The following is a 72,089-nucleotide window of genomic DNA, read 5'->3' on the forward strand; positions in this document are numbered from 1 at the left end:
TTTGTTGCAATATGATTATCCCCATAGCATTAACACCTCTATCACATCACATAATTATTTCTTTTTTGTGGTGAGAACGTTTGAGATCTAGTCTCTTAGCAACTTTGAAGTGTGAAATACAGTATTGTTGACTATTATAGGAGCTTACTTCTAATTTTTGTCTGAAAGAAGGCATCTGTGTTCTCAGCACGCCCTTAGGACATTGCAGAGTGTTTCTGGAAATATGTCCCTTGACGCCCAAGGGCATCTAGGAACAATCTGAGTGACGGTTGACGTAGCTGTAACTGTAAAATAACAGCACTGATAGCCGGCTTCCAGGGCTTAATCACAGGATACAAGAGTGTCATTGTTGCTTCTCACTTTCTCTTTAAAATGCGTCACAGAGGCTAAACATACATCCTGTGCGTTGTGCTAGAAGCCGCTGCTCTGCTCTCTGACGCAGCGTGTCCAATTAGAAGCACAGCTTCTAGCACCTCTGACCACATCTGTGGGAGGCAGGCTCCCGAGCTCCTGATTCTATTTCCAGCCTCGGAGATGATGAGCCCGGGAGGTGACGCAGCCAAACACCTCGAGTGTTGTTTGCTAATTGACAGCCTGAGAGCATCACGTCAAATGATCCTCCCTCCAAACCCAATTAAATAGCTTGCCTCTCCCGGAAAGCAAGTTTTTAAAAATTCCCTTTTATTCCTTTTCTCCATTCCCGTTTCCCAGCTTCTAACCACCTCCCCGTAGGCAAGCATACTAATGAGTTTAATGTGTATCTTTTTTGCTTGTTTGTCTTCTTGCAAAATGGGCTTTGTTGCTCTATGTGCATGTATTTTTAATTTATGTAAATTGTGTTAGATGTCTCCTTCCATTTCTTGCATTTTTTTCACTCATCACTATGCCTCTATGGTTTAGTTACTAGTTGTGCATCTAATCTGCACGATACGAATGCTCACACCTTACCTGGCCACTGACCCAGGGATGGATGCTCTGATTGCTTCCAGCTCTCCATCATTGCAAACAATGTTGCAGAAGACACTCCTGGGAATGCCCCTTACATCTGTGCATGTTCTTATTTTTGTAAGGACCAGATTGCTCTCCAGAGGCTCTTGAGGGCTCCTCTATCCTCACATTCCCATCCTTGCCAACCCTTGGCATTTTCCAGTCTCCCACTTTTTGCCAAACTAATATGTGTAAAGTGATATCTCATTGATTTAATTTGCATTTATCTGATTCCTAATGAGTTTGAGCAACTCTCCATATGTTTGATGGCCTTTTGAATTTCCTCTTCTGGTTAAATTGTCTATTTATCTCCTTTGCCTATTTTTCTATTGTGGTTGCCATCTTGTCGAGTCTGGATATTAGTCCCTTGTCCACTTTAGACATTGCAACTATCTTACCTCATTCTGTCATCTATTAACTTTGTCTATAGTGTCCTTTATTGAACAGAAATCCTTAATTTGTATGACGTTAAATTTTTCACTTTTTATCCTAAGGTATTCATTCAAAGTTTTATTTTAAAAGATTTTCCTTACCCCTGTGTCACAAAGATATTCTACATTTTCTTACTATTAAGTTTATAGTTTTACTATTTATATTTAGGTCTTTTATCCCTTTCAGATCCACCTTTGGTTGTGGTATTAGTAGAAATCCAGTTTTATTTGTCTCTGTATAGGGAGCTACGTTTCCCAATAGCATCTGCTAAACCATCTGTCAATGACCCATAGATTTGTCACACCACATTTCTTGTATACAAAGTTCTATATGTTCCTAGGACTGTCTCTCAGCTCTCCATTGTCTTTCATTGATCTTAAAGTCCAAGTGGAATGTTGAATAGTATTCATTAAATTTAAAAATTAATTTTGTGAGAATTTAAGTCGTTTATACCCAAATAACCTCTCGCTGCTGCAGCCCGGGTTCATTTCCCTGTCAGGGAACCACACCATCCGTCTGCTGGTTGTCATACTGTGGCGGCTGCATGTTGCTGTGATTTCACTGGTATTTCAAATCCCAGCAGGGTCACCCACAGTGGATGGGTTTCAGCGGAGCTTCCAGACTAAGACAGACTGGGAAGAAGGACCTGGCCACCCACTTCCAAAAAAACTGGCCATGAAAATCCTATGAAAGCACCAGAACATTGTCTGATAGAGTACCGGAAGGTGAGAGGATGGCGAAAAAAGACTGGGCAGAGCCCAGTTCTGCTGCACACAGGGTCACTAGGAGTCAGAATTGACTCCATAGCACTAACAACAACAACAAGTGCCCAAATAAATGTCTCTTCATTTATTTATGTAATTTTCAATGTCCCTAGAGTTTTCAAGTTTACATCTTCTCGCACGAGCTAATCCCTAAATTCTTTAGGAATTTTGTTGCTATTATGAATAATATCAATTTCCATTATATTTGGTACTAGAATAGAAAAATTCTATTGCTATTTGAAGTTTATTTCAACTTACTGATCCCTTTGTTAGTTCAAAGGGTTTGTATGTTGACGTTGTTGGATTGTTTTATGTTAGTGATTATATCACCTGCAAATACAATAGTTTTATTTCTTTTCCTATATCCTTATGTCACTTTTACCTGGGCCAGGACCTCCAGTACTCTGACAACAGAAGTACTGATATAGGGATCTTTGCCTTTTTTCTGATGATCTTAGATGTAGTACATTATAGATTCTCTAGTAGATGTATTTACAATAGGTTTTTGGAATATAACCGTAAGCAAATTAAGGAAATTTCTTTCTATTTCTAGTTTGTGAAGGATTTTTATCACAAATAGGTTTTACATCTCATGGAATGTTTTTTGTGCATGGATTGCAACAATAATAGTATTTTTCTTCTTTAGTCTATTAATGTAGGGCATTTCATTGTTATATTTTTTTATGTTTTATAATCTTTACATTCTTAGGGAAATCCCTACTTGATCATGTTGTATTTAAAATATGATATTAGATTTGTTTAGACTATATTTTATTCAGAAATAAGTGTGTGATTTTTAAAATTTTTTCTTGTCTGGTTTTGGAATCAAGATTATACTAGTCTCATAAGATAGGCTGGGCTGCTCTTGTCTTATTATTTTCTGGAAGAACTTACGTCAACTAGGAATATAGTGCTCCTTGTAAGTTTAGTGGGGCTCCCATGAAGCCTTCTGCGCTGGGTTAGGGACAGGGAGTGAGTGAGAGCGTAGAAGGAACACCTTCTAGAAGGTGTTCCTTTAACACTTTCTGGTGCACTAATTTCCCTTTTTTGTCACAACAATTTTGGCTTTTGACTTTTCTTCTAGGAATTCATTGACTCCATCTAGTTTACCAAATGAATTAGATGCAGGTATCTTAACAGTCTTTTATTATTTTTAAATCTCTGTTGTATCTGTAGTTGCTCCTCCTTTTCTTCTGCATTTTATCCTTTTTCTGTTTTCCATTTTTTTTCTTAAATCCTTCTTGCTAAAGGTCTCTTTTGAATTAATATTTTCAAAGAACCAATTTTGAGTTTGTTCATTTTCTCTATTATTCTTTATCCTCATTGCATTGAGATCTGACTTATTTTTCATTGTTTCTTCCCCTTTTTTATGTATTTGCTCTGCTGCTCTTTTTCCAATGTCCTAATGCTTAGCTGATTTATTTTTAAATCTTTCATGTTTCCTGATAAATGTACTTAAAGCTATATATTTCCTTCTAAGTACGTCTGTAGATGTGCCTGAAAAATCTCAACATTAATGCTTTCATTATAATTGAAATCTAGATATTTCTTCATTTCCTTTATGACTTCCTTTTGACTCCAGGTTTTTTTTAGTACTAAGATATTCAATCTCCTTACATATGGGATGTCTTTTAGCTATTCTTTTCTTATTAATTTCTCATTTTATTACATTATAGTTGGAGTACATGGTCTGTTAGGGATCAATCCTACAGAGTTTTCTAAAAGACACAATAGTAGATATTCCGGTCATGCTTCCTCAACCATAGTATCTGGGGGAAAGGTCAAAGTTTTGACCAAAAAGCAGCTTCCAGTCAAGGATCTGTTGAGGACTGGTTGTGCTCAATAGTGAGCTGAAATTGAGGAAGATTCAAAGGGTGGGCATAAAGCCATCTCCTTTCAGTCAAAGAAACTTCCTATGGTGTCATGACTGAAGTACCTGGAAAAGTGGCCAATTTTATCCCACAATACATTTGGAGGTTTAGAATGCCATTTAGATTTCAAAGGAAAAGTCAAGCAACAGTAACTTAACAGGAAGGAGAAAAGCTGCATGTGCTTGAATGGAGTCTTAAGAGTGTGGAAAGATTCCAAGAAGAGAAGGGAAACAATAGTGGATGAAGATCTAAGGCAATGATTAGTATTTGGTATAAGGAAAGTGTCTGACTTGAGAAGAAAATAGTTGAGGAGTATGAAATAAGATTGGCTAGGGTGGGTGAAGCCAGAAAATGAAGGGCCTTGAAAGTCAGCAGAGCACCTTTGTCTTAAAATGATGAAAAATAGAGGGCCATTGAAGTGTATGAACAGGAAATTAACGTAATAGAGGGAGTGTTTTAAAAACTATGAATTTCTAATTCTGTGAGAAATATATATGCACCCTTTATAGCATGGATCCATGCAATCATGGAGGGAGTGTTTCTTCTCAACTCTTGGAGATGGTAATAGAGGCTTGTTCAGGAGGGAAACAAGGTATCCCCCACAAGTAAAGTGCATACAAGTGTCCTACTGTCTGTACACTCAGCTCTAATACTCCATGGCTGAAGCACAAGGCATTTGGCTAGAGGAAGGGTGCTGGTGAAAAGGTTGGTCACACAGCAACCAAACATCCTCCTCATTCTAGAGAATTCCCAGATGAGTTGGAGAAAGGCTTGGGAAGGAGCTGCACTTTGCAAAACAAGGCAGATTAGACATTTCTCAAATTTGCCCCCTGGCATCTGGGTTTGGGTGTATGACTGAGGCTTAGCCAACCAGAACTGAGCACTTTGAATCTTGATGAGTGTTTCAATGAAGAGGAACAGTTGGAGGACTTCAATGTTGTAGAGCAGAGTCCAGTGACATGGTGACAAGTGTCTATCTGGAAAGATGGCAATGGTGGCTATCCACACTAACTAGCATGGTGATGTGACCTTGCCTTAACCTTATCTTCCAAACTCCCTACATTTGCTGATTTTCCAAGCCTGCCTCTGTAGCCCGCCATTGTTTGAAGGAGTGGCCTTCCATTAATTGCTGCTTAAGTTCACCAGCATTGGTATGTGTTGCAGGAAACCAAGAACACTGACTGGTATAGTCACTTATCTATTCCACCATGTGGCTCCCAAGACTGGTGACCTTGAGTCTCATCAGACTCTGGGCCTCCATCCATAGGTGCCCTAAGAGAGCTAGGTCCCTCTGCTTTCTCAGCACCTGTGCGTGCCTCTACTGCCCCACCCATAACCCTCCATCTGCTTTCCTGCCTTCCCAGCATGAGGATGAGCTCTTCAAGAGACAAAAAAGAGGTAGTGTTTGATGTTGGAGCCTCGGTAGCCCATGATAAAGATTTTTTTGAACATGCTTATTAATCTCTTCCACCCTAAACTTCTTCTTTACTTTTGAGGATTTGAGAATACAATGGTTCCCAGAGGAAATGTAGAAACAGCATATGAAACATAACCAGGGATCTTCAGGATTTCTCTAGGTGCTCAGATGCCGCACTCTTGAGTTGGCTTGAGATTCCAATCCTACTCACCCTTAGCCTAGTTTTCCTGCCTCTAGGTGAATATTTTTCCTGCTACTTTTGATTATTTACATATCAGCACCACCATTCCTATCAGTCTTCCAGAAAGTAATTGAAAATTGCATCATATTCTAAATTGTTTTCTTTTCTTTTTTTCTTTTTTACTAATTAGCTAGACTCTCCTAAGGCAGTAGTAAATCTGCTAAGACTCCTGCTTAAAGCCTCCTCAAGCATTCTAAAATCATGAAGTTTCACAAAGGGCCCTTCCCCCCACTTTTTTTGCCCTCTTGGACTTCCATTTCTCCAATTACTCTCTGGTTCCCGGAAATTCCATCTCCAGCAGGCAATATTACTTAATTAAGAATATTTGTCTACAAGCTTTAAGTAAGCTTTTCTAATTGCAACAGTTTCACATCACTTTTGTTCATGTTGATAAGTTATTTAAACACCATGAATAATTCAAAATCAGGTTTTGAATTGTTAATCAGAATAATGATAGCAGCAGTCCAACACTCTTTAACAATTTGATTTGCAGTAGATTTGAAGACGGCCCTAAAACAATTTCCTTCAACAATTTGAGGCTCTGCTCTCAAAGCAAAACAAGAAATATTCAAAATAGAAGATTTGCTCCTCCTCAAAGACAGCCTTTCCCCATAGTGCCTACGTTTGTGTTGATGACTTTGAACATTGAAATACAGTGGAGACCTGGTGTCACTCCAAGCATGCATTTCACAACTGCAAATATTTTTGCATTCTCCCTCACTTTGGTTTGTAATCGCTCAGTTAGTGACATGCCACCAAAAGACAGTTGAAAAGAAAGCTTCCTTTCTGCCTGAGGACTGTCAAATAGGTAGAATTTAGCAAGTGTCCCACTTGAGAACAATTAAAATTTCCTCTCTATACAATATATTCCTTGCTTCATGTATGGCCTCTTGGCAGATGACTGAATCTATGACTCCAGGTTCCTACTCTCAGAATAAGCCCCAGCTTGCATGTCCAAGTGGCCCAGGTCCCCTTAGATGTGCCATCATCTCAAGATACCCACAGTTGAACCGACTCGCCATAGCTCAGTTTCTTCCAAATGCTTTGTCTTGGTTGATGCTGGGGAGGCAGCAGAGTATAGAGGTTAAAAGCACATCAATGGAGCCTGACTCCCCAGGTATAACTCCCAGGTATAAATTCTGACTTGCCACATACAGCGAAGTGATTTGAGCAGGCTTCTTACATACAGCTGCGTGATTTGAGCAGGCTTGTTACATACAGCTGCGTGATTTGAGCAGGCTTGTTACATACAGCTGCTTGATTTCAGCAGGCTTCTTAGTCTCTCTGTGCTTCAGATCTCCTCATCTGTAAAATGGACATGAGAATGCCAGTATTTATTTCATAGGGTTATTGTGAGGATTAAATGAGTTAGCATTTCTAAAGCACTCAGACCAGTTCCTGGCACACAATACACATTTTAAAAGTGTTTGTTAAATAAAATGCTGTTCCACCCCTGGATGGTTCTAGTAACTATCTTCTCTCTATCTTTTTCTGCCTGGCTCATAACCTACCTCCCCCAAGAATCTCTTCTTTATCACCTGAGCACACAGTAGTCCCCCCCTTTCTCAGCTGCAAATAGCACATGGAATTGATGGAGTTCTATTCCCTAATTGGTACATATCTACTATATTCATTGTGTCTTCTAATCATTTGTCATTTCCCCTGCTGTAGGCATCTTTGGGTGCTGATGGACTTTGTTTCTCTTTTATTAATCATCAAAGATCGGGGCATTCATAATACCCAGCCAGCCCAGTGCCAAGCATCTAGTAGGCGTCGGAAAAACAGTGATTAATCCATTTCAGTCATTGAGTGAAAGAAATGAGACAAAAAGAAAAGACAATGACAGGAAAATATAAGAAGCTCTGAGCTTCAAAGAACAGGTCATGTTCCCTACCCCTCTGGACAACCTGTCCATAGCATTCCTCACAATTTTAATTATTTGTTTAATGATTATGTCCTCTTCTAGAATGTAACCTCCATAGAGATGAAGATCATGTCTAAAATTATGTGGCAAACAATAATATAGGGAATGCATTTCCGTTGCTTCTGTGATTCTTAACTGAAAGTATATGGCTATCACTCTGGTAACGCCTCTGGTTGTGGGCAGTTATGAAATTCATGTGCTGGTGCAGAGTAGGCTGAGTGTGAGAGGAGCCAATTTATTATTAATCACCAAAAGTCACTATAGTTATATTTGTGCAAAGAAAAGATAACTATTTGCACAAGATTAATAAATTGTCCTCTGCCAATAGTTCACCTCCAGAGACTTTTAATAACCTAGACCTGAAATTTAGTATTAAGGAATTGACAGTTTCACCTTAGTTTCACAAATTTATTTCTTGTCTGACACATAGGAGAAATCTATAAATTCTGTTCAGTGTTGAAACAAGAATGAGGAGAAAAGAGCTAATATCATTATAATTTACCATGTTACCAAGCACTATGTGTCTTTGCAATTTTTTCTGACAGGCATCTCATAGTTTGTCTGGGGTGGAATAAGGTACCTTAAGGGTGATTGACATTTGATTTGTTTCCATTAATTTGTGGGACTAGAGAAATAAAAAAAATAACAACCACAAATTACTCTAGTGACATTTTATCTGTTTTAAGCATTTTACTAGATTGGCAGTGAATAGAATGTCCTAGTTCAGTACACTCAATCTAAAACACCTCATTTATCCTGTAAAGAAAAACATCCATTGGTGAAAAGGTGATTTTTCAAAAGTGAAAAAGCAAGTGATGCACATTATTGCCTATTGGAGAGTATGCCTTAATGATCCAGATTTTTATTCTGCGCTACTCAAAAGAGAATCTCTAGAATGTCTACAGAGATACATAAAAGACATTTACTACAAAGTAGAGAGTAGAGACCATTCAGAAGGAATCTTGGCTGTTACAAGTACACTTTCTTGTAATGCTTAACAAGGGGTTACATCTTTCAGCCAGAGATTTATTGTTCTCTATACACTAACTCATCAATGCTTCTATTAAAGTATAATTTTCAAAAAGTTAAAAACATGATTCTTGAATAAATACAAAATGAACGCATGTCAAATATTCCATTCAACCCCTTACTTAATGAGTGACCCAGTAAGATATTAAGACTAGTCCAAAAGGGAGAGTCAGACAGTCTACAGAAAGCGGAAATGAATTTGCTAATAGTTACAAATCTGGTTAATGTCCTACTAGGAAATAAACTGTAATCATTAGGGTGACCTACTTTACGGATGGGAATGATTTGCTTTGCCTCCAAACAAGTGTAATTCACATTGCTATCAGTTTTCTACAAGCTAATTTCTACCTTTAGAGAGTTGTGAAATTGTTCAATCAATAGTGAATAGGAGTCAGAAAAAGATATAACCCCCTGGAAAATTAATAATCCCCAGGAGAGGTGCGCCTGCTAGAAACATACAACATTGCACTGAAAGAACATTCAGTAATGCTGTCTTATCTCAGGCTGCCATAACAAAATACCATAGACTGTGTGGCTTAAAAAACAGAAATTTATTTCTTACAGTTCTAGAGACTGGAAAGTCCAAGATCAAGGTGCTGGCAAGGTAGGTTTCATTCTGAGCCCTCTTCTCTTGACTTGTAGGCAGCTGCCATCTCATTGTGTGCTCACATGAGCTCTTTCTGTGCACTTGGAGAGAAAAGGGAAGCAAGTTCTCTGGTTCTTCCTCTTATAAGGGTACTAAGCCCATCACGAGGGCCCTACCCTCATGACCTCATCTAACCCTTATTACCTCACAAAGGTTCCATTGCCTTGGGAGTTACAGCATCACATTGAGAGTTAAAGTTTCAACATATGAATTTGGAGGAGGGACCAAAACATTCCGTCTGTAACAAATGTCTTTTGTCTATTACCAAGTTTCAGATAATTTTCTTAACTGTCTAAACACCCAGATAAGTAGGAAATATTATCTGTTCCACTTCAAAGGTGAGGAAATTAAGACACTGGAAATAGTTTTGAGGGAATGCATTGGAGGAAGGATGCTCTGAGCAAATATGGGAGAATTAAGTACAGTGTGAGAGATTCAAGGTCAGAGATGGTGAGTTTGGGAGTGAGGAAGAGAAAACAAAGGAGTTCTCACTTCGTGGCCAGTTGACCTGTCCTGGAGTTTCCTGGCCTTTTATCTTAATGACTCAAGAAATCAGTAGAATGTTAAAAACAAATATGAGAACTACTCTCTGTTGCGTGTCTATCATGTGTCATCATCACCCATATTGCCTTGAATGCACACAGTCACCCTGCCTTGTTATTATTCCCATTAGGCAGGAAGAAGATTTGGTCATGAAGACTTGGTGACTTGCTCAAGGCCACTCCTAGCAAATGACAAGGCTGAGATTGAGTCTAGTTCTGTCTGGCTCCATTGTACTTGATTCACTCTGCAACACTGCTCCCAACTCCATGCTGTATCTCCAAGTGCTGTATTCATGGCAGGACATCACGCATCCATTTATTCTCTTACTAAGCCCCTTACATGTGAAGAAATAGGGACATCCAGTACATATCAGGTCCCTGGCACCATTGATTGAGGTGGGAAAGACAAGGAGAGGAGCAGGACCTCTGTGGGGGAGATCAACAATTCTGCTTTGGAAACGTTAAGTCTGATATGCCCGTAAGACATCCAAGCAGAGATGTCAAGTAGTCAGCAGAGCAGAAGAGGGCTGGAGATGTAAATTTGTGAGTCATCAGCATAAAGAAGTTATATAATGTGATAAGCAAATTCATGCCTCCAGAATAATACTTTTCTGCAAGAATAATCATCAGAATAACAACCAGGCCTGATACTCAGGGGTATAGTCATGCAAGTTATTAAAATACTGAATACTTCCCTCCCAGTTGCTTAATAGTGGCTGCCTCAAGTCTCCCAAAGGCTCTCTGCCTCCCCGCAACCCCCAGCACCCCGGGCCTGCCCACTATCCAGTTACTAAAGGTATAACATCTACGGGCAGTGACAATTCACATTAGTCTCCATTCATGCCCTACCACTTAGAACATTTCAAATATCATCCCTGATCCACAACTAATATTTCTTGAGCTCTTAACAGATGCCAGGCACAATGTTCATCCCTTCATTTGATTGCCTCACTTGGTCCACACAACCACCCTTTGTGATAAATATTAATATCATCCCCACTACACAGTTGAGAAAACTAAGGCTCAGAGAGGTCAGTAACTAGTGCCAGGCCACATAGATAGTGAGTGGTGGAGCCAGGACCTGATCCCAAACAGTCTAACTTTGGAACGTCTACACCATTCTGCTTCCCCAGCTCTGGAGAGCCTACATCCTTGGCTGCATGGCATGACCCCTGATCAGGGCACAGGAATGTATTCAGCCTATAGCCCTAATTTCCTGTCCTGCCAGGACAGTGAGTGGACAAAGTTTTTCCTGGTACTGAGCTCAGAGCTGCTTTTGTGTTCAATAATAAATGGTTATTTACTCCCTTAAAACTTTCTCCTGTAAGGTATGACAAGAATGGGAAATTATCAAATCCACTCTTTCATGCCAGACTGTCTAGATTATTTGTGTTGCCCGTGTGTATTCACTAGATAATAACTATGTGTCACTTGTCACACTTGGTAGCACTTAACCGATATGATTGAGCATCCTCGTGCATACTTCAAGATTAATGTTCAAAGACACAAACAGCATGGTCTTGTGAATGATTTTCCTATATTTCAAAGTCCTAATAATTCAATGATGATGATGATGATGATGATGGAAACATAAAATTTTAAAGTAGAAAAAATTCATATGTTGTAACTTAGTCCCCATTGTGATGGTATTTGGAGGTGGAGCCTTTGGGAGGTGATTAGGTCGTGAGAGTGGAGCCCTCATGAATGGGATTAGTGACCTTATGAAAGAGACCCCAGAGAGCTCCCTTGCCCCTTCTGCCATGTGAGGACACAATGAAAAGACGACCATCTATGAACCAGGAAGCGGGCCCTCGTTAGACACTGAATCTGCTGGCACCTTGATGTTAGACTTCCCAGCCTCCAGAATGTGAGAAATAAATTTCTGTTGTTTATAAGCCACTCAGTCTTTGGTATACTATTACAACATCCTGAATGGACTAAGACACTAATTCAGAAACACATACACCTCCCCATGTTAGAGAAGTTCTGATGCATACTACGTCGTGGATGAACCTTAAAGACATTACACTATGTGAAATAATCAGACACTAATGGACAAATATTATATGATTCCATTTATATGAAATATGTAGAATAGACAAATTGATAGAGACAGAAAGTAGAATAGAATTTACCAGGGAGGGGAAAATAAGGAGTCATTGCCTAATGGGCACAGAGTGTCTGTTTGGGATGATGAAAAAGTTCTGGAAATAGTGGTTATGGTTGCACAACAATGTGAATATACTTAATGCTGCTGAACTGTTCATTTAAAAGTGGTTAAAATTGTAAATTTTATGTTATATACATTTTGCCACACTAATTTTTTTTAAATCCAACAAATTACTCATATCAGAGCAACTGACAAATCTCAGCCACTTTAAGAAAAGAAAGAGCAAAGGCAAAATAAAGATTTTTTCACACATACAAAAGTTTAAATAATTTTTCATCAGCATACCCTCATTACAGGAAATGTTAAAGGAATATTTTCCTTCAGGGAGAAGGAAAATGACACCAGATTAAAAATGGAAATATTAATATACATAAAAAAATGAAGAGTCCAGAAATGGTAACTGCATGGCTAAATATATAAGATATATTTTCTCATTATTTAAGTCTCCTTAAAAAATAATTGACTATTTTGTTTAAACAAAAATATTAACAATGCAGTGTGAAGTTTATAATACATGGAAAAGTAAAATATATTGTAACAATAACACAGAGGTCAGGAGAGGAGAAAAAGAATTGTCCTGCTGGGAGGTTCTTATACTATATGTGAAGTGATACAACATCAGTTGAAGGTAGACTTTAATAAGTTAAAGATATATACTATAAATGCTAAAGAAACCTGACTCATAGGTTCAGACTCAGAATTCTGGAAGAAAACAAGGATTTCACTAAACAGAAGAAAATTGGTTAGCACATCCTGAAAAGTATAAATACAATATAAATATAGTCTTAGCCCTATTTTATTCAACAAACATGTATTAAGCACCAACTACATGAAAGGCATTGTTCCAGGTACTAAAACGGACAAAAATACAGTCCTTGTTTTAGTTCAATTAAGGAAACTCTTTGTACTGATTTAAAAAATAAAACACAACACAAGGCAACAATAAATATGTGCTATATTATATAAAGAAGTAAATGCTATTGAATAGGATCACAAACACATATGCTTACAGGGCCAGGTAGAAAACTTAAATCAGCAAAGCAGGTGGTCTTGATGAAATACAATTATGAGTAGTGGGACTGTTGCAAACTGAAGAGCACGTATCCTTCTAAAAGCGTATTTTGCTACTTAACTTTAGCCAACTGTTGCTATGAAGCATCAAACTCCTTATCATGACCTCCAAGACTCCACATGATCCTGCCCCTATCTACCTCTCCCACTACAGTCATGCACTATATAACAACATTTTGGTCAACAATGGACCATATATATGATGGTGGTCCCATAAGATTAGTACCATATGGCCTAGGTGTGTAGTAGACTATACTATCTAAGTTTGTGTAAGTACACTCCATGATGTTTGCACAACAAAATTGCCTCGTGATGTTTCTCAGAACATATCCCTATCATCAAGCAACACTTGGCTGTAATATCCTCCATTTCACACCGCTCCAGTTATACTGGCGTTCTTTCTTTCTCCAGTTATGCTGTCAAAAGTCTCGTTAGTCCCTCTTCCAAGAATGCTGTTCTTCCTGACCTCTGATATCCACATGGCTCACTCCTTCACTTCCTTCGTATCTCTGCCCAGTGATGCCTTCTTTAATCATCTTGTGTAACATAGAACCCCTCACTTTCACCCAATAATATGCTAGTAAATGTTTCACTATTGGCTCTCTGGGGGGAAAAAAAAGTCCTGATTTCTAGTATTTGTTCATTTCTGTGCTGTAAATACCCCCACTGTGGCCAGTTTCAAACTGCCAACATCATGTCACTGAATGCTGACTTGGGAAGACATGCTTACAATTGGCTCTTAAGAGCCCATGAGAGTGGCTCCAGGACGTCATTGCCCCTGGCACTCCTTTCCCCATTATTCTTGCTTTATTTTACTCTATAGCACTGATCTGACAGATTACATATTTGTTCATTCATTTACTTATGGTCTGTTTCCCCCCAGACATACTAGAACGCAAGTTACGTGAGGATAGAAATTTTATTTTGTTCACTCATATACTAGAATTATTCCTAGTATAGAGTAGGCTCTTAATATATATTTATTGAATGAATAAATGTGTGGGAAACAGTGGTTTTTGGAGGTGAGAAATTAAGGTTATTAGGAAGGGCATATAATGTGTGGATAAATGCCAAAAATTATTATATAAAATATAAAGTATTGGGCCAACAAATATTGTCCTCTAAGTCATGGGTTTTCAAAGATGGGTGGAATTGTGCATGAGACAATCAACTAGGGCTTGGGGGAAAATATTAGAACCTATATTTATATACTTTTACTTAAGAATAAGAAATGCATTAAGCTTTACTAATATTTAATATGAGAATCAACTGTGAAATTCCATTTCGGTCGGACCAAATGTTGGTTGCTGTTAGCAAATATGTATTTTCAAAAACAAAACATATTTTATCTAACCTTCGAAATAAAGATGACATTTTGCCAGTAAGTAAGAAAATGGCTGCTTAAAAACAGCAACAATAACAACAAAAAAACAAAATTTGCACCATGGGGACTGTGGGGAGAACATTTTGAAAAAATATGTTTGAATATTTATCTCCAACAAATATCCCAGCCATATACTCTTTCTCAACCCCATAGCTCAGGATGGAGGATGCTATTTACTGCCCTTTGATTCTATATCCACTCTTACCTGCAGATTGGTGATTATATTGAACAAATTAATTAAGTCCAATTTCAGTGTTTTTCAGTTTGGTATGTGGACCACCTGTGTCAAAATCTCCTGGGGGTACTTGTTATAAATGTTAGCTATTATTGTTATCACAGTTGTAATTACTTGCTCACTGGGTCTTCCCACAAGATTATGAGCTTTACATGGTCAAAGGCTATTAGCTTGTTCACCACTGCATTTCCAACCCCTAGAATAACATTTGACAAAGAGTAGGAATTTAACTCTTTGTGGAGTGAATGAAATCAAGGATAAAGAGTACAAGTATTATCAGTTCCAAACAGACAGATTAGATGGCATTCTCAATGGATTACATGGTCAGCAGTTTTATACATTTTTTATGGCATTTTGAATGGCTGGGCAGGTAACATTCATGTAAAGATTCCATGATAGATATGACGAATTAAGAATATTGCACTGAACTGTGCACGGTTATGGACATGACTTGATGTTTGTTGTCAGTCAAGATTCTATATAAAAGATAGAAATTACTACAGGTGATACAGAAGATTAAGTGTTTAAAAATCATTTTAAAGGCTGGAAAAGTTTGGCTCCAAGTTCCCCTCGTCGTAAATGTGATGCAGAGGTCAGGAATTGCTATAGCCATCACCACTGCCACTAATTTCAAAGCCACTTCCATCCACAAAGCCAGTGACCAAAGTGGGATGTGGAATCCAGCCATTGTTAAAATTTATTTCTGTTAGAGCCTGATTGTCCATCAACACTCTGCTGAAAGATGACATGCCCCATCCTTCTGCCTTTCAGATCTCATAAAACTTCATCAAGTGACTGAATCTATTCTGTATTCAGAAACCTAGCTGCAAGAGAGTCAGGGTAATGCCATATTTTTAGCATTCCAACTTATCTAAATAGAGGAGGGTAAAATAAAGACTGAGAGATCCAATCTAAGTAGCCAGAAAAAGCTAAAACTAGTCAATTTGGCTAAGAGAATAATTGACTCAATATCTGAGATCATTTATTAACAATAAAAACATATAATCTATTTCTATTTTACTTTTTCTTGGTGTATAAACTAATAGCTCTTTTAAATATAAACATGGATTTTAAAAGTCTAATACAAAAACCTAATTACAAACACATTTGTTTATTTTTGTGCACTTTACAAAAAGATTTAAATCAGTATGCTACGCAAACAAGAAGCTGATCTTATTAGATGCTTTTTTAATACTATCATACCTGTTTAATCTTGTTTATTTTGACTATAATACATAATGAAACAACACTATTGACAATAGCTTCAGGCTGCTTTTCATGTTCACCAATGCTTTGTTCCCTTTCAATGGATAAAACAAAATGGGACTTGACATCCACAAAGGAAAATGACACAGGTAAAGAGAAAGACAAGTGAGCCTAACTATAAATGTCAGATGGGTTCTGGGATCTTTGAATGAATTGAAATGTCAAAACATGTTGGAAAAGGTGCATATGGTAAGGAAAACATCTACTTTATTTCCTAAGTCACGCTAAGCAGAATTAAGAAAAGAAAATTTTTTTAAGGACGTATTAAAATATTTTTGTCAATGGGGCCGGTCTGGTGGCACAAGTGGTTAAATGCGCACGCTCTGCTGCGGCGGCCCGGGGTTCACCGGTTCAGATCCTGGGCGTGCACCAACACACTGCTTGTGCGTGCGTGCTTGTCAGGCCATGCTGTGGCGGCATCCCATATAAAGTGGAGGAAGATGGGCACGGATGTTAGCCCAGGGCCAGTCTTCCTCAGCAAAAAGAGGAGGATTGGCAGATGTTAGCTCAGGGCTGATCTTCCTCACAAAAAATAAAATAATAAAATAAAATAAAATATTTTTGTCAAACATTCTTTGAGCATTGACCCTATTACTTTTGAGCCAAGTCAGGTGACCAAGACTGGCCCAGGTGAAAATGACCACTGGTCTCAACTGAGGTTTCTTGCATGGTGTGTTCCTAACGAACCAGCAAACAAGCCTTGCAAAATATATGTCTAAGATACCAAAGATGTGGTGCTGTGAGCTGATTGGGCTCTTGAATTCATCTTTGCTCCTCATCGGAACCCAAAGTTTGGTGGTCTCAACAGCCCAGGTGGTCTGAAAGAAGAGTCCGAGTGGCACTGCTTCATGTTCTATTTCAGGCAAAATGGAGTCGAGTTGGGGAGAAGATATGTCGGCATTCACAGGTCTAGTTTATTACTATATATAGTTGTAATTTTACATTATACGGCATCTATTATGCATTTTGCAAATGTGGTTTATAAAAAATCATATGAGGAGGTGCTATTATTATCCCTGTTCTACAGATGAGGAAACTGAGGCACAGAAAAATGAAATAATTTGTCCAAGGTCTCACAACTAATAACAAGATTCACACCCAGGCAGTCTGTCTCCAGAGTCCATTTTGCCAGTCCATAATTGCCACAGCTTGTGGCTTCCATAAAAGAAAATCTTACAGTGCCACATTGTATACCTCCAAGTTTAATTTCTTGCTGCACCTTCAGGACTTCTCAAGTTTTGGGGGCAGTAGGCCTGAACATGGAAATAGTTTTATTTATTCTCCTTATCTCAAGTCAAAGCCAAGGGTTCAAATTACTCTCTGGCTAGGGCAGAGTCCATCCAGCTGTTTGCAAGTGAGTCTGACTGTTTGCAAATGGACAGTTTCTATATTCAGGTCACTACATGTTTACTTTTAAAACGTTTGTTTAAACCTATTAAGTTCAGGGAGTCTACCAAAGCTGGTTACAAAGACATCAAACCCAAGCCTAATAGGGCTTACAGAGAGGAAATACGTTGACTCACAGACGGCACAGTCTCAAGGTTTCAAGTGTGGTTTAGTTTGGGGCTCAGATTATGTTACTAGGATAAATCTTTTAGCTCCACAGTCCCAGGCTTTCCTGATAATACACACCAATTCCTAGAATTGAATCTATTAGACATGATTTGCCTGCCTGGAGTCATGGGACCTGCTTGGACCAAGCATTATGGTGGGGTGGGAGAACACATGGTCTGCTATATGAGGAAACAAGACTACAGGCTCTAAGGTCTTGATAAGCGCTTCCTATGCTCCATCCCGCATTTCCTAACTTAATACGACAACCTGGAATTAAGACCATTTCAGCTTTGCACTAAAGAAGGAATACGTCTTTAAAAAAATACCAGGCATTCACTATCCTTCACATTTCCACATGAGAAATAGGCTACGTCCCTAGAAATAGGAGCCTTATCAAAGTCAATATGTGAGCTGAGTTTTCAGGTGATTTTCTAGAAAGACTTCAGTTTCAACTGTCTTATCAGACACACAGAAAAATACGTTATTACTAAAACAAACTTTTGCCGATTTTACTGTTTTCTTTACAGTCGTTTTTTAAAGAAAGACACCCAATAGGAAGAGATGAGGCTCCCATTCCAGTGCTAAAAGCTGGCCTTTGCATTTAGCTCTAGTAGCATGGGGGCACCCACACTACTAGATTGGCAGCTCCCTGAAGAATGGCACTTGGTCTTGTTCACAGTTGAATATTCAAGACCTTCCACAGTGCCTAGAACATAGAAAACCTTCTTTTAATGCTTGATCAATAAATGAATGAATAATTATAGTCAACACTTAGTACTTGCTGACTGCCAGAAGCTGTTCTAAGGGTTTTATATTTATTAACTCAGTCAGTCCTTGCAAAAAGTCTATGAGGCAGATACAGCTATTATTCCTGTTTGTCAGATCACGAAGCTTACAGCATAGTCAGTGATGGGACTGTATTTTAACCAGGCAATCTGGCACAAGAATCCATGCTCTTAACCACTGTAGTGCACTGCATGCGCCCCGTGACACTGACGCTTGAGTTCATTGGGTGATGACTATGTGTATAATCTTCAGAATGGAACCCACATGGGGGACAATGAGTTTCTTCCTTGTGAAACCCAAGTTTCTAAATGGCTCTGGTATTAATTTGCGTAATTCCTTTGGGCCTCCTCTCTCTTTCACTAGATTTCCCCACACGTCCCAACACACTAGTCACTCTGACAAGATCCGTTTACTCTCTAATACTCCATATATTCTATGTGTTAAGATGGGTCAGAAGTAGCTTATCCGGTGCTGGCAAACAGGGGTCTCAAAGTCAAATGCCTCTGGGTTCTCACGGATAAAGGAGTTGTGAGAACCGCGGTCAAAGGTCAACGGCCTTTCCTTCCTAAAGGTGTTCAAATGCAAAATATTTGCTCTTCAGTGGTGGCCAAACAAAATGGTTCAAAGGGCTGCATTAGGGGCCAGCAATTTTTAGCTCCCGTGCTGTTGGGATTGTGGTCTAAGAGAACTCCACTGAGAAAGTCCAAATGGTCTCAGAAGAAATCCCTAAAGTAAAATGAGATTACTGAAGATACCTCGAGTGTGGAGGTCCCAGTTCTCTGCGGTAGAAATCTAAGACGTTTGGTGTCGACCTTTTATTTAATTTGACTTTTGTTTTTCAAATAAGTCGTACATTAGATATCTCTTCTTATCAATTTTTCTTTTATAAATGTTATTTCACCTTTTATAAAAGTTGTGTATTTAATAAAAATTATTAGTTTCTTCCCTTGTTTTAAGAAATGCAAAAGATTTGAAGTTAAAGGAATAAATTTCCCATTTCTACCCCTTTGCAATCTATTAAATATTAACAGTCAAAGATTGTCCTTGACGATGATGACATCTGTCATTTTCTTACGTCTTTTTCTTTGTAGGAGCACCACAGGCATCCCCCAAAGGAAGATTTCCTGGATGTAGAACAACAGGACATAACACTACCTGCATTGAAATTGAACAGCCCTGCAGGTGTCCAAAGGAAATGGATAACAACCAAGCACAATAATTAACAAGGAAGTGCACCAAAGGTTGTAGTTCTATGAAAACAGGCTTACCAAACATCTGCAATTAGGGAGTTAAAAATATATCTGTACATTAGAGGAAAAAAAAAAAAAAAAAGGATGCCTCACACTCAAACGTCCAGTCAGGTCCATTTGGGGATTTTTTTTTTTTTTAAATATCCCAAGTCATCTAAAGACATGCTTTTAATGCTTTAAAAGACATGAATTTAAAGACATGCATTTAATGCATTTCAAGACATGCTTTTAGGAATGCTTTTAATCTATTCAGTAAAACATCAATTAACTCAACCATAACTAACTAGAACCTTTCATTAAGCAAATTTTGTTTCGTTTCTCAAATACTATTTCTAAAGAAAAGTACAGCTTAAAAATGGTATTACAGATTTCTTTAAAACAGATTGCAGGGATCATCTAGCAATTAGTATACATTCATCTCAATTTTCTACACCTTCCACATTTACAGGATTGTTCCATTAAAAACAATTGTTACTTTAAGATAAGGCTCTAAATCACCAAAGAAAGATTTAATTTGAATCATTATGCTATATTAAAACTAAAGCAGAAAAGTGGGCTCAGATTTTTATCTACATGTACTTGAGAAAGATTTTAGTATTTAAATTTAGTGTTTAGTATTTAAATTTAAATGAATTAAAATTGAGTGAACAGAATACTCTATACACTGAGTCTTCCAGTTAACAGAGATTTTAAAATAAAAGACTATATTTTGGAACCAGGGAATCACCTCTTCCAGGGCCATGCTGATAAGGTTTTGAATCCAATGCATTTTCTTCTGGAAAAATTTCTCAAATTAGAGAAAAGAAAAATAAGATCAGTCCTGATGAAGAGAGAGTTCATTACTCTTAACAATGCTTTGTGAATCACCTCTAAAGAAAAAAATACAATTGGTGGAGCACACAGGATGGAGGTTGTGGGAAATCAGAATTGGCCACCTCAAAATATGTCTCTTTACCTTGATTATTTTCTCTGAAAGAAACTTTGACCTCCTCCCTGCCCTCTGCCTCACTAACTGCCTAAAAGAATTTAACTCTGGGCATGGATAGACTGGGAGGGTCCTTGCTAAGCCCATTTCAAGTAAAATTAGAAGTTATCCTTTGTAAGAGACATTTACATTTGTAAGGGAAATCTCCATTTGTAAAGGTATCTCCCTCTCTGTACCGGGAAGAAGGGGGGATGACCTTATCTCTAGAAACTCTTATCAGTGCAGAAGGCGAGGAGTTACATCTGCATAATAACCTTACTCTTGTTTACTGTGTTTTTCTGGTAATCTCCCATAGCTGACTCCCCCACCCCGAACATCCTCCTTTGTCTACCTGAATATGCTATTTAAGGTGAAAACCTCTGCCATTTGTCAAGAAACTCAGTTTCCCTTGTTTCTCCCATGTGTACATGTTCTAAAGCTTTGTTTGATTTTCTCCTGCTATTCAGTCTCATGTCAATTTAGTTTGTAGCCCAGCCAGAAAGGATCCAGAGTGGGTAAAGAATAGTCTTCCTCCCCTTCAAGATCAACAAAGAAGAGGGAAAGGCCAGTTTGCTGAGAGAGTAAGGAGTGGATAAAACCAGTTCCCTTAAAATGAATAATGAGCAGAGTGCCCGACAGTCCAGTTCAACATGTCATCTTCATTGACTGTGCTAGATGTTGAGGTAGACTCAATTAACATTGAACACCTCCCAGAGAGATCTGTGCTCTGCCTCACACTCTGGTAGTATTTCCACATCTGTATAGATTTCTTGTCTGAGTTTCTTTTATCCAACGGTGGCTTTTGTCAGGAAGCTGTAGTGGAGAAAGCCATGGCTTTCCAATCAGGCAGTTAGGGAATGACTTTGGACAATTCACTTCACCTCCTTAAGCTCGGTTTCCATACTGCGGTGTGGGAATCACATGAAAAAAATTACCTAGCTCACTACAGGGCACATATTAGGCGCTTGTCATATATGTTCATTTCCTTCCCTAAGTTCTATGTAGGAAATCTCTGGTATTGGGAGGCAATATATATTCTCCCCTTCAACTTTCCAGAGGGGAATTGGCTTAGGTTGGGTTCCTGGGGACCAGACTTTAAGGTGGAGAAATGTATGCAGGAGGTTTATTGAGAAGTGTTCTCAGGAGATAGACCGGTAAGCACATGGGGAAGGAAGAACCAGGCAGAGGGAGAAGCTGGCCTGCAACTGGATTGTACTTGAGGGCTCAGCCTATCCTATGGGGACTCTGGAGTAGGAGCACCTTTCAGAGTCATCCCAAGTTGAGAGAAAGGGGACAGGACTTTGTATCCCCACATCATACAGTCATTGGCCAAGAGCCATCTGCTGGGAAAGGGCGTAACGTTGGGCGAGGCTGTTGCCTATAGCTGAAAGCAAGGCCCAACAAGGGACACAGGTGTGAGCTGTAAGCAGCTGATATGCCCAGCAGCTGGGGAATGGGTGCATTAGTCCTCAAGCGGGGACCTGGATAGAGAACCTCAGTATGCACTAGTCACCCCTTATGCCACTCATACTCATTTGTGCCATACAGTAAATGCAACCCATCTTGGAACAGCTTCTCCAAGATTCTAGGAGGTCTCATTTCCTGGGGAACTTGAAAGAATTAGTGAGGCAAATTATATCTCCAGGCGACTACAGTTAACAGTACTGGATTGTATACTGGAAAGTTGCTGAGAGTAGAGCTTTAATGTTGTCACCATAACAACAAGAACAAAATGGTAATTATGTGAGGTGAAAGGATGTGTTACTAACCTTACAGTGGTAAACATTTCACTATATATATGGGTATCAAATCATCACATTGTACACCTTAAATTTACACAACGTTCTATGTCAATTATATCTCAGTGAAGCCGGGGGGAAAAACTACATCTCCTGCTGCTGTGGTTCACGTTGAGGTCATAACTGAAACTCTCATTCCCTCCTCCATGACGCTCACCCTCAGCCAACACCTCTGCTAAGTGGCTTGCCTGGTGGGGTGACCCCAGCCCTCACACCTGAGGAGAGGAGTGGTATAGTTGTTACTGTAGGATTTCTGCTTTCCTTCCCCAATGGGAACAACATTGTCTTAACACTTCCTGACTTTCTTTGCCACCTTCCCACTTTCCCTTGTCCATTGTGAGGATTAACTAATAGAATTGGAGTCTAGGGAGAACTTGACATTCATCCAACCATGTAAACCAGAGTGTTCTCTGTGTCCTCTGCATTGAAAATCACTCAAAGCTGGGATGTCTCTTCTTTACTTTCTCATTCTCTTGGATTAGTCTACAGTCCCAGAAAGATAAGTGTTAGCACTTCTAGTCTTATGCCCATTTCAGTTATGACAAGCTTTGATGTGCTGTCGTAAAAGATAGCACCGAAATTTCAGTGGCTCAACAAAAGTTGATTGCGCACTCAGGAAGTCTGCTTTGGACCTGGGAATCTCTCCAAGGTCACTGTTTTCCAAGTGGTGGCTCAGAATTCCAGGCTGCTTCAATCTTGTGGCATCTCCACCCAGCACAAACCTTCAGGGTTTATCACAACCGGGGCAGAGGGTGCTAGAGAGCTGCCAGGTGTCCAGATGGTCAATTAAGACAATGACCCAAACTGAAAGTAACAATTAAGGCTTTATTCACTTGCTGGGACACTATAAGCAAAAGGCCAAACAGGAAAGGGCACCAGCTTCCAGGTCCACGATGTTCCATTTTTCCTCAGGGAAAAGCGCCAAGCTAGACACAGATGACACGCATCACAGACTGGGAAGTGCAAAGGGGTTGGGGAGGAGGGAGAGGATCCTGGAACAAGAGGCTCCTGCTATTTATTGGACCCAGGGGCTGGGAGGAGGAAGTGAGACAAGAGCTAGAAGTAGAAAAGTATTGAGTCAGAGTACAGAACAGTGCCTTCAAGCCCCCATCCCTTTTTGGAGGCCTCCAACTGGAGGTGCCTAGGCTAGAAATGCAATATGCATAAGAACAGGCCAGTGGGGGCTGGGGACCTTAGTCCTTGAATACAACTTCCTCAGAAGACTGCAGTACACTGGCTGTGCACCAAGACTAGTGTGAGGAGGGCAGCTTCCCCCACCCCCAAGAAGCCTGCCAGGGAAAGCCTTTCTAATTGCCTGTGATTGGGTCGAACTATCACATATAGGATTTGGGCCTGGAGCTATACTCTGAAGAGAGCATAGAGAATTGTACCTTTATGGCTTTAGCCCAGAAATGACCCATTTCAGTTCCTGCTACAGCCCATTGTCCAGAGCTAGTTATATGATTTTTCCCAACTTCAAACAGGGCTGAGAAATATAGTCTTCTGTGTGTTAAGGAAGAGGTGGAGAATGGGAAATATTAATGAGCATTAGGAATGTCGACCACGTTGAAAGAAGCAGACTTAATTGCCCAGGCAGCAATCAGCATTTTCTGTTCTAATTTCTCTTTTTGCAACTGGGTGAGAAGGTCGGAGTCCTATGAGTCTGGAACCCTAAACTGAAGACAGTGGAAGCTCTGTGGAATTCTTCAGACCAAGTTTATCATTTAAAAAGTAGATCCTGGGCCGGCCCCGTGGCTTAGCAGTTAAGTGCGCACACTCCACTACTGGCGGCCCTGGTTCGGATCCCGGGCGCACACCGATGCACCGCTTCTCCCGCCATGCTGAGGCCGCATCCCACATATAGCAACTAGAAGGATGTGCAACTATGACATACAAGTATCCACTGGGGCTTTCGGGGAAAAAAGAGGAGAATTGGCAATAGATGTTAGCTCAGAGCCCGTCTTCCTCAGCAAAAAAAAAAGAGGAGGATTAGCATGGATGTCAGCTCAGGGCTGATCTTCCTCACACGCATAAAAAGTAGATCCTGCATTTTAATCTCCACTTGGCTCTTTGTGCCTGCCCTCGATTCACTAGAACCTATGGGAGAGAAAGATGAGTGACAGGCCTCCTCCAACCCACCCGTATCTGGCAAAAATGTAGAGTTAGCTATTGTTGGAGGTGGAAAGTTGTCCACTCTGCATAACGATGTGCATCGTGACTAAGGATTCGTGGTTCACATTTCTGAAAAGAAACAAACTATTTAATAGCAAAGTGTCATCTGTGCCCACTCATTCTGCCCCCATTATGCCTTCTGCACAGGAAGAACAGAAGTGTTGACATTAAACTCGTCCAAACAACCTCCAGATGTATCACCTCTTTCACAAATTCCCACAAGTTACTCTGGAGAAATAATCCATCTTCCAGTCTAATTAGACATGAAGCAGGAAATCATGAAACACAGATGCAGAGGGTGTTGAGTTGATGAGAGGGCCCCTTGGCTGAGGGATGTACCTGCATAAATCAATCGAATGGAAATGATTTCATACTAGTTACACTACACTGGGGACAACAGCATCATTTGGGGTTCTTATGGAGCATGTTTTCTCTCTCCATCCTTCTCTAAATTTCTTTGCTTTGAATTTGTCGTTTTCCTTTTTGGCAGCAAGAGATAGCCATATTTCTGAGGTATTGAAGAGAAACAAAACATTTCCCATGTCAGAAGAGAGTGCTGCAATTGGGGAAAAATGTCTACTGCAGCAATTCAGTTATGCCGAGGGACTTATGTTCCTTTGCGGAATATCTTGCTTTCCATGATTCAAAATATGAGGGTTGCAACATGTAAAAAAAAAAAAAAATCTATGTGTAGAAAAATCCTTAGAGGTCATTCTACCAACATATTAACCAATTTTGTCTTCAGATGATGAGATTTCATGGGATTTCCTATGTTAATTGTGTCAAGTTCCTTAGAGTGATTTACGCTTCATTCTGTGGGGGCCCCAGGGGTTCTCTTATGACTTAGACCACTTTTTATGTTAATTTCTCTGCTTAGAATCCTGAACTAAATGGGTAGTAATATCAGATCACACAGCAGCCTATAGCGCAGAGTTAGAGTTTCCATTTGCTACAGGAAACTACTTCCCCCAGGTGGACAGCTGGTTTTCTTGTCATGTCTCCAATCTGGTAGGTAAAGATTTTCTGTCCACTTTTCCCAGATGGACCCCATCACACTTCTACCTTTAAGCCTTTTTCTCTGTTTGTTGGTGGTTGTTAAACCCCACCTCCAGCCCCTAGGGTGGACATCCAGGGCTGTGTTATTTTGGTCCTTAGGAAATCAGTTTCTCCTCAAGCTTCCCCTGTGGCCTCGAATTCTCTCTCTCTCTCTTTTTTTTTTTTAGCTATATTGAGGTATAATTAACAAATAAAATTGCAATATATTTGAAGTACACTACACGGTGATTTGACATATGTATACACTGTGAAAGGATTTCACCAAGTTTATTAACATGCCCATCACTTCAAATATTTACTTTTTCTCTTTTTGGTGAGAACACTTAAGTTCTACTCTCTTAGCAAATTTCAATTATACAATATAATCAACTATAGTCCCCACGAGATACATTAAATTCTTAGACCTTATTCATCTTATAAGTGACAGTTTGTACCCTTTTGCCAACCTCTCCCTATTTCCCCCACCTTTCCGCCCCTGGGAACCAACATTCTACTCTCTTTTTATACGACTTTGGCGTTTTTTTTTTTAGATTCCATATATGAGTCCGATCATACAGTTTTTGTATATCTCTATTTCCTTATTTCACTTAGCATAATGTCCACAGGGTCCATCCATTTGTCACAAGTAGCAGGATTTCCTTCTTTTTTAAGGCTGAATAACGCTCCATTGTATGTATATACCACGTTTTCTTTATCCATTCATCCACCAGTGGACAATACCTTGGCTATTATTGGGCCGGGGAAAATCCCCTTTCTCCCCTTCTTGTGTTCTTGTGGCTGGACTAATAATAAAATTGACACAAGACCAGCTTAACAGGAGAAAAACACAGTTTAAGACATACGTATTGGAGATCATAAAGAAATGATGCTCCAAGAGTGAACAAAGCAGGCAGTATATATATCTTTTACACAAAGAAACAATAAATTTGTGAAGAATTGACAGGACAAAGAAACTTAGATTCGGGATACATAATACTGAGGAATTTAAGCAGAGTTTAGGCTTGAGGTAGTAAATCAGCAAGGTTTGTTTACACAGGCTTCTCAGCCCTGAATCCCCAGCTCTGGTGATAAGGATGCAGGGAGAGCACCTTTCACAGGGAGATTGATTTCCTGCTTTCAGGGGAACAGAGACAGGAGGGCCAGAATGCCCTTTGTGCTTCTCAAGTAACTTTAATTCAAAATAATCAATATGCTATTGTGGGATATTTTGGGGTGGCCTGCCCTGGGCCCCAACACTATTGTGAATAATGTTGCACTGAACATGGAAATATGGATATCTCTTCAAGATAGTGATTTCGTTTCTTTTGGATATATACCCAGAAGTGGGATTGCTGGATCATATGGTAGTTCTGTTTTTAGTTTCTTAAGAAACCTCCATACTGTTTTCCATATTGGCTGTTCCAGTTTACATTCCCACCAACAGTGTACAAAGGTTCCTTTTTCTCCACATCCTCGCCAACACTTGTTATCTCTTGTCTTTTTGTTAATAGCCATTCTAACAGGTGTGAGGTGATATCTCAGTGTGGTTTTGATTTGCATTTCCCTGATGATTAGTGATTTTGAGCACCTTTTCATGTACATGTTGGCTATCTGTATGTCTTCTTTGGAAAAATCTCTAATCAGGCCCTTTGCCCATTTTTCAATTGGGTTATTTGTTTTTATGCTATTGAGTTTTATGAGTTCCTTATATTTTGAATATTAACGCTTTATCGGCTATGTGGTTTGCAAATATTTCCTCCCATTTCCATAGGTTGACTTTTCATTTTGTCAATGGTTTCCCTTGCTGTGCAGAAGCTTTGTAGTTTGAAGTAGTCCTACTTGTTTATTTTTGCTTTTGTTGCCTTTGCTTTTGGTGTCAAATACAAAAAAATCATTGCCGAGAACAATGTTAAGGAGCTTACCCTCTATGTTTTCTTCTAGGAGTTTTATGGTTTCAGATCTTACATTCAAGACTTTAATCCATTTTGAGTTGATTTTTGTGTATGGTGTAAGAAAGGGGTCCAGTTTCATTCTTTTGCATATGGTTGTCCAGTTTTCCCAATACCATTTGTTGAAGAGACTGTCCTTTCCCCATTGTATAGTCTTGGCTCCTTTGTTGTAAATTAATCGATCATGTATGCATGGGTTTATTTCTGGGCTCTCTATTCTGTTCCATTGATCTATGTGTCTGTTTTTATGCCAACACTATACTATTTTGATTACTATAGCCTTGAATATAGCTTGAAATCTTGAAGCGTGAGGCCTCCAGCTTTGTTCTTCTTTCTCAGGATTGCTTTGGGTCTTCCTGGGTCTTTTGTCATTCCATACAACTTTTAGGATTGTTTTTTTCTATTTCTGTGAAAAATGTCATTGGAATTTTGATAGGGATTGCATTGAATATGTACATCTCTTTGGGCAGTAAGGATATTTTAACAATATTAATTCTGCCAATCCGTGAACACAGAATACTTTTCCATTTATGTGTGTCTTCTCCAATTTCTTTCATCAACGTTTTATAGTTTTCTACATACAGATCTCTCACCTCCTTGGTTAAATTTCTTCGTAAGTATTTTATTCTTTCTCATGCTATTATAGATGGAATTATTTTTCTAATTTCTCTTTTTGATAGATCATTGTTAGTGTATAGAAACACTACTGACTTTTTGTATGTTGATTTTCTATCCTAGAACTTTACTGAATACATTTACTAGTTCTAACTGTTTTGGTGCAGTCTTTAGGGTTTTCTGCCTATAATATCATGTAATCTGCAAACAGAGACAATTTTACTTCTTCCTCTCTGATTTGGATGCCTTTCATTTCTTTGTCTTGCCTAATTGGTCTGGCTAGGGCTTCCAGTACTATGTTGAATGAAAGTTGTGAGAGTGGGCATCCTTGTCTGGTTCCTGATCTTAAAGGAAAAGCTTTCAGATTTTCACTATTGAATATGATGTTAGCTGTGGGCTTGTCATATGTGGCCTTTATTATGTTGAGGTAAGTTCCCTCTATGCCTAGGGTATTGAGAGTTTTTATCATGAAAGGATGTTGAATTTTGTCAAATGCTTTTTCTGCATCTATTAGCATGCATATGATTTTTTCTTTCATTCTCTTAACATAAAGGCTGTTAAAGCTGCTGTCTTTGTTCTTAGTGGCTCCCAGTAGTTGAGGATGTGCCAAGACCTGTCATTGTCACAAAGGAGAGGATTGCATTCAGCATTTAGATGCAGACTTATTAGAAGCTGGACCCTCAGTCAGCAGCTCACAATGTGTGCAGTCAAACCCCTGCCAGGGAAAGACTGAGATTGGGCATTTTTGACTATTCCTTTTGCACTGAGCCCTAGAGGGATAGCCAGACAGTGCTCACATGCCAATTAACACCTGCTTCCTTGTTTGCTATATTCCTGGGACTCATGAACACAAGCCACGTTGGGTTATAGAGTTAGGTGTCTTGAGGGCCTATCCCCTGGATGAGAGTCTTAAAGATTGGGTCCCTTGATGTGTGGTCCAAACCCTTCATTCCTCAGGGAGAAGCTGGGAGTTGGCATTTCTCTCCTAATTTGTACACTTCTGTGCCAGGGGTGGAGTGTATGGTGAGAGTGTGTCTCAGCCTTTCCTACACATTTCTATATGGGTATTTTCTCCCCTCCCGATGTGTAGGAGTCACTCAGCTATTTTCTGGATTTCTCTGAGGGAATTGCTCCATGTGTAGCTGTATATATTCAGGAGCCTCCTATGTCACTATCTTGGTCCAGAGTCAACCAAATTCTTCCTTAATTTCTGAGAAGTCCTATTTCTTTCAAGCCAAAATAAAAGTGTTTATTAAAATGGAGCTAGAATTTTAGTTATCTGTAGAAAGAAGAGTTTCTACATCTATTCAGTTCTCTTTGTTACTAAAATTGCAACTATAGGCAATATTTGTGTTATGGGTTGAATGTGTCCCCCCAAAATTCATATGTTGAAGTCTTAACTCCCAATGTGACTCTGTTTGGAGAGAAGATGTTTGGGAAATAATTAATTTTAAATGAGGTCATAAGGGTGGGGCCCCAATCCAATAGGACTAATGTCCCTATAAGAAGAAACTCAAGAGAGCTCTCTCTTCCCTCCTTCTCCTCACACACACGCTGAGGAAAGCCCATGTGAGGACACGGCAAGAAGGCAGCCATCTGAACACCAAGAAGAAGGCTCTTATGAGGAAACAAATCAGCTTACTCCTTGATCTTGAACTTCCCAGACTCCAGAATTGTGAGAAAATAAATTTTTGTTGTTTAAGCCATGCAGTCTATGGTATTTTGTTATTGCAGCCTGAGCAGACTGAAATGATTTGTTTTTACCTACTTTTTTGTCTTCTTAAATTTTCTTCAATGAGTACGCATTTCTTCTATAGAGATTATTAGTTCTGACTATTACATATTTCTGGCTCTCTATATATAGAGGCCATATAGAATTGCCCTCCTTTATCTCCTTTGAAATTAATCATGGCCGTGAGACTTTATCTGGCTGATGAAAAGAGCCAGGCCATGATAGCCCTTATTCTCTTCCCCCTGCTGGGTTGATCCTGAAAGCACATGATGTTGACATAGTGTTTCTGTCATCCAGGGTCTTTGAGTGACCGTGATTAGCAGAGACTTCCTACCCAACAGCCATTGATTAAGAAATAGATCTAAGATTTCTGGAGTTATTTGTTATTGCAGCATAGCCCAGCCTATCCTGACTGATATCGCTTCCAAATCACACACACAAAAAATTTTAAACCTTTTAAAATTTAAATAACACCAGATTTTGCATAGAATTAGATTGTACTTAGAAAAATTAAGCCATGTCTGGATATAAAAAGTGAAAGGCGATTAAAAAGAACAAGGCCAAAATGTCTTCACAGTGTTACTCAGAGAAGACTCCAAGGCTGTCCAAAGAGTGTAGTAAATGTTTTTGTCTGTGGGAAATTACTTTTTCTGTTTATCCATCTTACAAATCAGAAAAGTCTGAAGGAAAAAATAGGATGGGAGAAGTGCCAGTTAAAAGGAAGCAGCCAGAGCCAGTCCGGATGGCCTAAAGTTCAGTGCACTCTGCTTCAGCAGCCCAGGTTTGGTTCCCTGGGAATAGAACCACACCACTTGTCTTATCAGTAGCCATGCTGTGGTGGTGGCTCACATAGAAGAACTAAAAGGACCTGCAACTAGAATATACAACCATGGGGAGGGAAAAAATAAGGAAGATTGGCAACAGATGTTACCTCATGGCGAATCTTTCCCAACAAAAAATAAACAAATAAAAAAAGAAGGAAGCAGTCAAATAGCAGTGGGAAGGTGGAAATACTTGCTATGTGTCACAAGGTACAGTTACAGGGCCCTCATCAGAAACACAACACAACTTCCCTCTGAATTCAGCATTCTTTGTTTCACATAAAGTATGAATAAAACATCGGGCACTATTTCCAGAAGAATAACCTGTTATAAAAACGACATCAGTGAAAGAAATGGGGAAGGCAGGAACAGTCAGGCAGTTATACTATGTACACCACAGCACAAGTTTTTCCATTAAAAGTAAATGCCCCACATAAAACTGCTCTGCTTCACAGTAACTACTCTGTTTTGTAGCTTCTGTGAATCATGCTTGGGCTATTAAATGTGTAAGAGTGAAGAACAGTGTGCCTTGATAATTACAATCTTCTCCAATTGACATTGAGCGCGGGTGGAAAAAAATACAGTTTGCAGCTCCCTATTAAAAAGCAAATCACCTCGCAATTTCAATTCTCTGAAGTATACCAGTTTCTTCATTTCCAAAACATATGAAAGGTTACAAGATATTCTTGCCTTTCCCATTTCTGCTGTCAGGATTCTATAGTAATTCCTTTGTAGGGTTGCTCACAGTTACTGAAACAGAGAGCCAAATGGATCCTCAAAAATGACAATATTAGGAAAATCCCAAAGTCTTTTAATAAGTTCAGTTCTTCTTCTCACTCCATTTTCTCCATTTTTCTCACTCAACTACTCCTAAGACATTATTTCTTTGATTTCTTTGTGATTTCCAGGCCAAGAGTCCTCTACTTTCTCTCTGAATCAGTCCTCTCCTGTCATCATTTCCTTCCCTTTGCATCTGAGACCGCAGGGTTCATCATCTCAAGCAGGATTTAGCCAATATCCTCGGGGCCTATTGTGCTACTATCTTTCCCACGTACTCACCTAGTATACCAGGTACAAGGTTTTCAGATTCAAATAGAAAAACATCTACTCAAAATGACATAAACAATATGGAAAAGTAATTATCTCACATAACAAGAAGGCTACTGGTTCAATTATGTTATCAAAGACCAAGTTTTATCTTTCAACCCTGCACCCTTCTACTTCACCTTGTCTGTAGGCTAGTTCACCAAGCATCACATGCAGACATGACAGCATGCTAAGGTAGTAAATGGACCATCTCTTCTTTCTATCCATTTTAGAATCAAGGAAACATTTCCCTGTCCATGGAATCCCCCTCATCGCCTGGAATGACATCACATGCTCATGCCCTTGTGCAAGTCAGTCATTGGTAAGGGGACCATTATGGCTGACTTAGACTAATCAGGACCAGTCTTCGTTGAAGAACATGTCTTATATGAGTAGAGTCGTTACTTAAACAAAAACATGGTTCTGTTAGGAAGAAGGAAGGGAGAAGCGTGGTGAGTATGTGGTAAGCAATCAATCATGTGTGAATTTTAGTGCAATCCTACCATCCACCTTTCCTACAGCTGACAACTAGACTCTGCTGGCAAAATCACCCAGCATGTATGATGGATGTTCACTAATGACAATTTGACAATTAGGACACTGACACCTCCTGATACTTCATCTAGTCATGTCTTCCCAGAGGGGATATTTTAAACTTCCATGTTGCTTCATCTCCTGACACTCAGACCTCCCCTTTGCTCCCTGAAAATTACAGGGGAAATTGGTGACGAGCTCCGTGAATTTTCTAAACCAACTCTACAAATGTACTTACATCTGCCCCAAGCTGTTTCTTCTTCCTTCCTGTGACAACGGAAAAGTTGTGCCTTATCCTAAATACAGTAAATCCTTTTGCCTCTGTTATGGATCATGTGTTTCTCCCTTTTCCAGGATCCTTCTTCCAGCAGGTCCCCTCTCTACATTATTTTCAATCTCTCTTTCACAGCCAACTTAATCCTAACAACATGTGATTCTACAGCATGCTCAACTCCAGCCAGGTTTTTTTTTGTTTTTTTTTTTTATGAAAAATACCTCCTGTAACCCACATCTCTACCCACGCTATCTCTGTTCTCCCCTTCAAAGGCAAACTTCTTGGAAGATTAGTCTCCATTTCCTGCCTCTTCTTTCTTGCCTCCACTCATAGCCCAAACCATTAAATCTGGCATCTACTCCCATTATCCCACTAAAGCGTTCTCACCGAGCTCACTAACAACCTCCTCATTACTTAACCCAAGTCATTCTTCAAGCCGTCTCTTACTTGACCTCTTGGCAGCATTGAGCACACTACTGTTCATTCCTTCCTCAGTGAAACACTCTACCTTTCTATTTCATGACACCACATGCCCTCATTTTCTTCCTGCTTCTCAGGTAGTTGCTTCCTCCTCTGCCCATCCCTGTAGTACTGGTGGATCTCAGGTTTCTGTATCTCTTTTCATCTTATTATATACAAACTTCCTGAGAGATATCATTCACTCTCATGCCTTCGGTGATTATCTGGGCGGTACATAGGCGAGTGCACAGTGGAATAAGACCATCTGGGCTTAATTCTAGATTTTACCACTAACCACTAGTTATGTAACTCACACAAGTTACTTAACTTCTGTAAGCCTCAATTCCCACATTTGTATGAAAGAGATAACAGTATCTACCTCATAGGGCTGTTGTGAGGAATAAGATAATGAATAGAGAGCACTTAACACCATGCCTGTGTGTAGTAAGCCCTCAAATATTCATTTTTATTATTAATTTCTTTATGCTAATGACTTTCAAGTCTGCCTATCTGACTCAAATCTCTTCTGAGATTCAGGAACCTTTACTCAATTGGATGTTCGGTAACTTGGCTTGATGTCCAATGGGCCACTCAAATTCAAGAAATTAAAAACTGAAATGACCATCTTCCCTTCTTTTGCCAAACATGTTCCTCTTCCTGTGTTCCCTGTCTTTGAGAATGGCAACTCCATCCATGTGGTTGTCCAAGTCAGAGGCGTGGATTGCATCCCTGAATCTTCCTACTCCAATCAATTCCAAATCCTCTGCAATCCACCTCCTAACTACCTCTCCACCTTTCCCATCATCATGGCCACCATGATGGTTCAGGCTTATAGTTCAGGCCATTATCTCTCACCTGGATGACTGCTACAAAGCTTCTCAAATCCACTCTCCACTTTGAAACCAGAATGTTCATTATAACATCACTCTCAGCAATTTTTACATTGCCTTCCTCCCTGGACCCTCCCTGCTCTGTCCCTACTTTCCAGCCTTTATGAATTTCTTTTATTTCTCAAGTATACCATGCTTGTTGTGGCCTCCTCGACTTGCTTTATACTCTTCTCCCTCGTCAGCCCCTATCTCATGCCTACTTGTACTTCAAATCTCCCCATAGGTGCCATTTCTTCTGAATATCTTCCCTCACCCCCACTCCCTGCACATACAAGCACTGAGTTAGATGGTCCTGCCATTTGCTGCCAAAGCACCCTGTATTCCTCCCTTTCTAGGGCTTGGATTATTTATCTTCCTCACCAGGAAGCATCAGTGAGAGCAAAGTCCTTGTTTACCATGATATCCCCAGCACCTACCACTGGGTGGGTTAACTCAGAGTATATGTTCAATAAGTGAGTGAATTTCGCCTTTTTTTTTTTTGGTTTTTCAACCTGCCTCCTTTCCATCCCTCGTATCCAGCATACTCAGCTCTTTTGTGTTGGGTCTACCCACCTACTTCTTGGAAATATTCCTTTCATCAAATCCTGTATCCTTTTAGTTTCCAAACCAGGCTGACTAGATCACCAGGGAACTTATTACAAACATAGTTTCCTGGTCCTGTCCACAGACCTACAGAATCAGAACCTCCAGGAAGTTAGATATTTAAAATATCCCAGGTGATTTTGATATAATCACCTGGTACTGAGAACCCCTTCTGTATATAATCCCAGTAAGACCTGGCTTATATATGAGTGTTTCTGGATGTAGAATTGCTCAATCAGACTGACTAATCCCAAAAGATATACTAATGAATTAGTATGATACCCTTCCCAAGGAATCTAAAACAATATAGGGCCTTATTCTAATTAAAGCCATTGTCTCCAAAATCCCTTCAAGATCTGAATTTAGTGGAGATATTTTTGGGCAAGTTGGTGGGAGACATTCCACTCAACACATTTATCTGAGGAACTCTGGCATTCTCATTCCTGGGCCAGTCAATCAGAAACAGAGATACACAAGGTGTGGGGTTTATAGCCTAATGGGAAGAGAGTTGCATGTACACGGGCAGGCATGCTATAAGGTGAAAGTCCAGAAGAGGTATAAAACAGCAGTGGAACAGAGAACAAATGCTATTTGGGATCAGCCTTGAAAGGTAGGTAGTACTTAATATGTGGATTTGAGGTAAAGAGTATTCCAGGCAATGAGAAGGACATAAGCAAAGGCCAGGGCAGTAGAAGAGCATGTTCAGGAACTAGAGAGTGCCTACATCCAACTGGAACATGGAGAAAGGAGTGTAAGTGGGGTGAAGTGCAGAATATGACAAATGGGAAATGAGACTAGATAGTTAGATCAGGGTTGGCCTTGAATGCTGAACCAAGGACTTAATTATATAAATGCAATGAGGAAACATTAAATTTTGGTGTTTAGGGAGTAAGGGGTAAATAGGGGGCCATCATAATTAGATATTCTTTTACTCAACAAAACACATTGAGTGCCGACTATGTACAGTACTATTCAAGGTGTTGGGCATATGGTGGTGAACAAGACAAAATGTTTGTTACATTACAGTGTATCAGGGAACTCCAGTTTGGAAGAGGCAATGCTAGGATGATATAGCAGATCATTGCAATGGTTTACCTACTAGACAATGAAGATCTGAACTAGGGCTGAGAAAACAGGTAAGAAAATGAGATAATTAATTGGTGTTTTAAGAATTCTTAGAGAGATTTGCAATCAGTCAAAACCAAACTTTTCAACGTTTCCTTAAAGGGGATATTGAAATTGATTACCACAGAACTTAACTAATTACCTTCTCAGCCAGAAACTATTATTCTAGGTGGTAGCAGACATAGTTACAAGGTTATAACATGAGTTTCCAAATAAAGACAAAAATTAATAACACTTTAGCTTTCTCTTTGGAAGTTACAGGACTTTTCCTTCTTTTAGGCTGCTCTACTGGATGTGTACTAAGGCACTTGGGAATAATAATGCTTATTATAACCTAGTTTTTTATACTAGGTAGACGATTTTTGCAATTAACAATGAAAGAGTATCTTTCATTATTGTATCCTCTAATCCTTAGAGTGAAAGACATCACACATACACACACAAAATATGAAATGTGGCTCATTTTTAAAGATCTAACTTTAAGTAGAGATGTTGCTCATTTCGATTTGAGTCATCCCAACAAATCTGATCACTCCTCTGCTACTAATGTCTACCTTAATCTCAGTAGATAATTAGTAATGAGCTTGAATAACTTGACTTGAGCATACTTGTAATTTATACTTTTAAAATGTTTGAGCTAAAATGCAAATGCAGAAGTGTACAAGATTTCCTAGACATACATGAGAAGGACGAGAGCTGTCTCAAAAACCCTATGCATGGCTGGTTTAATACCCAAATAGAAATCCATCATATAATCAACCCATGCTGAGTGGTTAGTAGGTGCGTAGCCCTGGCCCAGACTCTCATTCAGCAATGTCTCTACAACGAGCAGAGAAACTGGTGACCCTGCATGAAGTCTTCACTTCAGCTCAGCGTGCGTCTATTGAGTGTCTCCTCTGCTCAAGCGCAGAACCACACGTTCCCAACCACTTTAATGACAAAATCCATTCTGGAATTGATTAAAAGTTCCAGTTACTCTCTTGAAGAAAAATAGCATGACTTCAACTTTATTCCAAACACTCATCTAATTAACTGTTTTTCCCCAGGTAAGCTAGTTATGAATAGGGCAATATCTGTTTGAATACAGGATAATCCAACATGTTCTAACCACTTCTTCCAGAGCACTATAGCTTAATAAAATAGTATTACATGACAGATTTCCTAATACTTTCAGAACGGTGTAAACAAATCCCAGAGAACAATCTGGTTTTTCAGATAGACATGGCCACTTTAGGCTGAATGATCTTATGAGGTGGGTACTATTTTTATCCCCATGTTATTGATGAGGACACTGATGAGAGGAGGGTTAGGTATCTTTCCCATGGCCATGACTGACTTACTTTACACAAGATGTGACACCTCGAGAAAGACATGTAGCCCTCTTATCTTTAGGTGCATCGTCTATAAAAAATGTGATAGAATCTTAACTGAATAAAGGACTAAGAAAGTAAAAGTTTTCACAGGGAAGTGAACATCCCTCCCCTTTCATTCAAATAAGTGCAGATGATTCAGAGACCCATGGGAGAAAACAGCAAAACTTAGAAAACACATTCAACTAATCTTTCTACGGTTTTCGAAAAACATCAGCAACCTTCATCCCTGTTACTGTACAACTAGCTGAGATTGACTCAGAGTTCTCAGTCATATTTCTTTAAAACAGAAAGCTGAGTGGCTTTAAAGGACAGATGCAATCTAACCTCTAATTAACAAAGGAAGACTTGCCTGCATTGCCAGGGATCAGAAGAACAAACAGAATAAATTTGCATATTGATTGGATGACCACAACTCTACCAAATGGGAGAAAAAAATTCCCAAAAGAATTACATAGGAAGAGGGAAAAAACCATTTTTTTAATCATCAAAGCTCAATGCATGGCTTTGGTAGACTCTAACAAGTTCACGAGACACATGAATCACAGACAACATGCTGAAAAGAGCAGGCACTGGGGTTGGTCAAGCAACCAGAATAAGAACATCATGGTACTATAAGAGAGGAAGCCTGAGCCAATGAGAAAAGGGATAAAGAAGATGATAGCAGTCCTGGAGGCTGCAGAAGTAAAGTACCACTGGCCCTTTCCTTTTCCAATGTACAGAAGGCATCAGGAGACATTTTCCCTACAAAAAAAGTCACACAGCAAAAAATGAAATGCCTGGGGAAAAACTTTTATAGAGCTTTTGTGTAAAGTGCTTGCTATCAGAGGGAGGAGGGAGGAGGAAGTAATAAACAGGAGGAAATGAGCTGATAAAAACAAACACACGTAATGTTGAGAGATATACCCCTGGAATTCTTTGGCTTACAAAATGCCTCTCAGTATTAGGAAAAATACCCTAAATCAATAGCTGATTTGGTAGTACACACAGTTCTCCTTTGCTCTATGTGCCCCTAGTCCCTTCTTTTGCTTGGCAAACTCCTTCACTTTCTCAGGACTCAACTCAGATCTTATTCTCTTAGCAAACTGTTTGTTCACATGCAACCTTGGGAGTTCCACAGGTGAAATTTGAAATTGGCCCCCCATACACAGAGGGCAAGGAGAGACTGAAGAAAGAGGCAGAGCACTCCAGATTGGTAGGTGGCAGGTTTAATAACCAAGAGAACTCACATAAGAGGCTTGTCTTGGACAGCCATAAGCTGAGTAGATCTCTGCCCCCAGCCACCAGCATCTTAAAAGTTTATATAGAGGCCTTAACTGGGTTCAGTCAGGTCTTCAGTTCAGATGGTCTCAAAAACACCTTACTTCCTCAAGGCTGTATCCTTGAAAAGGGCTCCAACTGTGGAAACACTGGACAGAACATACAATCCAAGGACAGGGGAGTGAGTGAGGAGCCTCCAATAGCTCGTGGCCAGCTCGGTCAGCTGGCCGTCACATCCTCTCGATGACCTCTTCCCACACACATTTATCCTGATACTCTCCTCAGGGGCTAAGGGCGTACCCCTAAATCTTTGATTCCTCTACTAATCTCCTTGTAGACTTGTATCGTCAATGTTTGTTTCTATGACTGTCTGCCCCAATTTGCTGTGAGCTCCTTAAGAGCTAAGACATGCCTTAGAAATGTTTGCATTCTCAGTGCATATGTATCATATTGCTTCTCACACAGTATAAGCTCAACAACTGTTTGTAGGTTATGGTGGCAATTTCTATTAAGAACATAACATTTATTACAAGAAGTGAATTAAATTAGAGAGTCCACATTTTCCTCGTGGTTGACAGAAGGGTCACAAAAGAGACTGTTGGAGTTTGATTTTTAAGAAATAGGGGAAATTTAGGAAACTAACATTTTGTTTTGGAAATGTGACAGTATCCAAAGGTAGCCCATGGCATAATTGCAAAAACTGGGTTAGGGCGCTAAGATACTCACCTGAAATTGCAGTGAAATTAGAAATCCAGTTCCTTAAAAATGGCTGCAATAAGTGAAAAACTACGTAAGAGAAATCTAACGTGGTTGTGAAATGAGCAAGAGCCTTAAAACTGCTTTATTAACCACCGCTGAATTTTAAATAGTTTAAACATTAACTCTTTGCTGCAGGGGATCTCAAAAGCAAGAGCTCTTGTAATGCTAATTGCTAAAATATATCTAATTTGTTTCCAAGGGTTTGAAACAGCTCTTAATTGCTGCTGTATCTTTGATCAAGGCAAAGGAAAAAAATCATTAATGTTAAATTCATTCAGTATTTCCGGTACCAAACAGAGGGCATATATGTTAAATTTTTTATTTTTTTTTTTTGTGAGGAAGATCAGCCCTGAGCTAACATCTGCCAATCCTCCTCTTTTTTTTGCTGAGGAAGACTGGCCCTGGGCTAACATCTATGCCCATCTTCCTCCACTTTATATGGGATGCCACCACAGCATGGCTTGACAAGCAGTGCATAGGTACGTGCCGGGATCCAAACTAAGGGACCCAGGGCCACCGCAGCAGAGCACGCGCACTTAACCACTTGCGCCACTGGGCCAGCACCTAAAATTTTTTAAGTAGAACCAAAAAATTAAAAACTAGACAGTTGGCAGAGACTTTAGCGGACAGTGAATGTAAAGATGGGCTTGTCTCTTCCACCTGTAACTCGTAGAGAATAGGGGATCTCAGTCTGGCATGTGGATATCTCATCATCACTCACTTTAATTTTACAGAAAGTGCAAGATTGTATTTCTACTCAAGCGAATATTGAAAATATTTCAAGACCATTATATATTTTCATTTCGGTAGCTTGGATATGTTCATTCATGTCACTTAAAAAGATACAAATTGCAAATAGACTGCATCAGGATTACCCAAAAAGTTTCCCAAAATAAAAACACTGTTTTGTCAAAAGCTATTGATTACTTTCACCACAATTTCATTTAAGGTCAGGAAAATATTTTTAATTTTTTTTTTCCCCAAAGCCCCAGTAGATAGTTGTACGTCATAGTTGCACATCTTTCTAGTTGCTGTATGTGGGATGCGGCCTCAGCATGGCCCGACAAGCGGTGCGTCCCTGCATGCCCGGGATCCTAACCCGGGCCACCAGTAGCCGAGCACTGGTGGCTTAACAGCTAAGCCACGGGGCCGGCCCTGGAAAATATTTTTAAAATATATTCAAACTAGCAGGTAAAAGCATCATAAGAAAATTAATTTACGTAAATAAAAATAAAGGAATAAGTCATGGTAGCAAAGACAGAATATTAGGTTATAACACAAATTCATTAGAAGCCACAAGAAAAATAAAGATGAAAAGAGCAGAACTGTTCACAGTGAATACTGAAAAGAGATCATAACTCTTTTTTTTAATAAAAGGATTCCACTATTCTCTGAAAACATACAATAATTTCACTCAAACAATCTCAGCAAGCACCAGTAGAATATTAAGGCACTTGTAGTGAACACTGTTGGTTGCCCCTCCAGTGTCCATCCTCCAATTCTTTCTTGCTGAGTGTACACCCTCTTCTAGGTAATATGCTCAAGGAAGACGGCCCAATCCCCAGTCCAAGGGTAAATATGAATCGGTCTTAGCCTTTCATGGCAATCCTGTTCCCTTTTCCAGTGATTATTTTAAGGGTGGGCGTATGTTCATCACTTGATCAAGGCAAGACAATCCTTCTTTTATTGGAAGTTGTCATGTCAGGATCTGATGCATGGGACTGTGGCAGCCATCTTGCAACCCTGAGGTGGGTGAGCCTGAGGACAAGCTGGCATTCTGAAGATGGCAGAATAGATACATGAAAAGGACTTGGTTCCTCAATGCCATTATCAAGCCCCTCGGTTAACAAACCCTAGAGTCACCCTACCTTGGATTCTTTGTTTGGTGAAATGATAAATTTCCTTTAAGTATTTACGCCATCTAGAGCTGAGGTTTCTATTTCTAGCAGTGGAGACACACTAACAAATACAGTATGTGAAAAGAGGTTGCAGACTACCACATGACCCCGTCAGACTTAGTTCATCAAAAATGAGAAAGGGCCTTAGACTTCCACTTGCCTACAAAACTGTCGAGTCTTCAGAGTTCCTTTATGTACCAATTACAAAAATAAGATAAAAATGTACTCTCAGAACTAAAGAGACTTTGGAGGATGTAAAGAGACTTTGGAGGAGAACTGGTCTTCCCCATGCATTTGATTTCCACCTCCTTCCCAACACTTCTTCCAACTTTTCCTCTCTCCTGTTTGATTTCTGAGAATTTTCAGTACTTGGAACACACATCCAGAAGCTCTGCCACTTACCGGCTTTGTGACTTTGGGCAAACTACATAATTTCTCTTGATTCTGATTTTCTCACTAATAAAATGGGAGAAATAGTAGTACCTAACTCATGGAGTTATTGGGAGTATTGAACGATGTAATATACGCAAAGGTGCTTCTCAGAAAAATGCCTGGTACCTAATGTGAGCTGTTATTATTACTATCCCAAATTCCCCCTTGACCAGGATGGCATTGTTTACCCATAACTCCAGGCTAATCATGAGAAAATCATCGGACAAACCCAAATTGATGGACTTTCTACAAAACGTGTGGCCAGTACTCCTCAAAACTGTCAAGGTTTAAATTGACAGTTGGCTGTCATGCTTTCAATTAAATTAAAAAGCAAGATTGAAGAAGACGAAGGAGCCATGATAACTACGTGCAATGTGACCTAGACTGGATTCTGAAACAGAAAAAAAGGATATTAGTGGAAAAATTGGTGAAATTCAAATAAAGTCAAGAATTTAGTTCACAGTGAGGTACCAATTTTAATTTCTTGATTATGTGAGATGTTACCATTAGAAGAACCTGGGTAAATGATATACAGGAATTCTCTGTTACATTTGCTACTTTTCTGTAAACCTAAAATGATTCTAAAATAAAAGGTTATTTTAAAAAATTGACTAAGGGACAACACAAACCTAACTGAACTGTCCCAGAAGCTGAACATACAAGTTTCTATTAAGATCCTCATTTCATAGATGAGGAATCAGAGGAAAAAGAGATTATGAAATTGCCTAAGGTTATAAAGGGAGTAAAAGTAATAACCTAGATTGACATATAGGTAACTTGACCCTTCAGAAGTTAACTTTTAATCTTGTCCTTAAATTATTTAGAATTTCTTTTCTATGAATTCCTTTCCTTCTTTTGATGCTAGAGGTTAACTACTCAGGCTATAGATTAGGTAGTTCAAATATAGGGATTTTCTGGGACAGAATTGTTGTTATTACTTGTAGTCTGTAATTGTACTTTCAGGATCATAATGCATCCCACATTTATATTCATATATTTCTAGATTAAGCTAGAACTATTACACCTGCTACCCCACCCACCTGGATCCAGTAGTGTTTTCCTCATAGAGTTTTTGTGAGGATGAAATCAGTGAACATGTTAAAGCAGTTATGGTGACTGACAAAGAGTATGTGGTCAATCAATGTTAGTCTCTTTATTGTTATCGTTACTATTTTTTACTTATAGTTTTTTCAGCTCTGATTCCAATTCATTAATATTCCCTTTAGCTGTTCCTACGCTACCATTTAATCTGCCCACTGAGATTTTAATTTTAATGTCTGTACATTTTTTCTGTAAATTATCTTTGGATCTTTTTGAAACCTGACTATTTTCTATAGTGTATGGCTTTATTATTACATGCATTTTACACTTTTTTTCTCTCTCTAAATCATTTTAAATATGCTTATAACCTCTCTTATTTCATAGCCTTTCCAGTTCCTGGAGGGGACAATTCTCTCCATTTTTGTCATCTGATAAAACAATAATGCAGTGTTTTTGTGTGGTTTCTAATTTTTTAATGTGATCTCATTTTAAGTCATACTTGTTTTTCTCTGTAGTGTCAGGGTTATTGAAATGTACCTTTAGAGAAGTTTTAGTCTCATTTCTACCACTTGTCCCAGTAGAATCTCTGCTCTGAGTCTCAAGGAGGATTTATTTTTCCCCACCCTGGTCTACACCTGAGATAAGCTTCCTTGTTGCCTTCCAGAGTCAATAGGTGGTTTTTCTTTTTCAAAGTTCCCATTCCTTAGAACTGAGCCCATTCCAGTTTTATGTAGGAGCTTTGGTTTCAATACTCAACCCACATCCACTCAAGACACTGTCTCCTCCAGCTTTGTTCTTCTTTCTCAAGATTGGTTTGGCTATCCGGGTTTTTTGTGGTTCCATATGAATTTTAGGATTGTTTTTTTTTCTATTTCTGGTAAAAAATACCATTGGAATTTTGATAAGGGTTGCACTGAATCTATAGAGTAATTAAAATAGTATGGTTCTAGCACAAAGATAGGCATATAGACAAACAGAACAGAATAGAGAGCCCAGAAATAAACCCACACATATACAGTCCATTAATCTTCAATAGGGGTGCCAAGAATATATAATGGGTAAAGGATAGTCTTTTCAACAAATGGTGCTGAGAAAACTGAATGCATTTGGAACCTTATCTTACGCCATGTAAAAAATGAACTCAAAATTTATTAAAATTTTAAACATAAGAACTGAAACTGTAAAATTCCTACAAAAAAAAAAACATAGAGGAAAAGCTCCTTGACATTGGTCTTGGCAATGATTTGCTGGATATAACCTCAAAAGCACAGGTTACAAAAGCAAAAATAGACAAGTGGGACTACATCAAGCTTTTGCACAGCAAAGGAAACAATCAACAGAGTACAAAGGTAACCTACAGAATAGGAGAAAATATTTGCAAACCATATATCTGGTAAGTGGTTAATATCCAAAATATATAAGAAACTTCTACAATTCAATAGCAGGAAAAAAAAAAAAAAAACCAAAACCAGAAAACTAATAACGTAATTTTAAAACGGGCAAAGAGGGGCTGGCCCAACGGCATAGTGGTTAAGTTCACGCACTCTGCTTCGGCGGCCCAGGGATTGTGGGTTCAGATCCCGAGTGTGGATCTGTGCACCACTTATCGAGCCATGCTGTGGCAGGCGTCCCACATATAAAGTAGAGGAAGATGGGCAGAGATATTAGCCCAGGGCCAATCTTCCTCAGCAAAAAGAAGAGGATTGGCAACAGATGTTAGCTCAGGGCTAATTTTCCTCACCAAAAAAAAAAGGAGGGGGGCAAAGACCCTGAATAGACATTTCTTGAAAGAAGACATAAAAATGGCCAACAGGTATATGAAAAGGTGCTCAACATCACTAATCATCTGGAAAATGTACATCAAAACCGCTATGAGATGTCACTTCATACCTGTTAGGATGGGTCTTAGCAAAAAAAAAAGAGATAAGTATTATCGAGGATGTGGAGAAATTGTAACTCTTGTTCACTATTAGTGGGATTGTAGAATGCTGCAGCTATTATGGAAAACAGTATGGAGGCTACTCAAAAAATTAAAAATAGAACTATCATATGATCCCGCAATCCCACTTCTGGATATATATCCAAAAGAATTGAAATTGGAATCTGGAAGAGACATCTGCACCCTCATGTGCATTGCAGCATTATTCACAATAGCAAAGATATGGAAACAATCTAGGTGTCCATGAATGGATGAATGGATAAAGAAAATGTGGTATATACCTACAATGGAATATTATTCAGCCTTAAAAAAGAAGGAAATCCTGCCATTTTCAACAGCATGGATGAATCTGAAGGACCTGGACAAGCAAAATAAGCCAGTCACAGAAGGACAAATACTGCATGATACCACTTATATGAGGAATCTAAAATAGTCAAACCCAAACAAGCAAAAAGTGGAATGGCAGTTGCCAGGAGCTGGGGGCAGGGGAAAATGGGGAGTTGTTTTCAATGGGTATAAAGTTCCAGTTATGCAAGATGCATAAGTTCTTGAGATCTGCTGTCCAACATAGTGCCTATAGTCAATAGTAATGCATTGTGCACTTAAAAAAATTGATAACAGTGTAGCTCTCATGTTAAGCGGTCTTACCACACCTAAAAAAGAGTGGGCATGAGAAAACTTTTGAAGGTGACGGATATGTCTATTACCTTTATTGTGGTGTTAGTTTCATGGGTGTATCCATATGTCCAAACTCATCAAATTGTATACGTTAAATATGCCCAGTTTTTTGTATATCAATTATACCTCAGTAAACCTATTAAAAATTTTAAATGGAATTAAAAATGATTGTAGCAAAAAAAAAAAGACACTGTCTTTTGTCCTTGCATAGCCCATGCCATGACCAGATCTAGTAATGCCCACCAGATGGCTCCTATGCTGTTGCTATCAGCATTCTCTACAGTTCTAGCATATGTACATTTCCCTTTTTTTTCTGGTGAAATTAGCTATTGTCGTGGTTAATTTTATGTGTCAATTTTGCTAGGCCACAGTACCCAGATACTTGGTCAAACACTAGTCCAGATGTTCCAGTGAAGATATTTTTTAAATGAGATTAACATTTAAATCAGTAGACTTTGAATAAAGCAGATTACCCTCCACAATGTGGTTGGGCCTCATCCCATCAGGTGAAGGTCTTAAGAAAAAGACTGACTGCCTCAAGGAAGAGGGAATTCTGCCAGCAGACTGCCTTAAGATTCAAGCTGCGACATCAACTCATCCCTTGGTCTCCAGCCTGCCAGCCTACCCTGCAGATTTTGTGCTTGTCAGCCTCCACAATTGCTTGAACCAATTTCTTAAAACACACACACACACACACACCCTATTGGTTCTGTTTCTCTGGAGAACCCTGTATAATACAGGCAATGTTTAAAAAAAAGAACAAAACAAAACAGAAAGATGTTTCTTATTTTTATTTTGTCTAAAAACTCTAGATGTTTACAGAAGTTTAAGTAATGATAATTTGCACTGAAGAAAAACTTCCTGAGGTAGCGTCTATGACGAAACAAACAAACCAAACTCAATCCACTGGGATTACATATATTTTTTAATTATCAGAGGAGGACGTTTAGATGGAGCACCTCGAGCTTCTCATGTGAAGTGACATACTGCTTTAATTTCTAATTAATCCAAAAGCTGTCATTTCAAAAAACCAATCAGCCATTCAGCCATGTCAGAGTTGGAGTTTTCAGATTTGATTGTCAACAGGCAACAGTTCAGAGTTCCTAATAAAAAGCAAAATAAGAAGAGTCTTTTATGGAGATCTACTGGTATTCAAATAATTATAGTTGTTAGGAGATTGCTATATCAAATATGCTATATCAAAATGCTATATCAAAGCATCCGTAGGTTCCTGCCTCTGAATGTTAATCAAAGGCAATTTTCGAGGTTGACTTCAAACCATCGTAGCTAAACCAACAACCTAGTTGACCAGATAGCTAATTAAGTTGACCAACCTGACTGTTTTGGCCATGCTGTGGTTTATTTGCTTGTCCCCATAGGCCACTAGATAATATTCTGAGTGTGTGTGGGCATGTGCATACATGCACATACATAAAATGTCCTATTTAATAGTAGTAATAATTCTATCAATAGGAACCACGAACACATAGTGTTTCCTAAGTGGCAGTCACTGTGCTAAGCATTTTACATGTGATGTCTCATTTAAAGCTCACTGCAACTCTATGCAGTAGCTACTTTTGTTAGTCTCATCTTCCAGATGAGCAATCTAAGGCTCCCAAAGATTAAAAACCTTCATAGCTAAAAACTGACAGAGATGTGGTCCAAACCTCAGTCTAGGAATTTACTCCCCAAGCCTCAGGTTTCTCCATGGAGAAAGGGAAGAATTATGATGATGATAATAATAAAAATAGCTATTGCATATAAAGTGCTTATGTTTTTCCAGGCATTGTTTTATATGTTTTGGATATTTTAATTGATTTAATCCTCACTACTATAACCCCCATTTTACAGATAAGGAACTATGGTAAAAAGTGTAAAATAACCTGCCCAAGATCACACAGCAGGTAAATAGTGAAGTTGGGATTCAAACCCAGGTATCCATCTTCAGCATCAGCATCAGTCCTGTTATCTGCTGTATTATTTTGCAGCGATGCTTTAGAGAAACACAAGAGCCTTTCAGAAGTTCTGCAAGATCGAAACCATTTTAATAACAATACTAAGATATTATTTGCCTTCTTACCTTCATTCTTCCATGAGTGTTACACTGGGAGTTTTCCAGAGATACATGATGTGTGATATTGCCATAAATTAAATCTTGCATAATTTTTTTCTTAAATAGCAGTATAAACAGAAATTAGAGCACATTGGAGAAGCAACATGCTTTTGATCAAGGCCGGCTGGATCAAGTCCTGGCTTTTCTCAGTGACCTTTGCTCGCTTGAGTGATGAGCAAGGCACTCAACGTCCCCAAGGCTCAGTTTCCTTATAAAGTCGTGATTAGTGAGACAAAATATTTTAAGTTCTTAACACAGTGCCTGCATATAGTAAACACTTAGTAGATGTTGTTCTTGTATTTATGATTATTATTTTCATCATTATCATAGTGATTCTCCATTGCTCATAAATACAGGGCTTTTAAATGTCCACACATAGCAATGGCCGGACCATGCCACATGGAAGGTTCCCTTAGTCCAAAGAGGACATCTGCCAATTCCTCTCCGGGGGAAGAAATAGTCCCCAAGCTACCACATTGCCTTGTCACTAGAGGGCATTTTTCATTATAACTGTGTAATAACTATTAGTTGTGTATCTCAGTGAGACCATCAAAGCACATTTAGCTTGTAGCTTAACTGCGCTACTAAGCGATAGAAATGAAAAATAATGGAAAAATGTTGTTGCCAAGTATAAACTATTTCAGAAACATAAATGAACAACCCATAGCTATGTGGGTTAGTCATGGAGTTAGCCACCTTTTGTCATATCAGAAAACAATAATTTAGAAATATGTTATAACAAATTATAAATTATAAATTTAACACTATTCTTATAAAGTATATGTATAATATAGTAATAAAAAAATATAATATCAGAAATTAGGCATTTTTCCAAGTTCCAAGCCACTGACTTCTAAATGCGCCTGTGAACCATAACTGTAGTTTAAGTATCTAAACTTAACAACAAATAACTAACCTAACCTTAATAAAAGCATTAAGCTTTCAATTGCCAAGGCATCCATTTCAAAAGACATCCATCTGAGATAAACATACTGCCAGCTGTGTGACACAAATACAAGCAAAACAACCAGATAGGGAATCAGGCCACCCCCATCCATGAGGGTCCCTCTTTCAGAAAGCCCCAAGTAACCTAGCTAACTGACCGTTTGGGTGATTCCACTTCTCCCTTCCCAGGCCCTAATTCCTGCTCCTATGCTTTAAACAGCCAATAAACAGTAGAGCCCTGAAACTCTTCATATGCAACTCTTGGACCCTAATAAAGGCAGAGCCCCAGGTCCATGCTCTCTCTCTTTCTCTACCCACGACCTTGCTATGTGGCTTCAAGTATGCCACGTACTCTCCCGGACCTGTGACTAATGAATCTTCTTCTCAAAGTTCCCTGTTGCTTTTTGCTAAAGCACATCCTGCAATCATCATAAGAACCACAAGGATGAAAAAAGTTCTGTGGGGGCTCACTACAAGTAATAGAGCCCTGGGCAAGTGTCTCAGGCGTTCCTAGACGTAGCATCACTAGCATAGGCCAGGACCCACACCACAACAACATATTTCTAATTTAGGGACAGGATAATCTCTCTCTCTCCTCTCTCTCTCTCTATTTTACTTTATATATTTTATAAATATATGTATTATTTTGTCACTTGTATGTTTTATAAATTTTATTTTATATATTTTATTTTTTATTAACATTTTGTATTTTGTTATGTATCATATTATTTATATTATATGTATAATGTCCAGGTTGTCAATGTTAAAAAACAGGAGTTCTAACAATCATTTAATTATTTTGATGTTGTAGACTTTTAAGGAAAATTAAATATGTGGATCAAGCCGTGTCTGAGGAAGTGACTTCCTGTGCTTCTGAAATATTAAGCCAGTGATTGAAGAGTCTCCTCTGATTGCCTTGAAAGAATTAGGGACATCACGGGTATGAACTGCTTTTGATCTCCTCCATGTAGGTCTCATCTCCCTAATATGAGAAAAACACCAAAAAGACAGAAAGCAATGATTCTGCTAACAAGTCTTAGATAAAAGGGCAAAGCTACATTGCTGGACAGATTATGTCTACTTTCCCGAAGTCCCATTCCATTCATTACAGTCACCCAGTAAGGTGTGTATCTTTGGGATGAAAGTCTCATTTCCCAAAGTTTTCCTTCATTAATCTGTTTGATCTGCTGTGCACAGAAATGTATTATCTTTTTTAAATTCAGAGGAACAGCTGGGTTGTACATGTTGGGTCATAATGGGTCACTGCTACCGGAAAAGCAAAATTAGAGTTTCAGGGATATCAAATTAAATAAATAAATAAAAAGCTGTAACCTTCGCTCTGATGAAGGAGAGTTAGTGTAAGACTAGATGGAATCTGGCTAACCCAATCTTTACAGGGAAACATTCCAAGACCCAAGGGTGATGTTCTCAACATTTTGGGAGTCAGTAACTTACAGGTAGGTAGGCTGTGGATGAGAGCTAAATTGCTTGCATAAAAATGACCGGGGTAGTAGATTAAAACACAGATTCCCCAGGTGCACCAGGGATCTGCATGTTTTTAAAGTGCCCCAGCTCTTAAAAATTGATGGAAAGCCAATTGGAAACACTGATTTAGGAAGTAAAAAGAGCACAATCAAACCAACTTTTGGTACACTAATCTGCAACCATCCAATGACATTTCAGGAAAAAAATCAAAGTATGTAATCTTTGCTTTTAAGCAATCTTGCCACAATGCTGAAAGAACCATATGTGAAATAGGAAAGATTTAAATAATCCATCAGATATTTTGCCTTTGAATCACCAATTCGACATTTTTTTCAGTTCCTTACTCTAATTAACTGAGCAGTTGTTTTGAGTTATAAACACACCACTTTCATCTCAATTTCAAATGAAATATAAAATTGAGAGACAGAAATAAACTGGTATTGTGGATTCTCTAATGATATTATAAAGGTTAACATTATTCATTACTGAACTAATTAGGCTAATTGCCTTCTCAGATATCTAGATTCGAATATACTAGACAGTGACAGTTTATTCCCACATAGCTTATAGGATGGTTGGAATTTAATCAGCAATTCCATGATGCTCTCAAATTTGACCTTCAAGTTCAGGCAATCTCCCTGGGCAATAGCATTAGCAAAGTTGCAGAGTTTCAGCCTTGTGCTCCCAAGGGTTTTCAACTTTCCCTGATAACATGGCCTAGTGGCAATAGTACTGGGAGAGTTGAAGACCTAGGTGAGTGATTCCCAAAGGGCCCTTCTTTTACCACCAGAATGGGAATCACTCCAAGACCACTGGAGAACCTTGGAATCTGCATCTCCCCAAGCTACACAAGGTGATTCTGATGTGAGAACACTGTTCAAGATTCTTCCCCCGGAGAGACAACATTACATAACACTAGTGAATTTACATTTAAAAATTAAAACTGAGGGTTATGTTTAAAAGAGTAGCATAACATAGTAGTTAAAAATATCAGGTTTAGCCTTAGAAAAATCTGGATCCAAAACTCAGTCAACCGCTTACTCATTGATCTTGCATCTCAATTTCGTATCTGCAAAAAGAAGATAATGTTGTCAACCTCATAGAGTTGTGTGAGATTAAAGGAGATACTGAATGCAAAATACTAGTCTAGCGATTGCTACAACTACATACTCAAAAAGTAGATATTACTAAGCAGGAGAGGAGCTATCAATTTGCTGGATTTTTGCCAAGTAAGAATGAGAAATAAAACTATATTGTCATAGCCACTAACATTTTGGGAATGTTTGTTATTACTGCACATAACCTAGCCACTCCTGATTGATAAAGAAGTCAATTGATGGTAGAATATTTTGCTTTTAAATAAAGGAACTACTAGGTACAGCTTTCTCTATGAACTTTGGTCCTCATGGATACAAAACTCTTTAAGCAATGGATCATTTCCAAGGATGCTAAGCACATATCTTCTACTTATAAATATCACTTGCAGAGGCAAACATGAAGAGCTCCTGGCAGGAATACACCTCTGGCCAGATAAGTTTCATGTTTAAACAGATGTCCAGTTGTTTACAGCCATAATTCATTACTAGCACACATGAGGATGAGATCTTCTTGAGACGCCATAAGAGAAATCTTCTCTCAGTGACTTTCAAGGATACACGGTCTGCAGCAATGTGCAGCCTCCTGACTGTGTGCAAGAGTTTGCTGCTTCCTCAAAATTCCAGCCTCTCTTGAGAGCAGTCTGTTCAGCTCAAATCCATCGATGCTGCGTGAGATACCAGCAGCCCTATCTCTGCTTGTTTACAGCACCGGCAGCTCTCAGACGCTCCTTTCTGAGGCCTAGAGGACCCCTTGAGTCTTGTCAACATCTGTCACGGATGAGAAGTTTGCATGGAAAGACGCTGCTGTAACATGTGTCAGGAGAGAAAAGTGATGATAAGAAACCACTAGGAGTGAAGCAGAAAGCCTGTTGTCGTTACAGATCAACACCACTTAAGAAAACAAAGCGGAGGGGAAGAAAGAACGCAGAATTTGGAGCCAAAAAACAGGGATGTGAATCCCAGCTCCTCCCGTCCTACCAGTAATAATAATACCTAACCTTTATTGAGCACTCTCCAAGCACATTATATGCGTCAACTCATTTAATCTTCACAACAAACACATGAGCTAGATTCTACCATATCATTACCCTGGTTTTCTAGATGGGGAACTGAGGAAAAATGAGATGTACTACAAACAAAAATTTCCTTTCAGTCCACCAATTACTCTCCTTCTAAACTCCTGTGATGGCCAATTCTTCTATACGTCTGCCAACACTATTCAGGAAGCTAGGAGTCTGAAATGTCTGTGTAATTAATTTCCAGTACAACTGAGGGACAGTGGGTCTGTTAGGAAATACCTCCTGCAAAGCAACACAGTGACATCTGCCAAAGGTGAGACGTAAGACAACAGCATGTGAGTATTAGGTAGAATTGGGCAGCATTGGACAGAAATAAGGCTACATCATCTACAGGCTAAAGTGAGTTTGTCAGTTTCCTCTCACTGGGTTACGTGAGCATTTCCTCAGATATTTTCCTCCAAATGTGTTACATGTAGATAAAAATAATTTAGCTAGGGGCCGGCCTGGTGGCATAGTGAAGTGCACTCCACTTCAGCGGCCTGGGATTTGCAGGTTCGGATCCTGGGCGCGCACTGACGCACGGCTTGCTAAGCCATGCTGTGGCGGTGTCCCATATAAAGTAGAGGAAGATGGGCACAGATGTTAGCCCAGGGCCAATCTTCCTCAGCAAAAAGAGGTGGATTGGCATCGGAAGTTAGCTCAGGGCCGATCTTCCTCACACACACACACAAAAATTTAGATAGCTCTAAACATCTTAAACATCCCCCCCGCATTAGAAATCTTCAACTGCCCCTCAATATCCAAAGAAAAAGGTCCATAACCTTTAACAAAGAATCGCAAACTCCTCACAATCTTCCTCAAACATACATATCTGGCTACTCTTTACCACCCCCCCTCCATCCCCCACCCCTGCACAAACACTGACTCTGTATCACAACTACCTCCCACCTCTGTTATCAGAACACGCTTTTACCTCTATGTCTTTGTTCATGCCGTTCCCTCTATCAAGTAAACATTTTTCCTAATTGTTGTCTGTCAAAATAATACCCGCGTGTCTTAGTTGGCTAGGGCTGCCACAACAAAGTGCCATAAACTGGGTGGCTTAAATAACAGAAATTTATTGTCTCACAGTTCTGTAGGTTGAAGTCTGAGGTCAAGGTGTTGGCAGGGTTGGTCTTCCGAGGGCTGTGAGAGAGAATCTGTTCCGTGCCTCTCCTCGGGCTTCTGCTGGTTTGCTCGCCATCTTTGACATTCCTTGGCTTGTAGACACATCGCCCCAATTCCCTGCCTTCACGTTCCCACAGCATTCTCCTTGTGCGTGTCTGTCTCCAAATTTCCTCTTTTTAGAAAGACCCCAATGGCATTGGATTAGGGACCCACCAGACTCCAGTATGACCTCATCTTAGCTAATTACATCTGCAACACTCTATTTCCAAATAAGTTCACATTTTGAGGTACTGAGGCTTAGAACTTCAACATATGAATTTGGAGGAACAAAATTCAACCCATAACACCATGTCCCAATTCTTACATCTAAAAACTACCACATATCACTTTATTTAAAATTATCCCCAAAGTCCAAGGCAGAATGTAAGTTCCTCTCCTCTGAATTTACAAGAGTGATGTACATTGAATGACTTTCAAATGTCTTGGGGTACATCAAACACTCCTTGTTTCCTAGTTCTTTGCCATGTATGTTTTCCTCCTGAACGTAGGATTTACTTCTTGTTCATCTTCATGTTCTCTTCATGAACATTACCTTGACACAGTTGGTGCCTTATCTGTGTTTGTGGAATAGAATTTTAGTCTCCTCTTTTAGTTTCTTCTCATGTAGTCACTTTTCCATTCTTTGTTTTCCTACCAAGAGGCTGCAACAGGCAACACCCCAAAGGGTGTCTATTCCCTGGCCACAGAGCTGGTCTGGCAATATGCGTGAACTAATCACATTCCTTAACATTTTGGCTGACATTATGGAAGCTTCAGTGTATCAGCACAAACCACGTTTCTCACAAATAAAACTACTTGTTCTGGAATACCAGGCTGATGTCTTATGTACATAGTTATATATTTATTTTTTTTTTATTTTTTGATGAGGAAGATTGGGCCTGAGCTAACATCTGTTGCCAATCTTCCTCTTTTTGCTTGAGGAAGATTGTCACTGAGCTAACATCTGTGCCAGTCTTCCTCTATTTTGTATGTGGGACGCTGCCACAGCATGGCTTGATGAATGGTGTGTAGGTCCACGCCTGGGATCCAAACCCATGAACCTCAGGCCACCGAAGCAGAGCGTGCAAACTTAACCACTATGCCACTGGGCTGGGCCCTACATTTATTTTTTTATTGTCACCCTACTAGCAGAATATACTAGATCTACTGTTAAGAATTTGAAATTATCCTATCTAATCTGCTAAACTTGCCACTGAAGACAAGAGCCTCTTCAGATCCCGAGGAGCCTGTGTCATGCAGCTGTATCTACTCTACACTAGGTGGCATTGCCAACACCAGGGAGCTGATCTCTACAGATATGGATTGCAGAGGATTCCAAAGACTGCCATTTCTAACAATGTTTCCTTCCCCTGAACAAAATAAACATTTAATCACAATATCTACGTAAATTTTCATAAATTTGTGCTCATGGACAAATTACAGCAAGTGCTATAATACCTTAAAAATAGTATTTAAATGCCTGCATGTAAAACTAAGTATTTAAATCAGTATTTAAAGACAAGAAAGACTGAGCTATTTGAGATGCCTCGCTTTTTACTAATTATTTCTTGCATATAAATTGATACTTACCTTGTCTAAGGTTACCAGCCTGTTTTAGTCTCTCCTGTCTATCCACTCCTCTTAAAGATTTCCAAGAGCCAGCGTGGAGAAGTTGGTATGTCTTTCTGCCACCCTCACTGTCCCTAGCTTCACTATTTGTGCAAGAAGTTTGTTAGTCAGTAGAATTTTTAATTTAAGTCAATGATTCTCATCCTTGACTACATATTTGAACCACCTTGGGAGATTTTAAACGATATTGATCTCTCAACCCCAGATTTTCTGATTTAATTAGTTGGGCAAATGGCCCATGCATTGCTTTGATATTTTCAAAAAGCTTCGCAATGATTCTAACATTCAGCCAGTTTACAAACCACTGAACCTACTTTCTGAATGTGTGATCCACAGACTTCCTGCATCAGAATCGTCTGAGAAGATTATTAAGAAGTTACATCTCCAAGTCTTACCCAAACCTACTGAATCAGAATGTGTGGCACCAAGGCCCAGACATCTGCTTTCAACAAGTTTTTAAACGATTCTGAAAACTTGAAAATTACTGTCCTAAAACAGTAGTTTTCCAATTTCTTTTGCTGGGGCTCATTTTTTGTCACTTTTTGTCATTCAAGGGCAAGCCCTGTGAAGCGGTGACATGCCACGACACACACTGTTGGCTGGCTTACCCAACAGCTAATTCTAGCCCCTTTCTCCCTTTTATCTTCCAGTAGAGATGCCAGAAAAGCTAAATACTCACTTTTGTAGGCTCCTGTACAGCTACCAGCAATATGATGGCACTATAACCCAATTTGGCAAGTAACTCGCAAAGGGGAATCTACTGCTGGGACTGGAAGACTCTTGCTTCTCTATAAAAAGGATTTGTGCAAGCTACATGCTCCTGGCTTCACCCCTTCCCTATTCTTTCTGCCTTGAAACTGGATGTGATTCCATCTTGTGACCACGGAGTGGAAGTGTGAAGACAGAAGAGCAACACACCATGGCTGATGAAGAAGAATGATGGAAAGACCCTGGATCCTTGATACCATTAAGAAGCCCACAAATGCTTTCCACATTCCTATTTGATAAAGCACCCTCCTCCATAATCCATTCCAGAGAAGAACCACATTGAAAGAAACATGACCTGGTTAGAAGTCTCAAGTTTTATTCCTTTTTAAACATTTAATATTGTCCAAGAATTGGTCTACAAAGCTTAATATATGAAGTCTTATACCTCGGTCTCCATCTCTACTTCCACCCTGTCTAATCCTAGAAGTCTTTCATTCTACTGCCTCCCACTCCAAAGAAAGAACTCTCTCACCAGGTCATCCTGCTCCACGATTTAGGTCTCTTGAGTCCTTCTTTCCTCCCCACAATGCTCTAGCCTCTCTTCTCCGAGGAGAAGACACCCTCAAGAGTTGTTTCCTTTTTCTCCTAAGAGAGTGAGAGGAGAAAGAAGCTAAGCAGGGCTCAGAGGAGTGGGAAAGCTGTGGACCCCTTCACAGCAATAATTTTTAACCCCTCAGACCAGGAAATCCAAAATGTAAAAACACATAGACTTAGATGTTCTAGGACTGAAGACAAAGGGGAGAGGGTACTAGGCCTCTGCCCACATCCATCCGTAAAACTCCAGGGATCCGTTCTCAAACAGGCTGGTCTTCTGGATAACCACTAGAGCTTTCCAAACTATGGATGCCAGACTCTTGCCCCAGAAATTCAGTTTCAATAGATTTGGATGGGACTCAGACATCTGTTTTTAAAGCTTCACAGACGTCTGATGAGATCCAAGGCTGATAATTCCAGACCACAGGGAGCAGCTTGAAAAACAACTCTCATTGTGAACAGCAACTCTCAATGAAACAAGGAAATTTTGTTCCTTCCTTTACTCTATTCTGCATTTAAAGTAGTTCAAACAAGGACTAAGGCAGTTACTCAGCCTTCTGGTCACTGAGCTGTCATTTCACCTAATCAGAAAGAACTTGCAACTTCACAAAAATGTGGATTCCTTCCTTGATTCCCCAGAATCTTCCTATCTAACATAAATGCATTGGCACAAGGCAAGAATGGCCTACTCACCTAGTGTTTCTATATCAAGTCATGTTGTTTTATCCACAGATCATTGACTCTCCCTGCTTCTGATAGGAGACCCTGATCAACAGTAAAACTGAATTTCTACAATGAACAAATACTTCTCCAAGGAAGTGAAACTTTTTAGGCACATTCACACATTTTCAGAACAACTGACAGATGTATAGCCACCATAATTATGCATAGTATTTCAGGCCGTATGTCTTGACCACATTTTTACTTAGCATTCCAGGCTTATCTGTTCAAAAAACGAAAGACAGAGAGACACAGCTGAATATATTAGCCTATTTCTTATTATGAAACTTTAATATAATAATGAAATTCCTTTGCCTTTTGGAGCTATTCTTGAAATCTCCAAATGCGAGAGGTAATAATTGGTGAATGCCAACAGGAGATAATATCAATGTATCAAATGGAGGCAATGTATTTTTTTTTAAGTTCTGATAGGATTCAGTAGATTTTAATGACAAATTCACAGCCCTACCATTATGTCACTGTCTATCCCAGATATGTCACTACTTGATAAAGTTTTCCAACGTTTCTTTTTCTTAGGCTCCTAGTCTCTCAAATAAGAGTGAACCTCCATCATGACTGCCAATCTCAGCAGCGCTTTGAGACATTGAATACTTTTGAAAGTGTAGCATATTTTTAAAAATTACTAAATGAATAGTATAATTTCCATAGCTAAAACATGTTTGTCATTAGTACCAGTTATTAGTTCATCTGTTTAAGTGAAAGGATTCTCCATAGAAACTGATCTTCCTTCATGCAACACGCTGAACCCAGGTGAAATTGAGGCCTTGTAATTACCAGGAGAAGGAAAGATCAATTGAATTGATGTTGTCCCATAAGGCTGTCCTTTTCATTTACTTCTTGTGAATCATATGAACTTCAGGACGATCTCACACCCGTGCTTTTCATTAAGGAACAGGTAATGTATTCAGCTCTTTTTTTATGAGTCAGTCTAAGGAACACTATGATCTGGACCCTGGGGTTTCGAAATAAACAACGTCTGTTCTCATCAATATTGAGATAACCTCGGAAAAGCTGAGAGATTGGTTTGACTCAGCATAGGAAAAAAAAAAAGCAACACGTCTTACAAAGGCAAAAAAAAATATCTACAGCAAGATGAGGGAAGTTGTCTGCCAGGGTGTACGGCACAACACCCATCTAAGCCTGCAGGCCAGGAGAGTAATTTTCTTTACACAGCAGCTTCCAGGGTCAGTTCTGAGAGGGAGGCCAAGGACTGTTTCACCATCCGCTCCTTGTAGTAAAGCTTCCCACTGTTTTCCTGATACAGGCAGTAGGTCACCTATTGCCTTATATACCCACATTGTCGTTTAAGTCATAATTAGATTCCAGGGGAGCGATGATTGGACTAGCTAGGGGCAAAGGGCGAGGGGCAGGGGATCTGTGTCCTCAATGAGTGGGCAACATATGTATAGCCCCACATCTTCATAACTACCTTCTCTCTATTTCACAGTCTTGTTTTTTTAACACGTTCTCAGCATAGCCTTTCCTGTTAACACATTACTCTGTTTTTTAACAGCTTTATTGATGTGCAATTGACATACAATAAACTGCATATATTTAATGTGTACAATTTGACGAGTTTGCACATACGCATATACTCATGAAGCCATCACCACAGTCAAGGTAATAAACATATCCAACACCTCCAAAAGTTGTCTTCTGTCCCTTTGTTTTTTTCCTCTGTTGTTTTGTGTGTGTGTGTGATAAGATCTCTTAACATGAGATCTACCCTCTTAAATTTTTTAAGTGCACAATATAGTGTTTAGGCAACATATCACTCTTTATAAAAATGTTGTTGAAAAGGAGCCACATTTGCAGAATGTGCTCAAGGAGAAAGACTGTTTACCCTGATCTTCCCCTGGCTATGCTTCTGATTGTCATTCAAGGATTTTAAATGTTCACTAAATAATGTCATCACTGTCTTACAGAAGGAGAAACTACGGGATGTATTCTTCAAAATGACTTTGTTTAGACTCTTGGAACAAGCCAAGATCTAAGCTATATGGACTCAAAGTCTTATCCTTTCCCAGAGATTATTTCTTACCTTCAAATGACATTCATTCTGATTAAGAAGGCAGTTTTTTGTTCACTACAAATGAGCACAATACTGTTAGAAAATATGTCCCAATCTATTCTCAGCATCTTTTGAGCTCTCCCATTTCATAAAATCCAGCACACATTGTTTCCACTCTTTCCTGGCCATTCAACTGAATTTTCTCTGAGGTTTCCTTCTCTCCAATAGAGGAAATGGAGATTGACTCAGAGTAATGTCTCTTCTCAACAACTAGCCTTTCTAGTGTGGAGGGACATTAGGACATGACAGAAGAGGAGATTATTGTTTTGGTGCAGAAACTCAACCCAAAAAGTGGGTGGAATAATTGTCAGGTAGCTAAAGGAAAGTAACCATTGAAAGGGAGTGGAGTTTTGACTCTGTTAAGACTTGATCTCAGGCATGGCAAATTTCAAATCCGTTGCAACTCACAAGGTTAGTTTACTTGGATTGTGCTAGAGGCAGAAAGGGTGATGGGAAGGCTAGAGAGAGTTTAAAGGAGAAGTTTACAAGAAAGGAAAAGGAGGAGAAAGAACCTAAACCATCCAGTCAACGTTTAATGAATCTCATGTTGCTGCCCATCAAAGTCACTTATATATTTGAAAGAAAATGGGGGTGTTATTAGCGACCTTTCTACCTAGTTAAAAAGAACATAAGGTACTTTGGAGTTCATATTGAGACCTTTTGCGTAGATATGATGAACAAAGATGAGTTATGACTCAGTGACTAACTGGAGGAAATGAATCATAAGGTGGTGTATTTAGCTGTTCGAGCTTCAGCATCATGCTCAGCCAAGCTGACATACAGTTTGTTTGAAAGTTGAGAAGTAAACTTACTGAACGTTATTTCTATTATTAATATATTCATTTTCTAACATAAAACACATTTCTTGATCCCATAACTTTGAATCCAATCTTAGAATGAAGTTCACTCTCAAAAGCCAAGAGGTTTTGATTTTCTTCTGGTTTTGTTTTTTTCCAAGGAAACATCTGCGTTGACCGTGGAACTTACTAAAATTACAGAACATTCATAAAATCAATTAAATAATCTATGCTCTCTTCCTGTAGGGCATATAAATTCATCTGCATTAAAAGAATTAAATTTTTCAAAAAGCCAATCATGGCAACTATGTAGCAGCCATATCATAAAATATACAGCCTCAGAGTCTAGAAAATGTTTGGTAATTTATCCAAGGAAATACAAAATAGCAAATTTTTCCTGTTAGAAGGAAAGATGGTCTTAAATTTCTGTTGCATTTGGTTCTCTTACATCCACCCAAATACTTAGATTCATATTCATAATAAATAACCATCTCTTTTTAAAACAAAGTGAGACTATGAGGATAATGAGAACATATTTTTTCCAGCTTTATTGAGATATAATTGAAAAATAAAATTGTGTATACTTAAAGTGTACAACATTGTGTCATAACCATAGTCAAGTTAATTAACATATCATCGCCTCACAAAGTTACCTTGTGTGTGTGTGTGTGTGTGTTGTGAGAATGATTAAGATCTACTCTCTTGGCAAACTGTATTGTATACTTTAAGGCAGGTTTTTGTTCATTACAAACAAGCACATATACTATTAGAAAATATGTCCCAATCTATTCTTAGCATATTTTGAGGTCCCTCAATTTCATAAAATCCAGCACACACTGTTTCCACTCTTTCCTGGCCATGCAACCAAATTTTCTCTAAGGTTTCCTTCTCTCCAACAGAGGAAATGGAGATTGACTCAGAGTAATAAAGTCTGCACACACATATCAAGCCAATGCCTTTATTATCCTGATTACAATAAAAGAATGAATTCAAGTTGTCTACCTCTCAACCCTCTGCCTCTGTGTTTTGCATTTAGCCACCACGTCCTCTTAAAAATGGGTCTATCATCCCTTTTCAGCCACTAGCCTTTCTAGTGTGGAGCAGCATTAGGACATGATAGAAGAGAAAATTATTGTTTTGGTGCAGAAACTCAACCCAAAAAGTGGGTGGAATAATTGTCAGGTAGCTAAAGGAAAGTAACCATTGAAAGGGAGTGGATTTTTGACTCAGTGTTAAAACTTATCTCAGGCATGGGCAAATTTCAAATCAGTTTCAACCAACAAAGTTAGTTTACTTGAATTGTGTTAGAGGCAGAAAGGGTGATGGGAAGGCTAGAGAGAGTTTAAAGAAGTTTGCAAGAAAGGAAAAGGAGGAGAAAGAATCTGAAACATCCAGTCAATGTTTAATGAATCTCATGTTGCTGCCCATCAAAGTCACTTAATATATATTTCAATTTTTCTCCATTGAATATGACATTAACTGTGAGATTGTCATATATGGACTTTATTAGGTTGAGGTACATTTTTTCTATACCTTATTTGTTGAATTTTTATCACGAAATGATGCTGAATTTTTTCTAATGCTTTTTCTGCATATATTGAAATGATCATATGATTTTTATCCTTCATTTTGTTAACGTGGTATATTACATATATTGATTTGCTTATGTTGAAACATCCTCATATCCTGTGGAATTATATAAATTCCAGTTGATCATGGTGTATGGTCCTGTCAACATGCTGTTGAATTAGGTTTGCTAGGATTTTGTGGATGATTTTTGACTTTGTGTTCATCAGAGATATTGCCTATAATTTTCTTTTCTTGTAATGTCTTTATGTGGCTTTGGTATAAGGCTAATGCTGGCCTAGCAAAATAAGTTTGGAAGTGTCTCTTACCTCTTCCTCAATTTTCAGGAAAAGTTTGAGGAACATTTGTGTTAATTCTTCTTTAATTCTTTGGTAGAATTCAGCCATGAACCCATCTGATCCAGGGCTTTCTTTTGTTTGGAGATTTTTGATTATTGATTCAATCTTCTTACTAGTAATTGGTTTGTTCAAATTTTCTATTTCTTCATGATTCAGTCTTGGTATATCGTATATTTCTAGGAATTCATTTATTTCTTCTGGATTATCCAATTTTTGGTGTTTAATTGTTCATAGCAGTCTCTTACAATCTGTTGTATTTTTGTGGTATCTGTTGTAATATCTCCTCTTTCATTTCTGATTTTATTTATTTGAGTCTTCTTTCCTTCTTTCTTAGTCAGTCTAGCTACAGGTTTGTCAATTTTGTTTATTTTTTCACAAAACCAGCACTTAGTTTTGCTGACCTTTTCTACTGTTTTTCTAGGCTCTATTTAACTCATTTCTGCCCTGATGTTTGTTATTTCCTTTCTTCTGGTAATTTTGGGCTTAGTTTGTTCTTCTTTTTCTAGTTCCTTAAGGAGTAAATTTAGGTTGTTTATTTGAGATCTTTATTTTTTCTTAATGTAAGCATTTACCACTATAAACTTCTCTCTTAGAACTGCTGTTGCTGCATCTCATAAATTCTGGTATGTTACGTTTCCATTTTTGTTGTTTCAAGATACTTTTTTATTTCTCTCTTGATGTCTTCTTTGACTCTTTGTTCAGACGTGTGTTGTTTAATTTCCACATATTTGTGAATTTTCCAGTTTTCTCCTGTTTATTGATTTCTGGTTTCATGCCATTGCAATCAGAAACGATACTTGATGTCTTCTTAAATTTGTTAAGACGTGTTTTGTGACTGAACATATGATCTATCCTGAAAAATATTCCGTGCACGCTCAAAAAGAATGTGTATTCTGCTACTGTTGGATAGAATGTTCTGTAATGTCCGTTAGGTCCATTTGGTCTAAAGTGTAGTTCAAGAGCAGTGTTTTCTTATTGATTTTCTCTCTAGATGATCTATCCATTGTTGACGGTGCGGTACTGAAGTCCCCTACCATTATTGCATCATTGATTATTTTTTCCTTCAGATCTGTTAGTATTTGTCTGCTCTGATGATGGATGCATATATATTTACAATATTTATATCCTGTTGATTAATTGGCCCCTTTATCATTACATAATGACCTTCTCTGTCTTTTGTTACAATTTTGACTTAAAGTCTATTTTTCTGATACAAGTATAGCTACCCCTACTCTCTCGGGTTCCATTTAAATGGAATATGTTTCTCCATCTCTTCACTTTCAGCCTGTGTGTGTCCTTAAAGGTGAAGTGCATCTCTTGTAGGCAGCGTATAGTTGGGTCTTTTTTTTTAAAATCCATTCAGCCATTCTGTCTTTTGATTGGATAAATAATCCATTTACATTTAAAGTGATTATTGATGAGTAAGGACTTACTATTGCCATCTTGTTATTACCCTCGTCTTGTTATTCATTTTCTTGACTCCAAATGGAGCATCAAACATTGAATATATTCACATTTATTTACAATGTTTGATCAATTGTCATCACCTAATGATGACCTATTGGAAGGATGTACAAATTACTTTTGGTAGGAAGAAAATCAAATAGATGCTCAAGATTTTTATTTTCCATTCATGATCTTCATACCTTGACATTCCCTGAGACATGTAACCTCCTCTGGTGTAGAAAGCAAATAACAATGACCCCAAAGATTCAATAATTTTCCACTAAAGATTCACTGTCTAAAGTATCACAGCATTTATTTAAATCAGGAATTGGCAATTTGGTCTTTTCTGTAAGAGATCAGATAGTAAATATCTTAGGTTTCGTGGGTCACCCAGCCTCTGTCACAACTACTCAACTCTGCTGTTTTAACACAAAAGCAGCCATAGACCATATTTTAAAGGATAGACTTTGCTATGTTCCAATAAAACTTTATTTACAAAAACATGTGGCAGGCCAGGTATGGCCCATAAGCACAGTTCTCTGACCCCTGATCTAAATTATCATGGAGGATCTTACATTTCCTACTCTTCATTAATCAAGTAACAATGAGGAAATGAAAAATATAGAACAGTAAATTTTAGGTGTGATAATAATCCATAGGACTTTAATTTCTCAGAGAATAATATGATAAACATTTTCCCTCCATATTTAATTGATAGTAATGTCTTGGACTAGTAGATGGGCTTAAGGTATATTTTGGAGGAGAACCAACAGTAAACAGGACTCACTAATGGGTTAGACGTAAGAGGAGAATCAATGATGACTCCAAACTCTCCAGCATGAGTAAGTGGTGATGACATTTACTGAAATGAGAAAGGCTAGGTAGAAATATATTTAGGGATGGGGAGTATAATTAAAAGTTCTAGATTGACTTATTTCACTTTGCATAATACCCTCAAAGTCCATCCATGTTGTCACAATGGATTTCATCGTTTCTTATGGCTGAGTAGTATTCCATTGTGTATATATATCACACCTTCTTTATCCATTCGTCCCTTGGTGGGCACTTAGGTTGCTTCCAAGTCTTGGCTATTGTGAATAACGCTGCAATGAACACAGGGGTGCATGTATCTTTATGCATCGGTGTTTTCAAGTTCTTTGGATAAATACCCAGCAGTGGAATAGCTGGATCGTATGGTAGTTCTCTCCTTGACTTTTTGAGGAATCTCCATACTGTTTTCCATAGTGGCTGCACCAGTTTGCACTCCCACCAGCAGTGTATGAGAGTTCCCTTCTCTCCACATCCTCTCCAACACATGTTGTTTCCTGTCTTGTTATGCAAAGTGAAATAAGTCAGAGGGAGAAGGTCAAATACCGCATGATCTCCTTCATTAAGTAGTAGATAATAACAACAATAAACAAACACATAGGGACAGAGATTGGATTGGTGGTTACCAGAGGGGAAGGGGGGAGGGAGGAGGGCGAAAGGGATAATTCGGCACATGTGTGTGGAGATGGGTTGTCATTAGTATTTGGGTGGTGAACACGATGTAATCCATGCAGAAATAAAAGTATAATGATGTACACGTGAAATTTATACACTGTTATAAACCAATGTTACTGCAATAAACAAAAAATTTAAAAAAAAAAGAGGAGCCAGAAATTCACATTTTGGGGTGAAAATCCCTCATTTTTAAATAAACACGCATTCAAATGTTTTTCTAAAAAAAAAAAAAAGTTCTAGATTGAAATGTCAATTTTGAAATGTCTATAAAACATCAAAGAACTGCCAGGTAGGCTGTTCAATATACTCAGAGAAGAAGTTTTGACTAAAAAGATAAATTTGGGAGTCATGAGCTCATAGATGGCATTTAAAGCCACAGAAATGGATGAAATTACCCAGGCAGAGAATGTAGAAAAAGAAAGCAAGGCAAGGAAAGATCTTGATGTACTTTCTGAATCACCCATGAAAGAACTAATCGTGTTCAGCATAGTTAACCAGTGCTAAGAGGATTTTACTGTACTCTCAATCTTGGCAAATCCATAATTTATGGGTAATGATAAATCCACATTCCTATTCCCCAAATAGCTTTTTTTCAAATTTATTGAATCACGTAGCCTTTTTTCCAAGAAATATCTTGGGGTGCATGTTCATCTAAACAAAATTTGGGAAGTACTATACAAGATCATAGTGTTTAGTGTTTCATTTTTAATTTAATTTTTTAAATAAATTCATCCTTATACTCAACACCTGTGTTTTTCTAGTCAAAGAGTTAGTATTAGCTTTCCCGCGAAGAAAGCAACAGATTTCAAACAATCTTTGCAATTCAGACTTGCACTGCATTTTACTTCTATCTACCTAATATCTTCAATGCACTGCCTCTTGAGCCGTTACCTGCCCAGAGGTATAGGCATATTTCCTGAAGTTTAATAATGTGCAGAGAACTAAGACTTAAAGAGTGGATACTTTCTTGTCATTTGCTCAAACATTATATCATTTATTATACAAGACCACTCTCCAGTATCAGGCAGGCAATGGGAAAAGGAAAAGAGAGCAATAGATGAAAGAAGATTGAGAGCACTCAAGACAATGAATCTCATGCTAATAGCCATTTCATTTTTCTGGGGGGGGGGAAGAGGTGGTGTAGTCCAGCTTCCAGTATAGTTGAGTGGTTCCTATCAGACCAACCATCCAGTAAATAACAACTATAAACTCTGGACAAGGTATAAGAAACAACCAACTGAAGATCCTGGAGGGTGAACAGAAACTAGCAGAAAATGGAGTTGAGTCAGTATTTATGAAAAGAGAATGGAACTGGGTAAAATTCCAGTTTTTATAACTTTCTGATGGAAGGCAGTCTCAAGGATAAAAGAACTGAATGGAAATTTGAGCTGCCGCCCACTGCAGGGGAGAGAAAACTTTTCAATTTCAGTTCAGCCAAATTACCAGCCTGATTTTTTAAATATCAATATTCTTCAAAGGAACATAATAGAAGCAAGAGTTTCTATAACACATTCTTCACAATGTTCAGGATAAATACAAAATTGCTCAACGTACAAATAAACAGGAAAACTTGGCCCATTCTCAAGAGCAAAGACAACATAGACTAATCCTGAGGTGACCCAGATGTTGACATTAGCAGACTAGGATTTTAGAGCAGCTATTAAAATTATGTCCAAGGATGTAAAGGAAAATATTATCATGGGTGTGAAAATTAGGATACCTCAGCAGAAAAATGGAAACTATAAAAAGCAATCGAATATAATTTCTACACCTAGAACATGCTCTATCTGAAATCAAAATGTTACTGGATAGGCTTAGCATCAGAGTGGAGATGACAGAGGAAAGATCAGCCAACTCGAAAATAGATCAATAGAAATGATCCAATCTTAAAAAGAGTAGAAGAGAAGATTGAAAATTTAAAAAGGAGCAGAGCCTGAGGGAGTTGTGGGACAATATCAAAGGCCTATGTTATGTGTAGTTGGAGTCCTGGAATGAGAGGAGAGAAAATATGGGGTAGAAAAAAGTTTTGAAGAAACGACGGCTGAAATTTTTTCAAATTTGGCAAAAATAATAAATTTACATTGAACACCAAGCAGTGTTAATACAAAGAGAACTATCCATAGACACATCATAGTCAATCTGGTGAAAACCAACAATAAAGAGAAAATCTTAACAGTAGACAAAGAAAAATAATACATTGAACATAAAAGAACAAGAATCAAATAATCACTGACTTCTTATAAGAAACAATGATCTTTAAAGTATCAAAATAATTTTTCAAATAGTCAATGTAAAATTTTAACTCCAGCACAAGTATCCTTCAAAAATCAAGGTCAAACAGATATTTTCAGATAAGAGAAAATTAAGATTTCATAACCTGCTGATCTGCACTACCAAAAACACTAAGGAAGTTCTTCAAGTTGAAGGGGATGGAAGCCTAAATCTTCAGGAAATAATAAAGAGCATGAGAACTGGTAAATATATGTAAACATATAAAAGATTATTGTTCCTCTTAATTTTTAAAAATAAATATGACTATTTAAAGAATTACATTGACCCAAATATTTGAGGATAGACTGAATTTTTTATTTTTCATCAAAATGTTATCAATCTAGACCTTAAAAGGTCATCAAATTTTTCATGGCATGAAACTGACATTTGGGTATAATGGGATTATTATCTTCTGAAGTTAAATATACATTATATATTCATATTTTAGAGACTATAATATATTGTATAATTATATATTTCAGACAATTATATATTATGTATTAATATATATTATAAATGTATATCTACCAACGTTTCCTTGTCACATTCATTCTATTTGGATTTTTTCTCTCCTTTGTAGAGAAATGCGTTTAGAGTTCGTAAGCTTAGCAAGCTTCTAGCCTAATAGGATTATTCTCAGAATATCTCTTTTAAAAGGGGGACGTTTTCCTAATGGACTTGATTTTGGGAGATTTCTGAGTTGCTAACCAATGAAGCAATACGTAATGAACATACTCCTGTGTAGTTAGAACTCCTAGATTCCAGGAAGTATACTTCGTTCATTAACTCTGCTGACATTTAAGTTAAAATAAAGATCAAAACATGTCAGATAAGACTAAAAGTTTTAGGGAAAAACAATAAAATTTACCACCCCCAAATTATAATGTAAAGTTCCTCCAAAAAGAAAAGCTTAATTTAAAAACTAAGTTAAAAATGATTTCAAATATTGAACAGAAGAAGGAAATTATATACTATTAAAAATATAGAGCAAAAGTATCCAAAATAAAGTCATCAGTGATATTATATTCAGACTTTTAAAATAATTTCTAAAGTAAACAAAAACTTTATTTTCCCAATTCTTGCATTTGCCTGCTAGACATTTGCTCCTGATGATCCATCAATGCCTCAATGTCTATATATCGGCAATTAAACTCCTCATCTGTCTCAAAATATTTCCCTCTCATAAGTTCCTTTTTCCTAGTATCACCATCTTCTTTGTCTCTGAAGTTCCAAACCTAAAAATTATCCGTGGTTTCACTCTCATCTCTCATAAAAGGATTTACCTTGTCCTGACAATTTTTTTCATTGCAAAGTCTCTGTAAGCTAGCCTTTTCTTTCCCTTGCCTCTACTTCCGATCTAATTCAGGCTATAAAATGTTTAACTTGGAGCCAAGAAGCCTGGATTCAGGGGTAAAGAATACAGAAGTATAAGAAGATATTGTCCATGCTTTAATAATAACTGGGGTATTTTGAGCATTTAAATTAATTCATCTAATCCTTACTACAAGTCTATGAAGGAGATATTATTATTATCCTAGTTTTAGCGAGGGGAAGACTAATAGAGAGAGAAAGTAAGTAATGTGCCCAGGTAACACATGTATGTACGATAAGAAATGGGGCTTAGATTGAAGCCAAGTAAGTCTGAGTCTAAAGTGTAAGTCTTAGCTAGTACGAGTACTGCCTTCCAGGACCAGATATTGAGGCCATAGATAGCTTGATGACATCACCGTGCCTCTACTCCAGGGCAAGTCCTTTCATATCAATTAAGTTCAATGTGCAAAAACATGGTGGTCACAGAAATGTGTTCCATGGATCAATACCTCGTCTATTCTGGTATGCACTTCTTCACCCACAACTTTAGGGGAAAGATAAAAAAGGAATCTGGCTAGTTAATTGCTGATACTTTCTTGTGTAAGGGAAAAATCTATTCGGGATCCCAGTGGGTTCAGCTTCTGCTGGGTTGGCCCTAATTATTTACAGCTTCCCTGCCCTAAGCCGCTAAGGCCATCCCTAACCATAGGAAGAAGTGTAATATGCAAAATTTGAAAGTAGCCGCAGTTGAAAAAGAAACGACCCTGCCAGCACTGGAGGCAGATAAGAGAGCAGTTGCTATTGAAAATGTCAGTATCACCAACAAAAAGCTGTTTCTGTGAGCCTGAAGATACAGAAAGGGAAGAGGAGAGAAGGAAAGGGAGAAAGGAAATTAGGGGGCTGCCAATGCTGCCTCTGTGATAGGAAGTTTTTGCTTTGCCTTCTGAAATGAATCTTCTTAGCATGAAATTTGTCTTCAATTGTGCATGCAGCCTGTGATAGAGGAATACTGTTCCTCTCTAAATCTGATTGCCCTTTTAGCACAGACTGGGAACAGGGTCCCAGAGACAGGGCTGGGATAGCCGGGAGGACAAGGAGGATTTGCTCCAGATGGGACCCCAGTAACATTTCATCCAACTGTCTATTCATCATCTCAGCAACTAGTGTTTGTGAGCATCTTTCAGCCAGAATCACGGCTTAAGGGGCTGTACTCCTGGGTGAAATTGGCAGGATGTGAGCTTTTTGCCTGTCAAAATCCATGCCTGCTGGCACAAGAACAGAGATTCCTTTTAAAATTGAACATGTCAGCCAAATTAATCCCATTAAACTCTAAATGACCTTCCACTGAGGAAAGCTCATTAAAAAGGTTGTTGCTGTTTTATTACTACTCCTTCTCTACCATAGAAATCTTCTTAGGAAAACAGAATTTTTAAAAATGTCATAGAATGTCAGAGGTAGAGGTAATCTTAAAGATTACAGTGTGCCTTACAGATCATCCCATGCAACCATCTTATTTTACAAATGCTTGGCATAAGGAGAAAGAAAATTCATTAGAATATGTGAACTATCTTAGAATTTTTTCTTCGTTGAAACATCAAATACATGTAATATATAATATTTATAATTTGATTTATGAAATAAAATAACCAATAAATTTCGATGATTTCTTTTAGTCCCTTAAAATCAATCTCAATATGATCTAAACCAAAGCCTCTCCTAAGGATAACTTGAAATAGCTCTTTATGTGAGGTTCTAATCTATATTATTCCTGTGTTGATTCAAATGTCCCCTCTGGCCAGACTGATATTCTCTTCACTATTAGAATAAGCTTTATAAAGCACTGTCTTTCTAAGCTCTGACCCATTCTTGATATTTTTTCATAAGTTTGAGTTCACTACCTTCTCCCCAGTATCACTATATATATCTTGACTTCCTTCTTTCTGTGGACTTATCTCTAGCTTGAGCTTTTAACATGGTGGGAAGTTCTTGTACTTCAGGTTTTGATCTTCCAATGTCAATCAGAGTTTAGAAAAAATAAGTGAAGTCCAGCACGAGATAACGCTATTACTAACTATTACTAACAACAATAGCTAATACATAGAGCGCTTAATAAGTGTGAGACAACTTACTCAGTGAATTACCTCATTTTGTCATGACACCTGATTTTATCAGGAAGTTGGTGATATTAAAAGCTCCATGTTGCTGACAAACGAATAAGCTGAGTTAGGAAATTTGCTCAATGTCCCACAGTTAGAAACAGTAGAGCCAGGATTTTAGTCCTAGCAATCTAATGTCAGAGCCCTCTCCCTTAACCACCATGTAATCCTGCCTATAAATTTGTGGTGGAACATAGTGAGAGACAAAGCTGGAAAATAATTTGTGACTCAATTTATTGGGAAGCTTTGAATGTTGTGCTAAATGGCTAAGTATAAGAAGGGCACCTAACCTAGCCTGGGGGGCTTAAGGAAAATTTCACAAAGGAGTTGTTCTCAGAGCTGAGTTTTGAAAGAAAAGTAGGAGTTAGTATGGCAGAGGTGTTCTCCAATCAGTAGGAAGAACACATACAAAAGAATAGAGGTATAAAAGAGCATGGTGAGGGGCCAGCCCAGTGAAGTAGTGGTTAACTTCAAGCCCTCTGCTTCAGTGGCCCAGGGTTCCTGGGTTCAGATCCCGGGCACAGACCTACACAATGCTCATTAAGCCATGCTGTGGCGGCATCCCACATACAAAATGAAGGAAGATTGGCACAGGTGTTAGCTCAGTGACAATCTTCCTCAAGCAAAAAGTGGAGGATTGGCAATGGATGTTATCTCAGGGCCAATCTTCCTCACCAAAAAATAGAGTGTGGTGAATTTGAGTACTGCATAAAATTTAATAATCGTTGTATAGAAAGATGGATGAATGGATAGATGGATTAGTGGATAGATGGATAAATTTCTATGGAAATTAATATTAGAGAGGAAGATAAAGGTAAAGAAATGTCTAAAATTTGTTAATAATGCATTCTAAGCTCTGGTCACAATAATCCAAACCTGAGGGGTACTTGAGAAATATTATTAAGGGGTGCAAAAAAAGACAAGCATTTAGGACTTTCTCACCAACCTGATAAATCTTCCTAGAGAATAGGAAAAGTTCTTATCAAAACCCCACCATCACTAAATACTGTAGCTCCTAGCCCATCAGGTAACCACCCACAATCCCTACATTTAACTCTACATTCATATGTGGTCAAATGATTGTCCAAGTTCCTTCATAAAGGCTCACCAGTCCATCATCTTTCCAGAAGAGTCTCTAGATAGTGCTGCAGTGGTAACATTTATATGCTTTCTTCATAACAACTACTTTATGAGGGCAACTCTCCTAAAAACTTTACATGTATTTGGTTACTTCTTCTCACTGCATCTCTACGAGGCAGAGGTTGTAGTTATTCTCATTTGACAGATGATGAAAAGGAACCCAGACTTGAACCCAGGCAGCCTGTATCATAGCCCACGGTCTCAACTGCTACACTGAACAGCCTCTCATAGCAGAATGTACTCAGGTTTGAATGCCTTCTGACCCAGAGTTTAGGTCCCAGCTTGGCCACTTTTCAGCTGTGTGAATTTGTGACACGTAATATTCTAAGCTTCAAGTTCCTCATCATAAAATGTAAATAATAATACACACTCAGACGGACATGTGAATAAGTTGTTTAAAGCCCCTGGCCCCTAAAAGTAAGAGAACTAATATTTAACAAGTACCTAGGGCTAGGTTACCTGAAGTTAAATATTCCTCTAGGACTTTCTTGCCAACCTGGAAAATATGCTTAGAGCATAAAAATGGTTCTAATTACCCTCTTACCACCACCAAACTCTCTAGTGACAGTCCCTCAGGCACCCATCCACATGTACCACTTTCACGGAAAGAAAGTGTGAACTGAGGATTTTATATTCAGTCAGGATGGCCTTTGCATATCAAGAATATAGAAAACAGTTTTAAATGCAGCAGAACTCAGGGTATAGGGTATATACGTGCCCTTCCTGAGAATCTCCTGGAGGAAGAGCTTCATCCAACCAAGAGATGGTTAAAGAAGCAATGGAGGGCTGACTCCGTGGCTTAGCGGTTAAGTGCGCATGTTCCACTACTGGCGGCCTGGGTTCGGATCCCGGGCGCGCACCAATGCACTGCTTCTCCGGCCATGCTGAGGCCGCGTCCCACGTACAGCAACTAGAAGGATGCGCAGCTATGACATACAACTACCTACTG

Source organism: Diceros bicornis, chromosome 37 (genome assembly GCF_020826845.1).
Source record: "Diceros bicornis minor isolate mBicDic1 chromosome 37, mDicBic1.mat.cur, whole genome shotgun sequence".
NCBI lineage: Eukaryota > Metazoa > Chordata > Mammalia > Perissodactyla > Rhinocerotidae > Diceros > Diceros bicornis.